Source organism: Coloeus monedula (genome assembly GCF_965178545.1).
Source record: "Coloeus monedula genome assembly, chromosome: 6".
NCBI lineage: Eukaryota > Metazoa > Chordata > Aves > Passeriformes > Corvidae > Coloeus > Coloeus monedula.
Window position 1 is genome coordinate 967,155 of NC_138786.1, and position 69,857 is coordinate 1,037,011.

Sequence of the window (69,857 nt, forward strand, 5' to 3'; positions counted from 1 at the left end):
GGGTACGGAGAGGGGAGAAAGGAGGGGTCGGGGAGAAAGGAGGGGTACGGGGGTCGGGGATGCGCAGAGGAGCAGGGAGAGAGAGTGGGGGGCGCTGGGGAGAGGGCAGGCGAGGGGCTGGGAGAGAGAGAGAGGGAGGGTGTGGGGAGAGAGAAAGAAACTGGGGGAGCAGGAAAGAGGTGATAAGCGGGGGAAGAAGGAGGAGGAGAAGGGCAGGAGAAAGAGGGGGAGGAAAGAGGGGGAGCGGGGGCCTCTCCCGGGCCACGCCAGGGGAGCCCGGCCCGGCCGCAGCCTCCCCGAGCTCTGAGGGAGCAAATGGCGGCGGGGGCGATTTCGGGGCCTTAAATCACCTCGGCCCCGCCCCGCGCAGCCGCCCTGGGACCCCGCGCACCTGTGCGGACCCCGCCCCGCACCTGAGCCGGACCCGGCCCCGCCCCTGAAGCCGCCCCCGGCCCCGCTCGGCCCCGCCCCAGAGCCCCGGCCCCGCCCGGCCCCGGGGCCCGCCCTGCCCGGCACGGGGGCGGCTCCATCGCTCGGGGCCCCGCCCCTCTCTCCCGGACCGGGCCCGCCCCGCGCACCGGGGCCGCACCGGGGCCGCTCCCGGGACCGGGGCTCCGGGTCGTGCCGGCGGCCGCTGCGGGTCCCGGGCGGTGCCGCCTCTCCCCCGGCGGGATCGGGGCTGGGATCGGCACCGGGAGGAGCCGCTCCGGGACGGGCGCTGGGGCCGAGCCCGGCGCTGCCGCTCCTGCTCCGGCCGGCTCTCCGCGGGGAGCCGGGGCTGTGCCGGCGCCCGGGCAGCCCCGGGATCCCGAGCCGGGCCCGACGCGCCGGGCCGGGCTCCGCTCTCAGCCCTGAGCCCCTCCCGGAGCCCGCCTTGGGCCCCACGACGCGGCCCCGGGCTCTGCCGCCAGTCCCGGACGCGGCGCTGAGTCGCTGCTCCCGAGCTCTGCGTGGGGCCGGCGAGCCCGGCTTCGGGCTGTGCCTGAGGCAGGACTCGGAGCCCAGAGACACACACTCGCCCTGGCCCGAAGAGCCCGCTTTGAGCATCAAAACACGGCACTTGGCCTTTAATTCAGGTCCAGCAAAACGCAGCACTTCCGTTTCTCTTTGTGAGCCCAAACACACAGGACTCGCTCTCTTCCTCAAGCCCTGAGAACAGGATTTAGTCACTGTTTCTGAGTCCCAGCTCTGGCCATACCAGCCTGCTCTCAGGACTCCACAATGCAGGATTTAGTCTCTGCTTTTAAGCTCTGCGCCTGCTTTTGAGCCCCCAAAACGCAGCACTGGGTCTCTTTTTGTGAGCCCAAAACCGCTCCTGTCCCTCGGGTTCGGAGCCCCCAGAAGTGCCCGGGGCCATGGCTGGACCCCAGCTGGGCACCAGCAGCCGCTCCCTCACCCCCCGTGGGATGGGGAAGACACCAGAGACAAAATTCCAGCTCAGAACAGTTTAATAATGGAAACCAAGACAAATGCAATCATTTGAGAGTAATGACAACACATAGTAACAGTGAGAGCAACAAGAGCAGTGGTAACACTAATGAAAAGGAAACTGAGAAAAGCCCCTCCACACCCCCCCTTTAACATTATAAATCCAAAATTTAATCCAGAGCAACACAAACTCCCAGCGTGGGGCATTTCCATATTCCTGTTCCTTTCTCTGTGTTCTGTCCTGGGGATTTGTGGACTGAGGGAGGCACTGGCTGCTCCTCTGGCCAAGGGGAAGGCTCCTGTGCTATTGCCATGAAGGGAACACCTGGAATTACTGCCCTGGGAGCCCAGTCCGGTCCTTCCAGTGACTGGGGGGCACCCAGAGGGTCTTTACACGAAATGAAAATGACATCCTGGCCCAGTGCATCGACAGCAGGATTGGACACTCCTGGCCAAGGTGACCAGTCCGTGGGAGTCGCACCGGTGACCATCCAGGGGGGATTTTAACTTGGAGACTTGCAGATTTCAGCGTGCAGAAGCTCCAATTCTTTTTGGCACCTCTTGTTTAAATGTCTCCCCACTGGAAGAGGTCAATTAGTCTTTTTACTGACCTGACTGCCAGAGGCAGGGAAAAACAATCAGCGTTCCCTGAACGCCTCCAGCACTTCCATGTCCACCTGCAAGGAGTGGCCGATGGGCAGGAGCCTGCCCAGAACAGGCTCAGAGATGGGGCTTTCAACCCAAACCATTCCATCATTCCATGATCTCTGCCTGTATTGATGTTGCACTGTTCCCTCTCCAATTTAAATTCCCAAATTTAGATGATTTATTCAAGGAATCATTTTAAAATTATTCAGGAATAAAAAGGGGTGCATCAAACATACAAGAATCATTCCTACACCCACCAAACCATTCTTAACTGGAAGCCTATTCCCTCATCTCTGTCCTTGTTTTGCTTTCCTGGAAAACCTTGTGATCCCAGAGTCTCTCAGAGCGATGTACTGGCATTACTGGAAGGTTTGCTCTCTCAGAGAGCCTGGGGGATTTACAGCACTTGTTCCTCTGCATCTTTATCTTTTCATCAGCTTTCCCCTGGAATGGTGCTGTGGGAGAAGCTTGGAATTACCAGAAATGGATCAGGTTCACATTTTTTCCCCACCATTTTTCAACTATTTTGAAATGTGCCCAGGAACACTGCTGTGAAAGGATCAATCAGAACATCCTGAAAGAGAAAACCACCTCCAGCAGGAGCCAGAATGATCCCATTTCTGTTCTTACCTGGTCCTGCCAGAGCTCCCAACAGCCATTCCCATTCCAAAACAAGAGCTATGGAAGGCATTCCTGCTGTCCGTGAGGGTGAGGAGGCAGTTCTGGATGTTCTTTGCTGTGGAATCAGACAACAAACAGAGTGTAAATGATCTTGGTGGTCCCTTCCAAGCCAAACCAGCCCGTGATTCCACGCGTGGATCAGCACCTGTCCCAGCTCCATTCCAGAAACCTCCTCCCACTAACCCAGAACTTTCCTTTGTCTGCTCAACATCAGGGATTTGCTGCCAAGTGCCCCGGGCAGGGGATGCCTCAGCCTTCCCTGGGACCGCAGCATTCCCTGGGCTGCCTCAGCATTCCCTGGGCTGCCTCAGCATTCCCTGCGCTGCTGTTCCACGCCCATCCCGTGGTCCAGCGCCGTTCCGGGCTGCAGTGCCGGGCTCTCCCCACGGGGCGGCAGCACCGGGAGCGAGCAGCCCCGGCCGGTCCCGCTGTCTCGGGGCAGCTGCGCCTTTAACCCGCCCTGAGCCGGCGGGGCCGTGAACACAGCGGGCACAAACGCCACCGCTCCCCTTTATTTCACCCTCAGAGGCACAGGATCGCAGCATTTCCTGGGCTGCAAGGGACCCACAGGGAGCATCGAGTCCAAATCCTGGCCCTGCACCCCAAGAATCCCACCCTGTGCCCGAGAGCCTTGTCCAGACCCAAACTCTGCCCCCAACACCCTGAAAACACAGCGGGGCTGGGAGAAGGATGACCATGGAGGATTTTATATAGATCTCCTTGTACGATCGTTATATAGTATCATTAGATAGTCCACCAATCAATGTGCTCCTTATACATTATGTTCCTTACACCTCGTTATAGATAATCCAATAATCAATGTGTTCCTTACACCACGTTATAGATAATCCAGTAATCAATATGTTCCTTACACCTCGCTATACATCGTCACACGTCGCCTTCCCAGCAGCGGCTCCAGTGACCGACCAGGACCCCTCCTGACCCCCCCTTCCCATTCCCGCACTCAGACCAGGTTTCCTTCCCGGCTCCACCCCAGGATTCCCGCGGCAGTCTCAGGTGTCTCTTTCTTTCCACAAAGCAAATTCTTCACAGCAACACAGAACCAGCCCGAGCTGGCCCCTCCGGCGAGCACCGATCAGCTCATTCTTACCCCAAACTGTTCATTTTCTCCCCTGCAGATTAACCCAGATTTTACCCCAAAATGTTCATTTTGTCCCCTACAGAATCCACCCCGGAGCGACGCCTTGGGCCCCGCACGGCCGAAGCAGCTGCGGTGTCCCGTGCCCGCAGCTCCCGCTGTGCCAGGACAGCAATCCCTGTGCCAGGACACCCATCCCTGTGCCAGGGCACCCATCCCTGTGCCAGGACAGCGATCCCTGTGCCAGGGCACCCATCCCTGTGCCAAACACCCATCCCTGTGCCAAACACCCATCCCTGTGCCAGGACACCCATCCCTGTGCCAAACACCCATCCCTGTGCCAGGACACCCATCCCTGTGCCAAACACCCATCCCTGTGCCGGGACACCCATCCCTGTGCCAAACACCCATCCCTGTGCCAAACACCCATCCCTGTGCCAGGACACCCATCCCTGTGCCAAACACCTATCCCTGTGCCGGGACACCCATCCCTGTGCCAAACACCCATCCCTGTGCCAGGACACCCATCCCTGTGCCAGGACACCCATCCCTGTGCCAAACACCCATCCCTGTGCCAAACGCCCATCCCTGGGCCGGAATACCGATCCCCCGCGGCCCCCGCCGTCCGCTCGGGGCTGTCCCCGTTCCCCGCTCACCTCCGAGCCCGGAGCACCTGCCCCGGTGCCCCCGGCCCGGCCGCGCTGCTTCCCGGGCTCCCCGCCATTGCCGCTGTTGGCTCCGCGCCTGCGTTCCGGGGGCTGCGGCGTTTCCTTCCGGGCCGCGGCCCTGGAAACACGAATATATTGGTATTTTCAAACCCTATGGCTCCGTAATCAGAATTCCTTACAGTCCATATCCTGTCTATAACACAGCAGATACCGGGTTTTATTTCGGAAGCAGTTTTTAAGTACATTACTATTTCTCAATACATACAGAAAAGGGAATATTTGCAGCTTTCAGTATTTTACACACAAAGCCCCTCATGAATTTTCAGGCATTTTGGGGCTGTTACCTCCCTTTTCGGGGGGCACCTCACCTGCGCCCCCTCATCCCTCACTCACCTGCTCCCCCCTCCCCCACCACATTGGGGTGTCCCAAGGGACACCATCACCCTCCAGACTCCCCGACCCCTTTTTCCTCCCATCCCAGACAAGGCACAAAACGAGTCCAAGTGCCCTGGCCAGCAGCTCGATGCTTCCATAAAGCCTTTTCCACACGCGCATCCCCCCAAAAATGGAGGAAAAAATCAAGGGAGGGCAGGGCAGCCCCCCAAAGTCCCCCCAGCTCCTGTCCGGCGGCTGCCCCAGGCACAGGGAATGCCCCCGAGGATGGTTCCTCATCCTGGATTGTCCCATGGGACACTGCAAAGTGCTTGAGGAGGGCTCAGCACCCAGCAAACCATCCATGTGTTATCTGCAGCATTCCTATCCTGAATCCAAATCCAGCCCTGGGCCAGTTACTGGGAAGAAAGAGCTCCCTGTCCCAGTCAAAGCCAGTGCAGCAGCCAGCACACCCTGACCCTGCTCATCACACAGCCAGACACCTCCAGAAGGATTCTGTGAGGGGCAGGGCCAACACTCCTACTACAATCCCGAAAATGAACAGGCACTGCCTTCCCACCACCTATGAGCCCGGTGACCTTATGGCAGCGGGATAAGAAACCAGTTAGATGGGAATTTCCCTCTGTTATCCCGAGGTGCCTGTGCCTGACACAGGCATTGTCCTTGAATTGCTTCCCAGCAGTGGCCAGTATGACCTTCTCCACCATTTTTCCTGGTACTGAAGTTAGATTATAAGGGCTGGAGTTTCCTGGAAAAGTCCAAGTGGGATACAGCTGGAGAGCGCGCAGCCAGCATGGACCTCCTCAGGCTTCCAGGACCTTGGCTAGATAATTGAGGAGGTTCCTTCTGGGACATACCAGGATGAACCCCATACAACATCACAGCCTCGTGAATACTGAAGTGGTCCAAGTGGTCCTCAGTGATCCCAAATGGAAAACCACCGTCCCTCCTCCCCTGCTGGATACACAGATAAGCTACAGATAAGAGAACACAGATAAGGGCAGCTGTGGGCGGGTAGGTGACCGGAGAAGGACACTGGGAACAGCTAAAAGCAGAGAGGACGCCCAGAGAGCCCAATTCCCACAGGATTCTGCCATGCTGAGTGGGTCAGCCTGCTCCAGGAGGATGCTTGGTGTGGCTTTGGGCATCGGGGTCCTGCTGGCCCTGGTGGGCTGCACAGCCACTGAGGGCTGTGGTGAGTGTCAGCCACCCACGGAGAGCCAGGAGAGACCACGGATGGGACACGGGATCCTGGGTCTGACCTCCCCTCTCCTTCCAGTGGCCTCACAGGAATTGGTCTCGCAGCTGCTCCAGCGCTTGGAGGGATCGGTCAGTCTCAAGGAGGAGGCGAATCCCAGCGTCCTGCTGACCATGAACCTGGCTGGGGGGGACAGCGAGGGTCCCATCCACAAGTGGCTGCTCCAGGAGATCAAGGAGGAGGCGGTGAGGAGAGCCCAGAAAGGTAGGGAGGCAAAGGAGGGAAGGCACCCACTCCTGGGAACCCAGGTTTCTGCCAGTTCTTGGGGTGCCCAGCCCAGCACACCGTGGCTGCCCTCTTGTCCCCACAGACATGACCTCGGGACAGGTGGCTCTGCACGTCCTCGCCCTCCTCTCCTCCTGCCAGGACCCCCAGCGTGTCCATGCCCTGGAACAAACCCTTGACCTGATCCGTGTCCTGCAGCAGAAAACAGATGAGGAAATGGCCAAACTGGGTTTGTTGGGATTTGGGGGCCTGGGGGTGTCGCTGTCCCCACACCCTGCCATCTTGCCACTCTTTGCTTTGCAGAAGCTGATGGGATTCCCAAAACTTCCCTGTACAGCGTGAGCCTGGACACCCTGGCCCTGTGCCTGGCTGAGGCGGGCGGTGCCCAAGGGCCATCGGTGGCCCTGGCCAAGCAGGTGCTGAGCCCTGAGAGCCAGCTCTCTGTGGGTAAGGGACCACTCTGCTCCCACATTCCCACTGCTGGGGTCTATCCCGGGGCTTGGAGGTGACCCCAGGATCCCACAGACACCCGTGCCATGGTGGCACTGGCGCTGGCCTGCGTCTACGACTACGTGGAGCTCCATGACGTGCGGGATCTGCTCCGGGAGGCACTTTTCACAGTGAGCAACGGCTTCCTGGATGAGCAGGAGAAGAGGAATGGCATGATCGGGAATATCTACAGCATGGGGCTGGCCCTGCAGGTAGGGGAGGTGCCAGGGGAGTGGGGCGTCACAGCCAGCTGGTCCCATTCCCAGGTGCGTCATTCCACCTCCCACCCGCTCCACAGGCGCTGGAGGTCACAAGGAAGTTTTACGCCCCACGGCAGTGGGATTGTGCCCAGGCCTTCTCCGTGGTGTCTGCCCATGACTACCAGCAGCCCACAGCCATCGCCCAGGTGCTGCCAGCCCTGGTGGGCAGGTCCTACCTGGATGTGGCTGGCCTGGACTGCGCTGCCACCAAGGGTACGTCCCCAAACAGACAGTTGCCCCTATCCCCAGTTCTGGGGACACACAGCATTCCCAGAGGTACCCTGATCCCACCTGGAGTACCCCAGACCCCGCAGGGATGTGCCAGATGCCCACCCTGCCGCTCTCTCCCTACACAGCCCCCATCCAGGTGCATTACTCCATCACCAACACGCTCCAAGGGAAACACTTCCACTACTCCACCTCGGTGACAGTCCCAAGTGGCTCCACACTGCTCCGGGTGATGGAGGTGGCAGCAGAGGAGAACCCCGAAGCCTTTAGGTGAGAGCCAGGGCGGCTTTGGGGTGGGATTTGGCATCTCCCCACCCAGCTCTGAGCCTCCTGACCTCTCCCGCAGCTTCCAGACGGAGCAGACCTCCTGGGGTGCCTATGTGACCTCCATCCACGGGCTGGCTGCCAGCACGGAGGACAGGACCTACTGGCAGTTCCTCAGTGCTGGGGACGCCCTCGAAGAAGGTGGGGGGGCCCCAGGGAGGTGTGGGGCCTGTGGTGGGGTCTCCTTGTCCCAGCCTCACTCATCCCACTGCCGCAGGGGTCAGCACCTACAAACCACACGCCGGGGAGCACATCCAGGCCGTCTTCAGCACCTACTGACACCACCAAGACACCCTGGACCCCGCCACGGAGCAATAAAGTGCCATTCCAGCATGTCCCTGTGCATGCGTGTGTGTGTGTCCCTGGGAGAAAACACAGCTCACATCCCTTCCTGCTGAATTCCGTGAGCGCAGCTCCTCTCCTTCTCTTCCCAGTGCCGTGCACAAACACAGCCTCACCCAAACTCCACAGAGTCAGTTCCCCCCATGCATCAACAAAGCCTTTCTCCAGCAGCCACAGGCACGTTCCTCTGGCCACGCTCCTGTGCTTCAGCTCAACCTATCCTGATCCCCACAGAGACTCCCCATGGCATTAATCAGATGCAATTATCTCTGTCTGATTATTACAATCCTAGTTAGCATCCGCCTGAGGCCACCAGCTGGATTTTGCCCTGGAAATCCATAGGTGGTGGCCTGGGCTTGCAGCTGGGTCACCAAAGGTTGCAGCTGACTCTAATCCCGATTCTGTGACTGTCTCTGGCCAGGAGTGACCAGCACCTCCCAGCTGAGTCCAACTGCTCTCCAGCCAGCCCCATTCCCTACTCCCACTGGCCTTGTCCAGCCAGCCCTTCAGCCTGGACCTGCTCCCAGCTGGACCCTTCCCACCCAAACCATTCTGATTCCACAGACACCATCTCCAAAAGGAGCTGTGAGGGACAGGATCCAAACTCAGGTTCCTAACAGCCCCAGAACAACATCCACCACCTTCCATCATCTCCAGGACATGTGATCTTATGCCAGACATCAGACTGGCCAGACAGGACCATCCCATGCTCAACCCACGGTGACGGTGCCACCCTCCAGGCCCTTCTGTTACCACATGGATAAGCTGGCACCGTGTGGCAGTGTAGGAGCAGGTGTGGGAAATCAGGTGCTTCACTGGAGATGGCATTCCTGCCCTGTGCCATGTGGGATGTCCCAGGTTCCCAGTCTGCCCCTCTTCCCACGCCAAATCCCATCTTGGTGCAGTTCTCCATCACCAACAGGCTCCAGGGAACCGGGGCTGTGATGTCACACAGGTGTCCCCGCCCGCAGCACTGTGACATCAGCGCGGTGTCTCCACAGGACACGTGCCACCAGCCCCGGCTCCCAGTGCGGCCACGATGGGATGTGGGTGAAGCCATGAGCGTCCTGCTCCCCGCGCTTGTCCTGCTGGTGGCCACTACGGCCGTCCTGCTGGCCGCCCGCATTCGGAAGGCACGGAAGCGCCCCGGGAGCCGGGCCGGGGGGTCCCGGCGCGGCCGAGCAGCCCCAGGGGCTCCCGGCTCCCCCCCGGCTGAGGAGACCCCTCCGCAGGGCGCGGCTGCCCCCGGGAGCGCCCCGTACATCCCCTGCGGCTGCGGCCCCGGCTGCGCCCCCTGCGCCACAGCGGCCCGGGAGCTGCAGGACCTGGTGACGCCGCTGTGGCCCGGGGTGTCCTTCCCGCGGGACTCGGAGATGTGGCAGCTGTCGTGGGAGGACCTGGAGCAGCTGCTGGAGCGCGGCCGCCTGCCCTGCTGCGCCTCCTCCAGCTCCTCCAGCTCCTCCGGGAGCCCTCAGCCCTCCAGGAGCCGGCGCACAAGACCCCTGATCCATCGGAAAACATCCGCCACTGGAAAAGGCTCAGTCCTCCGCAGAACCCGACACTGGTTGAGATCCTCCACCCTTCCAAGAATGTCCATCCCTCGGAAAGGCTCCTCCATTCCCGCCCAGACCCTCTGTGACCTGTGTTGTGCTCCAGCTGGAGCCTGGCCCGTTCCTGCCAAGAAGCAAGTGGAAGTGTCCTGGAGCCACCGGTGCCCAATCCATGGCTCCCCGGATCCTGTGGTGGAGCCATCTGGGAATACTCTCCGCACGCTGCTGGACAAGAGACTCCAGCGGCAAAGGCAGCCGTTCCCATGTGCAGCGTGCTCCCTGGAGCCGGCTGTGAAGGACAAGGCTAAGGGAGATCTCCACACCTTGGATATTTCCAGCAAAGGTCTCCATCCCTGCCAGAGCCTCCACGAGATCTGCTGGACTCCGGATGGAGGAGCCCACACGGACAGGCCTCCCTGCCTCGGAGCTGTGGCTACGCACAGAAACCACAAGATACCCACGGCCAGGAAAAGCCTGGAAACACAACCTGCCATTCCAGCAAAGCGTTCCCAGGAGCAAGTGGCACGGCAGGAAGTGTCCTGGAGCCGCTGCTGCCCAGTGCACGGCTCCCAGGACACTGCAGCAGTGCCACAGGAGAAGACCCTCCGGGCGGCGCTGGACAAGAGGCTCCAGCGGGAACAGGAGCACGCCCTTTTCCAGGGAGCTCTCAGGAGGTGGCTGTCGCGGCTCAGGATGCAGCTCGTGGCAGCAGCTGGCACGCTCCGTAGCTTTCTTTGCGCTGAATAAATCAGGCGTTTCCCCAAAAGCTGTCTGGGAATTCCCACTGTTCTGGTTTCCACTGGGACAGGGCTCCTTTCTTCCCCGGAGCTGGCACATGTCAGGTTTGGATTCAGGATGGGAATGCTGTGGGTAACACATGGGTCATGGTCCAGCCAGCCAAAAAACTGGGATGAGGAAGTCAAAAACTCAATTTAATTAGAACTAAGAGGTGGAACAGGGGAAAAGGTGGAAAAGTATTCCAGTTTTCCCATGGGGAGACTGCCCACACCTGCTGACCCTGAGAGCCCCAAATCCCCCATGCCCTCTCTGATCGGCTCTGCTGGGTCCCTGGCTTCCCACAGCACCTGCTCCTGGGATAAGGAGGGGAACTGGAATTCATTAATAATAATAATATCCAGTGTCTGAAGCAGTGGGAATCTTTGTTTGGAATGAGAAATGGAGGAAAAACTGAGTGAAATACCATGAAGCACCAGGTCGGGAGAGGGTGACGGAAAAGCAGCTTTTAGAATTGGTAAATTTCCCAGACTTATTTCCAGATATTATTATTTTAAAATCATTTTTTATCCCTCCACCACAAAACCATTCCTGTATTTATGAAGATATTTGGAGATAAGAGGAATACTTAATTAAAAAACTTCTGGGGAAAAAAAACAATTATGGATTGAAACATTTAAGAGAATCCACAGCACGGAATCATAAATCCCAGTTTTAGCAATATTAATGGATAATAAATATGAAATATTAATTTCCCCACAAAGCAAGCCAGCTTCTTATTTTCCAAACTGGCCAAGAGCAAACTCACGGATTTTTGATGTCTACGAAGCATCCAAAGAGCTCAAAACTGGATTTCTCCATGTTCCAGACTGCACTTGGTTTGTTGGCTGTTACGGAATTCCCTCTAAAACCGGGATTTTCATTTGAAAACATGGTTTAAGCCACTTCTCTGGAAAAAGAGAAACAGTGTCCTTGTGTTCAAATTTTATTCTGGAAACAAAACCCAACCTGTGGCTCTGACACGCAAAAAACCTACAGAAAATACAGAATAAAATAAGAAATAAGAGGTTTTCATTCCCATCCTGGGACCTGGAAGTGTGTACAACACGGAAAGATGCCTCTGGGATTCAGGGACTGAAGAGGCTGCAGTTCTAGGCTTATGGCTACTTTTAGTTTTAAGCATTTCTAAGCAAATTTCAGGCTGGGAGACCTGCAGTCTGGGCTCAGCTTTCCTTGGATTACACACTAAAAGCGGGCCAGGACACTGCTGGAATTGAGATAACAACTGGGTTTTGAATAAGGAGAGTGACCACGAAAAGGGAAGGAAAAACCTTAATAAACTCTCATTTTAAGGGAGAATTTTACCTCATTACTTGAAGCCTCCTTCCCAATTCCAGCTCGCCTTCCACTCCTATCTTCCCAGTTTCTGCTTGCATCTACCTCTTTTGGGATGGATGGGATCAGCCTGAAATCTAGTTTGTCCTGAGTCTGCTCTGCAGCTGCTCAGCTTTGGAATTCTGAAATCTGGGAGTGTTTGTGCCTAGCAGCTGTTCCACTCTCCTGGCCTCACCCATTCCTTCCCAGCACTAGCACGCAGCACTGACACACAACTGTCTGTCATTCCTCTAAAATTGCTCCTTAAGCCCCCAAAAAACCCAGTCCCAGAGGTCTGCGGGTGCCCAATCTGGTTATTTTCCCTTTTTAGTCTTTGTGGCTGCTGCACTGTTGGGCTTGGAGTTGGTCTTGGCTTTCTTCTTGGCCGCTCCCTTGGGCTCTGGCTCCTTGCGCTTGGCCGAGGTGATGGACCCGGTGACCTTGAAGAAGTCGTCGAGGCGGCCCTGGGTGCTCCCCTGGCGGCTCTTGCTCAGCCTCCTGACGCCGTTGCGGATGCGCTCCTCGTTGAACTGCTTCTCCCCACACATGAACTGCACCAGCTGCTCCTCATCCGGCTCGTTCCACTTCAGCTCCACGGCGTCGGGATCGATCACGTCGGGCTCCAGGAAGAGCTTCTGGGCCTCCCTGTGCAGCCAGTTCTCGGGCAGGGGGTACTTCTTGGTGTCGAGCTGCTGCACGATCCTCTCGATGGATTTGTGCTCCCGGATGAGCTCCACGGCGCGCTTCGGCCCGATGCCGCGGATGCTGGCGCAGTAGTCGCAGCCCAGCAGGATGCACAGGTCCACAAACTGCTCCCAGGTCAGCTGCAGATCCTGCAGGATCCGGTTCAGGTGGAACTCCTGGATGGGCAGCTTCTTGGTCTCGCTGGCCGTGAGGTGCCGCATCAGCACGGGGCTGCCGAAGGTGAGGCAATCCATGTCCTCCGTGGCAGCGGCGTACACCTTCCCGGCCTTCACCAGGGTGGCACAGCTGGCCTCCGCCTCTCCGGGTGCCTCCACGTAGGGAATTCCCATCAACGTCAGCAGCTTCTTGCACTCCTGCGTATGCTGCGGGGTCACCTTGACCAGCCTCTTGCTGTACTTCTCGATGTTCTCCTCCTCCCCGGCCTCCTGCGCTTCCTGCAGGTGCTTCTCCGCCTCGGCCCGCCGCTCCGTGCGCTTGGCCAGCTCCCCGGATTTCAGCTGCGGGGGCTTCCCGTCGAACACGTACACCGGCTTGATGCCGTTCTCCACCATGCGGATGGTGCGGTAGAACATTCCCATGAGGTGGCTGGTGGTCTCCCCGTCCTCGTTCTGGAGCACGTCGGCTCCCTGCCGCACGGCGATCAGGAACTGGTAAATGCTCATGGAGGCGTCAATGGCCACTTTCCGGCCGAAGTAGGACTTGATGTCGTTCTCCCGGATGGCCCCGGGAGCCACGTCGGCAATAAGCTTGGCCAAGCCATGGATTCCCATCCTGGGGAACAGAAAAGGGGATGCTGGGAGCAGGCTCTGCCTGAGGACTGCTGGGCCACCCAAGGAGGGGGGAGCAAAGAGGGCAGTGCTTCCCCGGCAAACCATCACTCCAAGGGCTGCGGCCTCTACTGGCACCCGTTATCCCGAGTCCAGCCTCAGGCCACCCTTATCCCTCACCATACACCCCCCCCGGGCCCATCCTTACTCCCTTTCCTACCTCTGCCCCTCCCATCCCAATCCCCCTCCCCAAAATTCGATTATCTCCACCATTACAACCATGCGGACCCAATCACCTTCCTATTCTTATCTCCCTACCTCCCAGCTCCCCAGGCCTGCCATCAACCCCTCTTCCCTCCTCCTCAGATCCCCTCTTCCCTCCTCCTCAGATCCCCCGCTCCCCCTCAGCCGCCATTGCCCCCTCAGATCCCCCGCTCCCCCTCAGCCGCCATTACCCCCTCAGATCCCCCGCTCCCCCTCAGCCGCCATTACCCCCTCAGATCCCCCGCTCCCCCTCAGCCGCCATTACCCCCTCAGATCCCCCGCTCCCCCTCAGCCGCCATTACCCCCTCAGATCCCCCGCTCCCCCTCAGCCGCCATTGCCCCCTCAGATCCCCCGCTCCCCCTCAGCCGCCATTACCCCCTCAGATCCCCCGCTCCCCCTCAGCCGCCATTGCCCCCTCAGATCCCCCGCTCCCCCCCAGCCTCCGTTACCCGGCCGCTCGCGCGCCGCCGCTCCCGCGCTCCGCCGCCGAGCCCGCCGGGAGCCGCCGCCAGCCAATGGGGAAGCGGCTCGCCCTCGCCGCGCCTCGTTCCCGCCCTCACTTCCACTTCCGGCGGCGGAGGGGGACGGACGTGCGGCGGCGGGAGCGGAGCCGACGTGTCTCAGAGGGGACCGGCGACATGGTGAGGGCGGGGATGGGGGGACCGGAGGTAGCCACAGGGGGCCCGGCCCGGTGGCCGCCCGGCCCCGCTGAACAGCGCCGTGTCCCCGCAGGAGCTGGAGGCGATGAGCAGATACACGAGCCCGGTGAACCCGGCCGTGTTCCCGCACCTCACCGTGGTGCTGCTGGCCATCGGCATGTTCTTCACCGCCTGGTTCTTCGTGTATCCCCGCGGCTGAGCGCGGGGGAGGGGGCGGGGGGTGCCGTCCCCTTGCTGCGCCTCCCAGTCCCGGATTATCGCCCTAATTCCCGGGGCAGGGGAGCGGGTGGGGGTCCCCTCGCCTTGCTGTGCCTCTGTTATCACCTTAACCCCCGTCCCGGCAGCTACGAGGTGACATCCACCAAGTACACCCGGGACATCTACAAGGAGCTGCTGATCTCGCTGGTGGCCTCGCTCTTCATGGGCTTCGGCGTCCTCTTCCTGCTGCTCTGGGTCGGGATCTACGTCTGAATGCCCCGGGGGAGGCTGGATGGGCGACTCGGGGAAGATCTTTTTATATTTCTTTTATATTTCAACGAGAAAACGCCTGGAGCAGGTGTGGTCTGCGGCAGGCAGTGACCCACAGGTGAATAAAAGTGGCTCTGTGACACACGTGCCTGGGGACTCCTGGTTTGTCTTCTTTTTTTTGTTTTTTTGGTTTTTTCCACCTGGCTTTTCCAAACGGCTTGGATAGAATTACGGGGGTGGAAAGGCCCTCTAGGATCACCCAGTCCAACCACTCTTCCAGCACTGCCAAGGCCACCACCAACCCGTGTCCCCAAGTGCCACATCCACGTGGCTTTTAAATCCCTCCAGGGATGGGGACTCCATGCCTGGAGCCTGTTCCAGTGCTCTAAAACCCTTTCCATGAAGGAATTTTTCCTAATGCCCAACCTAAACCTCCCCTGGTGCTGACTGAGGCTGTTTCCTCTTGTCCTGTCACTTGTTCCCTGGGAGAAGAGACCAGTCCTACCTGGCTCCACCCTCCTGTCAGGGCGTTGTGGAGAGTGAAAAGGTTCCCCTGAGCCTCCTTTTTTCGATACTGGCACAAGATCCAGGTGCCTTGGGATATGGTTATCCCAGTGTTATCCCAGATTGCAGTGCTGTGTGTGGTCACGAGTGTTGCAGTGCCACCTTGTGTCCTGGTGCAGCCACGCTGTGCAAAAGAAATCCTGAATCTGCTTTTAAGCCCTCAGCTGCCTTTGCCATCGCATCCCCTCACTCCTTTTTTTGGGAATGCTGTGCCTCTTCTCATCCCCAACCAGGAGTTTTGCGGCCCCTCGCTGGATGTGCCCTTCATTAATTCCTGAACTACCTGCCTGGCCTAGAAAAAAGGAATTGATTGATGGGTCTTTAAGAGGCAGATTGGAAGTTTAGCCCAGCTTTCAAACAACTCCAGTTCCAAATCACAATTCAAGCCCCGATTTCCTATTTGGGATGGAAGATTTCCTTCTGTGGACTTTTGGATCCTTCTGGATCTGAGCCTGCCCTCTGACGTGTGAGCAATGAGGCAGATTTTCTTGTTCCTTTGTTTTTCCTTCCTTTCTCCTCTTTTCCCCTCTTCCTTTCTCCTTTTTCCCTCCTTTTCTTCCTTCTCATTTTTTTCTTCTTCCTCCTTTCTTTGTCCTTCCTGCTTTCTTTTTCCTTTTCTCCTTGTCCATTTAACCTTTCTTTTCTCTTTTTATTTTCTTCAGTTTTCTCCTCCTTCCTTCATTTTCCCCTCCTAGTTTCTTTTCCCATCTTCCTTTCTTTCCCCTCCTTCCTTTCTCCGTTTTATCCCCATTCCAAAGAACCATGACTGGGCATATCCAGAAATTTCCACCGACTAAAGACCAGGAATTTCCTCCATTCTGTGGGCAGTTCTACAGCCACTCATCTGAGTTGTTCGGGAGGAAGACACCAGGAGCCATCCTTGGATACAAAGCAGTATTTATATATTTTATTCATATGGGCACATTTACCTCCAGCATAAAACAAAGTCTAAATAAGCAAAACAAAACAAAACAAAAAAAATCCGGGGAATCCGGAGACTCAGCCCTCAAATTCAGCAAAATATAAATATAAATCAGGAAGAAAAGAGGGAAACCACGCTTGTTCCCCACAAATAAAAACCAGGAATCAATAATAACCTGCTACAAATGCAACTCTACAAACTGGCTGGCAAAATACAGTGATTAAAGCTGTGGCAGCAACATTTAAACCAACAAAATTAGTGCTTTACGTGGTGGTTTTTTCCTTAATTCTTCCAGTGGTGCCATAGTCTCTATTTACAGGCTTTAAGCTCCAACAGTAGGACAGAAGAGTTGGGAATTTGCTTTTGAAACAACTCCCAAACAGCCTTGTTTTCCACCCTTTTGTCTTCCTTCCTGCCAGGAATGTCTCTTTGCCGCTGGATAGGGAGGGATTTCGCCAAGCTGGAGAGGTCGGCTCAGAATTCCCTCCTCCCTCCGTCGCACGCAGGGAAAGGCCTGATTGTGAACTCTCTTGGTACTGATTGGGGACAGGGAAAGGGCAGAGATGCGTTTTTGGGGGGAAATCCATGCACACAGCTGTTTCCACGGGCCTGGAAGCAATTCCATGACTCCTTCATTTTAGAATTCTGAACCCCTTTTGAGCTCGTTGCTGCCTCGCTGGGAAGCAGCCGATGGATGATTTTTTTTCATGGAATCCTGGAACGGTTTGGGTGGGAAGGGACCTTAAAGCCCATCCAGTCCCACTCCCTGCCATGGGCAGGGACACCTCCCACTAGTCCAGGCAGCTCCAAACCCATCCAGCCTGTCCTGGAACGCTTCCAGGGACGGAGCATCCAAAACTTCTCTGGGCAACCTGTGCCACTTTAAGACATAAGGTACTACTGACGCTAAAAACTTCATCCTGAATCCCTGTCCTCTCCTGATCCCAGGGATTGCTGCCAGCTCCGTGTGGGTGGGGCTGGCCTCGGCACTCCAGAATCGCCACATCCCAGTTAAACCGCCCGGGGCAGCGTTTCTGAGGCAGCATTTGGGAACCTATGTGGGAAAACACTGTTCCCTGGGGCTGTTCCATAAGGAGAAAGGCACTAGGGATGTTTTTTCCGAGCCCCCAGGCACTTGGTTTGTCGGGGATCTTCCCTAAATCCCATGGCTGAGCATCCTGAGGCCACCTGAGAGATCTCAGCTCCTCCTGGGCCACCGCTGATTGATTCCTTCCCTCAGGAGTGGGGTGGGATGTACTGGGGGGTCTTGGCTGAGGGGAGGGTGATTGCAGGCTCTGGCCCCCCAACATTCCCTGTTTCCCCCTCCAGGGGCTTTTATCCCAGCTCGGCATCACTCACCTGAGGAAGGACGTGCCAGCCTGGGCCACTGATTGCCAGGGGACAATGAACCTGCCAAGGAAGCCACTTCCCAGTTTACAACCAGGAAAAGCCACTCAGGGCAGGTGGAGGGAAGAGCACTGAGCTACATCCAGGTGTTTCCTTCCCAATTTCAGGGAAAACCAGAGAATCCTGCTGAGCACTGAGCCCCCCTGCTTGTGCATAGCCTTGGGGCGTCCTGTTGTTCTGCTGAGCTTCCCCAAATTGGGTTTTCCAACTGCTTGGCTGCTTGGAATTCCCCGCTCGCCCACTATTCCCTGCTTCCCAGGATTCAGTGGATTTTAGTAACTGTAATTCAGTGTTTGCTGCTTCCAGGCCTTCCCTACAAACAGTTCTTGGGGGCAGATGCCAACTCCAAGGGAATTCTAGGGCTGCTTTGCTGGGATAAGCTCAGGAGGGGGATGACGGGAGATAAAACCAGACATGCCCAGGAACCATCACTTCACCTGGACAAAATCCACCTTTGTTTTTCCGGAGCAGCTTTAGAGTGTCCTTAGGATCAGCATGCGGCATTCCCCCCTCACTGTTTCCTCAGGGAAATCCATCTTGGAATAACCTGGAGGTGGCAGAGCCTCCAGGAACACAGACAACTCCTTTGTAGCACAAGGAGCAGGACGGGGAGCAGGAAGCACAGGGAGCCACTGGGCTTTCCCACAGGACACACGTGGCTCAATGGGGCCAGAAGGAAATCCCCGCTTTTTTACGGCTTAAACCCCACAAGAATTCAGTAGTTTAGCAAGTTAAGGACTTGTAACAGTAAAATATCCCAAATCCCCCCAGCACAACTCTGTGAGGGCAGGGACAGCCTGCAGCCACTGCCATCCTAACTTTTGGGAGAACACCACCCCGGTCCCGAGGCAGAGATCCCGCCTGGATGCAGATCCCGATGTTCCCAGGGACTCAGCCTTGCTCTGCAGGGCAACTCCAGGCTTTGCCAGGGCTGCACATCTGGGCAGAGGTTGGCATTGGCTCCAGAGCCAACCAGGCAGCTCCGCACACGCCGCTTCCAAGCGGACAAAAATGGATCCCACCACGCTTAACGTGGGTGAGTCCCGGTCATTTGTCAACCCTGGCCTGGGGACAAGAGTCCCCAGGCACGGCATGGCCCCAGCAGCAGCCTGAGTGGGGGTTTTATCCATCCAGACCTGGATATCCCACATGGATATGGGATTTAAGAGCACAAAGAAGAGGGGCAATGACGTCAAAGCTGCTCCTTCTCCGGTTGTTCCCAGAGGAATGTGTCCATTGGCAGGTCCGGGAGTCTCTGGGAAGTCTGCGGGAAGTGGCCCTGGGCCGAGCAGAAGGAACAGCAACTCCAGTGTACGACTTCCAGTAGGTCCAGGCACAGCCCTCCTTTCCAGGCCAAACTCCAGCGTTTGCCTCTCGGAAAGGGCTCCAGTGTTGAAGCAATTCCAGTGTTGTGAAGAACTGATGTGGGACATAGGGAGCACCAGGATGGGGCTCCCACCCCTGGAAGGAGCATCCCTCTGGGATGTGGCAGAGCTCAGTCTGGTGTGCTACTTCCAAATCCAGTGTTGGAAGGGGAGGGGAAGTGATGGAGGAGGACACAAACATCCCCATAAGGGAAGGAGAGGGATGTGGGATGCTGGGAATCGGTGCGAGGTCCCCCCGGGAGCCACCACAGGGCTGGTGGTGGCTTTTAGGTCCTGTGTGTGCTGAGCTTCAGTGTCTCCAGCCACCAGCATTCCAGCTCCGGAGCTGCCGCAGGACACGGGGATGAGGTGGGGCTGGGGGCCAGCAGAGCAGGGAATTCGGGAGGCTCCCAGTGGCACCAGTCCCCCTCCTGTCTCCAAGCAGAGGGCACTGGTGCTGCCGGGACTCACTCACAGAGCCAGTAGAACTGGAAGTAATAGTCAGTGAAGAGGTGTCCCAGCTGCTCCGGGGAAGCGCCGCAGTCGGCTCGGCCCTGGGAACGGGAAAAGCAGCTTAGAGAGGGGTGCGACTCCAAGGGCGGAATTCTGCCTGGATTACAGGCTGGGGCAGGGAAAGATCATCCTCCCACCACCCACAGGACTCTCGGTGCCACGTGGCTGCCAAACCTGCGCTTCCCACATTTCATAGATCCCACACTTCCCTCCTGCCACGTGGCCCTGGACAAGCTGCGAGTACTCACCGGCTGCGCCACTCGGAAGTGGTAGGAAAACTCCCGGAATGACAGCATCACCAGAGGCCAGCGGTGCGTGGTGTCCTGGGGAAGGAAGGGGGAGGGCTGGAATGAGGTCGGGGACAAGCTTGGGGAATGTTCTCCAGGCCGGATTTGTGAGGAAATCCACGGCCTCGCACCGTGGAGTGACCCACGGATATTTCCTGGAGCACAAGTGGGATGAGGAAGGGCTCTGGGAGCTGGGAAAGGGGCTCAGCCTGGAGAAAGGGAGGCTCTGTGGGGACCTTCTGGCTCTCCACAACTCCCTGGCAGGAAGGGGCAGCCAGGTGGGATCCGACTCTGCTCCAGGGGAGGTTTAAGTTGGATATTAGGGAAAATTCCTTCATGGGAAGGGCTGCCCAGGAGAGCAGAGCAGTCCCCATTCCTGGAGGGATTTAAAAGCAGTGTGGATGTGGCACTTGGGGACATGGTGGCCTTGGCAGTGCTGGGGGAAGGGTTGGACTTTTCCAACCTCGAGGGGTTCCATGTGTATTTTGTGAGTTGTCCCCTTCTCCCTACCTGTGCATCCGTGGAGTCAGTGGAGCTGTTCCCACTCACAGCATCCTGGCAGGGATCACTGGAGACAAGGCCACAAAGGGAGACGGACACAGCGGAGGAGGAGCTGGGAAAACAGGACACCATGAGAGCCTGGAAGGGGGAACGTCTGTCCCTTTCCCATGGAGACACCGTGGCCACATCAGCCACTCCAGGGGCTCCCAAAGGACATGATCCACGATCCATGAGCACTCACTTCATCTCCAGGGTCAGGTTGGTGTTCACGGCCGTCTGCTGGCTCACAGGGATGCGGTAGCTGAAATTCCCAGTCCTGGGAACACAGAGAGGGCGTTAGATGTCACCAGGCGGTGGGAAGGCCGGGACAGGACCCAAAATCCCTGGCAGGCTGAGAATTCAGAGCAGAGAACTTCCCAAATGTCCCAAGGATGAGCCCACCACCAAACACAACCCCTGAGGGAAGGCTGGGAGCACCAGCTCCTCTTCCCACGGAGCGACATGAGGTGACGGCAGAAAACACCCAAAAAAGTCTTGGAAAAACTCCCAGATTTTTCCTATTTTCTGCTCCCACAGTGCTGCTGCCACAGAAGTGCCACCAAGGTGCCACAGCCAGCCCTTCCCGCTCACCTGCAGGCGTCGGCAGCGGCGCAGTACTGGGAATGGATGGCCAGGTTGATCTCGAGGATCCGGATGGATTGCAGCACCGGGCTTGGCCCTGCCGGGGGGAGGACAGGATGTTTAGGAACAGCAAAGGGTGGAAAATCCCGAGGGAGTAGGCTGGGAGGGGAGAGCAGGTGGGATGCACGTACCATCCATGCCGGGCTGCTCCGTGCGGGGCCGCTCGCTCACCGGCTGCCGGAGGCTGCGCTGCTGCCGGGAGTTGCTGCGGGAGAGCGAGAGGTTGGAGATGTACTTGGATTTGCCCTGGATGTGGGAGAAGGGGGAGGAGGGGCTGGCATTGGGGCTGCTGAAGCTCTGAGACCTGTCAGGAGTCTTTGGCCACTTGGTGTAGGAGGTGGATTTCCCGGCGATGCCCCTGGATTTGGCTTTGATATTTGTCACTGGCAGGAGGGAGGGCTGGCTTTGGTCTGTGGAAAAATGGGAGAGAAGGTTGTGCTGGGAGAGGCTGGGACGACCGGGATCACCCTGTCCCCATCCTGATGCTTCCCAGATTGCCCAGAGAAGCTGTGGCTGCCCCATCCCTGGAAGTGCTCCAGGCCAGGTTGGACAGGGCTTGGAACAACCTGGGATAGTGGAAGGCGTCCCTGCCCAGGAACTGGATGGGCTTTAAGGTCCTTTTCAACCCAAACCATTCCAGGATTCTGCGCTTCCATTCCCTCTGTGCCTGATGGAGCGGTGATAGAATGAGGAGGGAATGAGGTCAGGCCTCAAGGTAGGGCTGCTCAGGTGAGCTGAGCCTGGTGTAGCTTCCCATGACATTTTGCTGGCAACGTGGGAAGCTCCAAATCCTTTCCAGCCCCCACATTCCCCTGGCAACAGGATCTGAACTGCACCCCATGGGCAGAGAAGGATATAAAGGATATATCCAAGGATAAGGATGGAAAGGGTATCAGCTGTTAGAGAGCTTCCAAAGGAGTGGGATGAGGATGAGGAAGGATCTGGAGGGGAGAGGGAGCTGGAATTGTTCATCCCAGAGGAGACCTTCTCACAAGGAGCAGGGCAGGGGACACGAGGTGACACAAACCTTGCAGATGCCCCAGCATTTCTGGGAATCTGGGCTGGCCCTCACCTGTCCGGTTGGTGGCATGGGCAGGGCTGATCTCCGAGGGGATAACAGAGGAGACATCAGTGGGAGCAGCAGAGCAGCACAGGGAAAAACAGGGAGGGCTGAAACAGGCCAGCACACCACGACCGGGAATGCCAAGGGCCACTCCGTGTGTGTCCTCCGGGGCTGCAGGGACACAGGCAATAAGTCAAGGGATGGAAGGGGAGCAGCACCCGGTGTCCTGCAGCCCTTCCATGAAACCAGAACCATCCCAAGCCACCACCCACCGTGCTCCGGGGGGGCCCTGCTGCCGGCTCCGTCAGACGCGGCCGTGGATCGCACTGTCTGCGTCTTGTCGATGTTCTGGCTTGACCTGGAATGCAGGAAAAGATGCTGGAAACCCCCTGGATGGGGACAACGGGGTCGCTTGGAGGTGGGGAGAGAAGTGGCTGCAGCAGGATGGGAAGAGGGACATGGAGCAAAGGGAAACGTGGAGAAGAGCAGAGTGGAGGGATCTGGGAAAGGCAGGAGAAAGGCACACGAGCCATGAAGACAACAGGGAGGGCTCAGAAGTTCCACAGGGAATTGTGTGGCAGTTCCATGTCTGGCAGGGAAAAGTCTCAGCTGGTCCAGAGGATGCTGGCAATGCTCCTGGAACATCCTGGAACAGGGTGTACATGGCAGATTTGACTCCCACCAGGGATCTCCTGGGTGGATTTAGGTGCTTGGGAAACAACAGGCTCCAAACTGTCACCATTCCCTAAGGAATGTGCCCCTTATCCCTTGAAGACAGACTGTTCCTCACCTTGTTCTTTAGAAACACACACAATCCCCCCCCAAATTCATCCCACGGAATTCCAGGTGTTTCACTGCAGCTATCCAAGACCTGAGCATCTCCCGAGGATAAGGGAGATGGGAAGGGAGGGGGAATCTTTCTCCCTTGCAGCACAAGGAGCACTTGTGTCCATGTTTTATCTGTCCCAGTTTCTCTGGGATTACTGGAGTTTCACTCATTTAGAGGAATTAAAAAACCTCTTTGTCATCTCCAAGATTTCTCTTAGTACAGGGATTTCTTTTCCAGGTGAAAGGAGACTCAACGCCAGCCTCCTGAAGGGAATGTGGGCACAAGCCTCTGGAGCTTCACCTTCATCCCAGCCTAAATCCAACCCTTATCCCTCATGTTCCTTCACTGCCTCATCCCTTTTCCTTACATGGCTTTATCTTGCTCCTGCTCTCCCTGCAGGATGCAATTCCTTCATTTAACCTTTAATTAATTGATTTTTCCATCTCCTAATCCTCATTTCCCTTCCCTGACAAGATCCATAATCCTTCCTTCTGGAATCCCACTGGAAGTCTCACATCCCTTTCTCTGCTTTCAGTTTCGTGGTCTTCTGTGGTGCAGATGGCAGGAAAAAAAAAGAGGAATTAAGAGAAGGGATGAAGGAATTAAAAAAGGGAATAATGAAACAGTCACATACCGTGGACACAGAGCGACCGGAATTCCGGGACCCCCGTGCCGAAAGAGGGCCAGGAGACAGGCAGTGGGCACAGCAAAGGAGCTACAGGACAGTGCAGGGAGACAGGGAGAACAGGAAAGTGGGAAGATGACCAGGAGGACAGGGAATGAAAGAGGATGTGGAAGATAATGGGAAGGAAAAGACAAAAATGGGGAAATCGAAGACAAAGTGGAAGGAAAATGGGTTGGATGAGAGATGTAAGGAGGAGAGGAGGGAGAAAAATGGGAGAGGGAAAAGAGGGAGAAAAAGAGACTCATTATCAGGTTACACGAGCTCCCAAAGCTGATCCAGCCCCGCTGCACCGCTGGCATGAGGCTGTTTTAGTCCAGCTGGAGGCATCCAAGGAACATTCAGCACATCCTAACAGGATATTCCCTTTTTCTTCTCTATTCCTCACTTCTCACTCCAGATAATTCAACCGCTGTCAGACTGGGATGTGTGGCTGTGCTTGGCAGAGTTTGCAGCTCTGGGACTGTGCTCAGCAATCCCACTTTCTGTGCTCCAGCCTCTCCCAGGCAACCTCATCCCTCCCAGCAATTCCCAAAATACCCACCCATCGATGTCCACGAGATCCTCCTCACTGCGCAGGCTCAGCACGTAGAGCGTGGACATGGACACCACGCTGGAAAACAGAGAGGGACAGGCTGAGGAGGGACAGGGAGCAAGGATACGGCACAGGATTGATCCGCTTCCATGGGATCCCAGCCCAGGAGAGATGGATGCCCCATCCCTGGAAGTGTTCGAGGCCAGGTTGGAGCAACCTGACACAGTGGAAGTTCCCAGCTCATGGCAGGGCGTTGGAATCAGACAAACTTTAAGGTCTCTTCCAACCCAAAGCTTTCCAGGATTCTCTGGAAGGAGCCATAGATCCACAGCCCCTCGCTGCACACCCCACGGATGGCACGGTCCCAAGGGATGAGCCGATGGAGAAGCCCAGGAGCGGGATCTCACCTGAAGGCCATGATGATGACCAGGGCAATGATGGTGCCCTGAAGGAAGCGCTGGCTGATGCAGGCCTGCTCCGGGACAACCGATGGAGACTGCGAGGGGAAAAACCCTGGATCAGCTCAGGACCCCCTAGATCAGCTCAGGACCCCCTGGATCAGCTCAGCCCCCTCACTGCTCTGGTCCTTGCATGGATCTCCCCCAGCCCATCCCGAGCTCTCTTCCCGCCTCCCTGAAAATCCTGAACTCCCCAAGTTTAGAAGTCGCTTAATGTCTCCATTAGGAGACAGAAAGGAAGATCATGGAATCACTGAGGTTGGAAAAGCCCTTTAGGATCATGGAGTCCAACCCTTCCCCCAGCACTGCCAAGGCCACCACTAATCCATGTCCCCAAGTGTCACATCCACACGGTTTTTAAATCCCACCAGCAATGGGGGACTCCACCACTGGAGCCTGTTCCAGTGCCTGGCAGCCTGTTCCATGAAGAAATTTTCCCTAATATCCAGCCTAACCCTCCCCTGGCACAATTGGAGGCTGTTCCCTCTTGCCTTGTCCCTTGGGAGGAGAGCCCAATCTCTTGGTTCCTTCCAGGGATTTGTGGAGAGTGAGGCTCCCCCTGATCCTCCTTTTCTCCAGGCTGAGCCTTCCCTGCTCCCAGCGCTGCTCCTTTGGGATCCATCCCTTACCTTGCTGGCGACTTTGTGGGGTCTCTTTTTGTGGGGCACGCTTCCCGCCCGGCTGAACTGGCTCCCAGTTTGGCTGCAAGGAGAAAGGAGGAATGGAGCTCAGATGGCCAGGGATAGCTCACCAAGCCATTCCCAGGCAAAAATGGGATTTTCTGGGAGGCAAAAAACCTCTTTGTGGTGTGATAGTCACAAACCCCCTTGGTGCTTTGCCCCAAAAGCCTCAATTCTGCCCCAAAGCTGGCATAAGCGGGGTCAGGATGGAGATTTTGGAAGCATGGGAAACTCTTTGCCATGAGAAAGCCACTGACTTTAGGGAAACACGGAGACCAGTTCCTCCTGGGTGTTGTTGGGCTGCTCCTGTGGGAATTCCAAACCTCCCCAACCTCAGCTCTTTAAACTCACTCCAGGCCAAGCGACACCAGCCAACATCCCACACCTTCCTCATCTCCCTGTTCCCAACCCGAGCCGCCCCTCGGAGCTTCCTGGGATGAAAGGGGACATTCCATGGGGCTCCATGTGTACCTGAAGGCTCCGGAGCTCACGGTTGACTTCATGCTGTCCAGCCTCTTGAGCTTGGCCAGCTTGTGGCTCCACCTTTCCAGCTCGTCGATCCGGGTCTCCAGGTTGTCCGTGAGCTTGCACAGCTCCTTCACGGCTCCCACGTTCTCCATGAAGATCCGCTCCTGCCAGGGAAGCAGGCCAGCAGGCTGAGGCACACCTGGATCTGGATGATCCACGCCCTCCATGTGTGCTGTGGGAGACTGTCCCCTCGATTCCCAGAGCAGCAACCAGGCTGCCACAGGTTGGGAAAGGTCAGGAAACCAGGTGCTCCAGGTTATCCTGACATAAGTGCCTTATCTTATCTAGGAAGGGCAGATTAGGACTGGGAGCCTCCCCTCAGGAAGCTGCCAACAAGGAGCCCTTCCCGAGGGAGATGCTGCCAAATTTCACCAGCATCAGCCTGGTTCCTCCCTGCCGATGTCCGATATCCACCCAGGGCTGCTCCCGACTTCTGGAAGACCAGCCAGGTCTGAAAGTCATCTGGGAACATTTCCCAGGCATCACAGTTTCCCTCTCCCATATCCAGCTCCACAATTCCCTGGAGCCAGGTTCCCCAGCCTCCTGGCTGCCACCAACCTTGTTCACCACCAGGAAGTTCTCCAGGGTTTTCCCATTGGAAAAGACCAGGTCCCCAGTGTCCTTCACAGCTTCCGGGAGGATCTCCTTCACTTCCTGAGCGATGACACCTGCGTGGAGATGGAACAGCAGGATGGGATGGGATCATCCTGCACCCTCTGGACACTCCAGAAGTGGCACCAGGGCTGTCCTCTCCTCATTCCAAGCTGTGCAGGGCTCCTTGGAGACCCTGAAGGGCAGAGGACGGTCAGACAAGGCTGCTCCCCAAATTCTACGGATAAGGATCATCACCCCACCATAGTGTACTTGGAAAAACCTTCTTCTCCCTGTGGGAAGTGCCACCTTCTGTCCCGCTCACTAAAGGGGGAATTTCATTGGATTCCTTAATTTGGGAGGTGCAAAGGCCCCTCTTGCCTACCCCACACCTGTGGGGCTGCCCTGGCACAGAGGTGGGTACAGCCCCTGGGAAAGGCAGGGAATTCCTGCAGGACATTCCTGAGTCAGGCGTATTCCCATGGGATGTACCTGTCTCAGAGGTGCTGTCAATGCCCACCGTGGCTGCGAACTCGGGTTTGTAGTTGTAGTGCACCAGCCTCATCCTGGAGATCCGCTTCAGCTGCTCCGTGGTGTCCACCTGGCACAAAACAGGCACAGGGAATTCCTAAGGGGATATTGCTTCTCAAATCCCCACCACTCCACATCCAAGCAGGACTATGGCCCATGGGAACTCCTTTGGAGACAGCCCTGAACCCTGCCCTGAGCAGCCGTAAGGACAAACACTGGGGTTAATGTCCAGTTCTGGACAAGATCCTTGGACAGGGGAATCAGGAGGAGACCGAGTCTCGTCGCAGAACCAGGCACAGGGAAGAGGCAGCTCCCAAAAATAGGTGACATGATTGTATCCAGCTTTTCTGGACAGGCAAATCAGACAGCTGAGAGGAACTCAGAGCAGAGCCCAGCCTCTCACCCAGGCTCTGGCAAGGCCCAGCGTGGTACCTGCCACATCCACCTGTTTTCCACCTTTTTCCCACTGTTTGCTACTTCTGGCTAACACTGGAAGAGTCAATATTCCCTAAGACATGGTGAACTGGCTGTGCTTGGGACAGAAAGAATCCTAAGGCACTTGCCATCTGCTCGACAGTCGTAGGATCCTGGAATATGCCGAGTTGGAAGGGACCCACAAAGATCATTGGTGACCCCCTGGTGACCCCAAGCCCACCCTGTTTCCCAGGTTCTCACCTCCTGGATGTCCTCCTTCACTCGGACATCCGAAGGGTGCATCAGGGACCCCATGACCTTCACGTTGCCGTGGACCACCAGGGCTTCATCCGGGCGGTCCGTGTTGATGCCCACACGGCCGTGGTGGAACACGGTGTCCGGAAGCTGCGCCCGCTGCCAGAGCACGTCACTGTCACTCTCAAACTGCCCCGGGTTGGAAGCCTGTGGAGAAAGGGGAAAACAGGGACTGAAAGGCAGGGAGGGGAATGTTGGCAAGCAGAGACGGGGAAGGCCTTGGGGAAGGATGGCCCTTCCTGCTCCTCTCCCTAAAGGAGTCCTTCCTTCCTTCAGCTGTTATCCCAGCTATCAGTGTTCCAACCACTCAGGACAGCAGGAAACCAAGTGACATGGATGATACTCCTGGCTCCCAAATGCAGAGCATTCCAGGCTGCCTGCAATTCCCTGAAATTCTGTGCTGGGCATCCCGGAAGCTGCCTAATCCGCTGTGGACTTCTTGTCTGAAGCCCCTGTTTGGGTTTTACTCCCCACCTTCACATTTTGGAGATGAGCGCTCCAGCAAAACCCTGGGAGAGCCTGGGAATGGTGACTTTCTTTTCCTTCTCCTTTGCCTTAGGACATGAAAAGGTGGGAAAGCATCCCATTTTCCTGCACCTGGAAGCCTTGTTCCTGCTGCAGAGTCTCAACAACACTCTTCCCTCACTCCCAACAGTCACTGATCCCATTGGAGAATGGGATTCCTTCCTTATCCTGTAACAGGTTCTTGAGGAACCAGGTGTGGAAAAGCTGGAGCCAGAACCCCAGTGTGGAGAGGGAAAGCTACAAGCAAGGCAAGGAAAGTTTGGAGGAGGTGGGAAAGGTGGGAAATCATGTTTGGAAAAGACCTCTAAGGACATCAAATCCAACCCGGCACCACCACCACATTCACCACTAAACCACGTCCCCGAGTGCCACATCCACAGGTTTTTAGAACATGGAATGTGGGAAAGGGCCCAGAGGGAGGAGACGGGGATGTACCCGGACGATGATCCGCTCGGAGATGTGGGCTGCCAGCGTGTAGTTCTGGTTCTGGGCGTGTGCCTGCAGGGCCACCACCAGCATGAAGTACCTGCGGAGGGACACAGCTCAGGGACACATCCCGTGCTGGGAAGAGCCCTGGGCACCACGGTGGGCTGGGAGCACCCCCTCTCCTTGTGCTGGGAGTCCCCAACCCCCTCCCAGAGCGGGGACACTCTTCTGGTGTCCACAATCCAGGCCCGATTCCCACATCCCACTCCAGCCACACTGCCCAACCCAGGGATAGGCAAATCCATGGGATTCTCAGGATGTTCTGGAGGAGGCCCCCGTGTCCTCCCTCACCTCTGGTCTGGGTTGGGTTTGCCTTTTTTCCTCATGTTGTTGGCCGTGGTCTCGCTGAAGTGCAGCCGCCCCACGGTGACCTTGGTGACCTGCTCCGGGGGCAGGTTCACCCTGGAAGAAAAGGAAAACGATGGAATGAGTGTGGATGGTGCCTGTCTGGGAATGGTACCTATCTTTTCCTACTCCTCTCCTCTCTCTTCCTTCCTTAGGTGGGAAGGTACCCAGTTTTCCTGCACCTGGAGGCCTCGAACCCAACGCACTCTTCCCTCATTCCCAGCTGGACGCTGGTCCAACCCTGGGGCCTGAAACAGGTTCTTCATGCCCTGAGACTGCTCTGAGGAACCAGGTATGGAGAGGCTGGAGCCACAACCTGGAGAGGAGGTTTCTTTTGGGAATGGCCATCTCCTGGCCTGCTCCACCATGGCAGGTCTATGAACTGGGCGCAGAGCAGGGTTGGGAATGCAAAGAGAGGAAAACAGGAGAAAACTGGAGAGCGCGACACCCACACAGTGGAGTGGGAGACCTCCAACTCTACCCTTTCCCCACCTCCTGCTGTTGCTTACTCCCTGGAAATGCAGGATGTTCATTCCCACAGGGACATACTCACGTGACGGGGTTGAAGGGCCGTTTGCTGCGGTCCGACTGCGACTGCTCGATGTTGATGGACTGGTTCAAGGCCTCGAGCTGGAGAGAAGGATTTGGGAATCTGGCACAGGGCACACAGACCTTCCCCTTCCCACCTCTCTCCTTCCCCAGCTCTCTGCCCACCTTCCTATGACTGGGTACATCCCACTGGGAAAACCCAACCTGAGTGTGGGCATTGTCCAAGTGTCCCCTTGGAAGGGGAAAAGCTGAGGGTGGAAGGATCTTCCCAAAGAATCCCTCTGGAGTCAAAGGTGAGTGGGAAGCAATCCTGAAGACACCCAGACTGAGCCCATCTTAGGACTCATATTTCAATGGCCTCAGGGGATGTTCAGATTGGGTATTAGGGAAAATTCCTTCATGGAAAGGGTGGTCAGGCATTGGAACGGGCTGCCCAGGGCAGTGGTGGAGTCACCACTGCCAGAGAGATTTAAAAGCTGTGTGGATGGGGCACCTGGGGACATGGGTTAGTGGTGGCCTTGGCAGTGCTGGGGGAAGGCTTGGACTCCATGATCCTAAAGGGCTTTTCCAACCTAACCAATTCCATGATTGTGTCATTCCACATGTTCCTCTACTACATGAGGAGGTGGTGTTGCCTGCTCCCAGCCACCTCCCAACCCCTCCTTTTCCCAGCTGGATTCACCACAGCCCCTCAGCTCCCGCTCACCTTCACTCCGTGCAGCTTCAGGTAGAAGCATTCCAAGGGTTTCAGGCCCTCGGGGGTCTTCACGTACTTGGGATCGCCGAGCATTCCGATGTACACCGTGACCTGGAAGTGGTTCTTCTTCTGGCACACGAAGGCATCGTCTCCCACGGAGAAGTTGAAGCCCTTGTCGGCATCCACACGGTACGTGAGCATCGGGCTGGGAACAGGGAGCAGGTGAGACCAGGAGCTTCCCACAGAAACCGTGGATATCCCATCCCTGGAAGTGTTCCATGCCAGGCTGGATGGGGCTTGGAGCAACCTGGGCTAGTGGAAGGTGTCCCTGCCCATGGATCCATAAGGTCCCTTCCAACCCAAACCATTCTACGGCTCTTCCCACTCAACTGGGAATGAATACGCAGATTCCAAGCTCCACAGTCTGTCCAAAGCCTGGAGCATCCCTTTAACGTGGCTCACTGGGAGAAGCAGCTCAGACTGACCCACACCCTGTGGCATTCCCAGTGTCACCTTCTACCACGCTGTACCCCTGCATCCTGAATTCCTGCTGAAATCACAAACACCTGCTCTGGCTGCTGCGGAAAGGCTTCCAGCTCCCAGCCGACAGGTCCGGAGGAGGAGGAGAGGGAGGAGGAGGAGGAGGAGGAGTCCTGGCTGCTCCATGAACACACAGCAGCTGGAAAGGTTTAATCTACAACTCCTTAATGGGCTGGTTCCCATGGGAATCAGGGAAATATGTGGCCTTTGCAGCGAGTCCGTTTTCCTCACCATCCACAAAGCCCACCCTGAGCTGGTGGGCCCTCGGAAGGGGGGAAGGAGCTGCCTCTCATCCCTCAGAACACCCAAATCCCATTGCTTTTAATTAAGGAACAAGGGATGAGGTAAAGTGGGAGCTCAGCCCACCCTTGGATTTCAGGCTTAAAAATTAAGGAGCGCTTTTCCCCCAAAACCAAACCACTTCTGACTTCCACCTCCAGACAGACATGTGGTTCTGCCCGGAGCAATGGGAGGGGAGCTGGACAGACTGACATGTGGCAGAACTCAGGAGACTCTGGGAAGCAGGAGATAGGGATTCTGCACTGGTATCCCTCCTTTTCATCTGGAATAAAACCATTCTCCCCCTGCAATCACCTGAGGAGTTCATGTGGGTGAGAGCTGGGGGTGATTCCAGGTTGCCATGAGTAATTCTGGGATGGCCACGAGGAACTGCTCGCTCCTTAGGCGCCAGGGAGCCGGGAATGCCGTTCTGTGCTCCGGACACAAACCGGGCGGTGGGAGCAGAGCACTACCTTAGCCCAGAGGCACGAGAGGAATTCCCCAACCTCCTCCCAGCCTCAGCCCCGGATTCTCCATCTGGATATTCCTGGCTGGGACACGCAGCTGAGGCTGACCCAAGCACCCTCACCCCGAGGGTGGTGAAGCCATTCCCAGCTGTTTTTATGTCCCGAGTGTTCACTGCCCTTCCCACTGTTTTTTAACTGGAAAAGTCAAGGAGAGGGAGGGTCTATCCAAACTTCCAAGTCACGGATGCTTCCCAAATGGCAAAACTGATGGCTGCTAAGTGTGTGCTGACAGAGGGGAGACAGGCCGGCTCCCCCTCCTCTGCCTTCTGGAAATTGCAGGTCTTCCACAGTCCCCTTTCAGAGGCTCCTTTTCACTGATTTTCCCATTTTCCTGATGGCTGTGGCTGGTGCATCCCCCCAAACTGGGATCCCTGCACTAGGATTGACCAGAGGGAAGAAGCTGCTTTCCATGCTGGCTTTTCCAGGGAGAGTGCAGGGGCCAAAGGGCAAAGTGTCAGGAATAAAAGGTCTGGGGTCAAATGGATTATTTGATCCTGAACATCCCCACTGACAGGGGCGGATTAAGGCAGGACAGAAGGGCAGGATCAGAGGAGGATTTTCCCGATCCCAGTGAGGGTGAAGGGTTACAGACTCCCCATAGGGAATTGTACTGGGATTTGGCCAAGAGCAGGACAGCACAGGGATGCTCACATTCCCCCATTTCTCTCCTCCTTCCTTCCTTCCTGGTTTCCCCATATCTAAACCACTCCTAAGACAGACTATTGGAAGACCCCTAATCCAAGGACATTCCCTAATTGCATGGATTCCCTGATTTCTCTTGCTCCCAGGATACAAACTCCAGCTGAGCAGCAGGACGTGGTCGTCTCTCCCACACAATCCCACCTGTGTGACCATCCTATGTGTTCCCTTCAGCTTCCCGGGATACAGCCATGATCCATCACCGTAGCATGAGCCAGCACCCCGAGTCACATATCCCAAAACACATCCAGCAGGTGTGGACCACACCCCATCAGTCTCCCTTCTCTCGGTGAGATCCAGGATAGGCAGCACAGCCAAGTTTGGAGCTGTTTATCCCAACGCCTCTCCCAGCCAAGGGGTCCAACCCCAAAACCTCAGGATTAGTCCCCGGAGAGCACCAGTTTGCTGGATGGGAGAAGAACAGCACCTTCCCAGTTTCCCCAGTTCCCTGGCCTCAGCATGGAGATGGTTCCATGAAGGGCTGCACTATTCCCAGCTGCCTTCCCTCAAGCTGGGAGAAGGAGGAGGGAGCTGGAATTTATCGGAGCCCGCTGTCAGGGAGATGGATGGCTCCTTCTCCCAGGAGTAAATTAGGGAATTGCCCGGTTCCAGGCCTCTTTGGCTCCACTGCTGGAAACCAGCTCATCCCTGGAAAAGTTCACTGAGTCGAAAACCACAAAATCAGAGCGAAAGGCCAAAAAAATTGTATGCTATCCATAAAAATTAATCCAGGGATTTCTGTCTCCTTCAACAACACAGATTCCTTGGCAAACCCTGAGACACGAGCCTGGAATGGAACCTAATCCCTGCCCCAGCGCCTTGTGGAACCTCATTTTTTGTGTGCAAAGGGAGGAAAACATGGAAGAGCATTAATTGTATTTTTTGCCCTGTAATCGCTCCTAAGCATCTGGTAAGAACCTGGACAGCTTCCCATGCTCTCCCTCCTTCAGCTCCTTCCTGGACTCTTTTCTTAGGATCAAGAGTAGGAAAAATCAGATAATTCAGATGATTCACATTCCTGAGGCCGTGAAAAGGTTTTGGGCACCTGGATCACAGGGAACTCAAACAGCACATTGGGACTGGGGACAGCTTCCAGCAGAAACCAGACTGGGAATGGCTGCTCCTTGGAAGCTACATTGGGGGAATAGTTATGGATCCGGATGTGGATGCTGCTCGTTGGCCGAGGACACCCAAAAGGAGAAAGGAAGGAGACAATCCCCACCTGCTACATCTGAATTAACCAACCTAAAAAATGCCATTATAGGAGCAAGGAAAGATGGATTTTTTGGTGTTTTCTCATAGATTATCCCGGGAAAGTGCTGCACAAGGAGAATGAAGGGATATTGCATTTAAAAAGAGATGCAGGTCCAGCTTGCACAGGAGCAGGAGGAGTCCCCTGAGGTAACGCGGAGCTAAAAATTAATTAATCAACCTTTAACCCTTAATTCCACTCAAATCCAGAGCCACAACAAAGCCCACGTGGCTTCCTCAAATCTCCGTGGAGTCACCTCAATGGAATTTACTCCTTACACAACGGGATGATGACCTCAATGCCCCAGGAGTGGGTTTGCTCTGGCTTTTACCCTAAATCCTAAAAGCAGGAATTAGGGAAGTGATCCCAAGATCCAAAGATCACGGCTGGGTTTGTAGAGGTTCTCCAGCAGCTCCTCTGTGCCCAGCACAAATATCATGAAGTTTGTCTCTGCCAACCCACCTGTGGACACCAGGGTGCACGGAAAATCCCTGGAATTGGGATAGCAACACCTGGAAATGGCTCGGGACAAGCTGTGATGTGTTTGGGATGGGAAATCATTTTCCCCGAGCAGGAAGGAGCGAGAAGGAAAAGGGGGGCTGGAAAACCAAAGGATAAGAGGTGATGTGTCCAGGCAGAGCTCAGAGGAGGTGGCAGTGGAATTCCTGCACATGGAAGCAGGATTTGGAAGCAGGATCCATGGGAGATGCCCAGCTTCCCCCAGCCCACCATCCACAGGGAGCAAGTTGGTGGTGCAGAGCAGGGATCGGTGCAGGATGGCTTTGAAGCTGCTGATTATCCTTTATGGAAATGGCTTGGTAAACCAGAAGGAACTGTCTTCCCAAATGATCCCTCTCCTGCTGGGGGGTGGGAAAACAGCCACAGAGTCCAAAAGAGGCGACCAACTCCCAGGAGAGAATTCCCTGCCCTGGCACCACCATGGAAGATAGGATAAAACCTGGATGAGCAGATGAGTGTGGGAAAGCTGGGACTCTGCCCCCACCCTTGGCTCCCATTCCCAGCACCATCCAGGCAAAGTGTGGTCATAGCCCCGGGTTATCCCCAGGCACCGGAGCATTCCCTGCTCCGTGTCCCCCACAGGACCCAGCTGGCTGTGTGGAAGGAGGAGGGAGGGAGTTGGGAGGGAACAGAGGGTCCATGAGAGGTTCCTGGAAACCATCCCACTGCTTGCCAGCTCTTTGTCACCTCCCAGGAATGCAGGGAGGATCCACAGTGGTTTCCTGCTGAGCACTCTCCCTTCCAGGTGTGCTCTCCACCCTCCGCTGCCTCAATTCCCAGCCCACCTTCCCACTTCTTTCTTCCCTGTCTTGGTCATCCCAGCCTTCCTCTCCGGCCTCTCCGCCACTTCCTAGATTTCCTCAACCCCTTCCCTCTCTTTCTTTCCCCCTCTGCCCCCCCAACCACCCCCACTCCTCCTCCTCCAGCTCCTTTCCATGCTGCTCAAGCTGTGCTGAAGTGGCTCTGGATGACCTCCAGTCACCCACGCTAGGAATTCCCAATCCTGAATTGAAAATCCAGGATCCCGGTAAGCCTAGGAAGGGGAAAAAAGTGCTGCTGGTCCCAACTTTCCTCAGGACAAGGCTGGATTTGCCAATAAAGCCCTCCATGGCGGAGCAAGGTCTGAGTGGCTGCGGAATTGCCACCAAAGCTGCTGAAATGCCTTCTGCTATTCCTTAATTATCCACAGAAAGTGTGGAGGAGTAATGTTCCCAGTGGGAAGGGGGCAGTGGGGAGCGTTATCTCCACCACAGAGCCCAGCCCAGGGAGATCCTTATCCCACATTGCGAGTGGGATGTTCCCAACCCCAGTGGCTTTTCCCACTTTTTCCAGAGGCAGAGGAATTACTCACAGCTCCTTGTAGTTGGCATCATACAGAGTTGCCCACTTGTTCTGCTGGTGTGGCTGCCACTTGATGGACTGGAAGTTGGGATCCAGGTAGGAGCCGTTCAGGCTGTCGTTATCCTGAATGAGGCCTGCGGGGAATGGTTAAAATGGATCAAAGTCCCAATTTTCATCGCTGGGCTGAGTATCCAGAGGGGTGGGAGCCCAAGGAAGCAACTGGCACTGTCTGAAGCTTCCCTCCTGACTGCCAGAACACCAGGTCCAGGCCAGGATGAACTCACACTGGGATGAATCCCTCAGGTTGGCAACCTCTGACAACCATCCTCCCTCCTGCCATGCCCCTGGCGCGGCGGGAGCAGGGTTGGAATTCCAGGGATTAACGGGGGTACCTGGTGAGAGCGCACCCGGCTGGTGCCAGGGGGGCGTCTGGACGCGGTCGGGATTGAGTGGCACGGATCCCATTCCCGGCTCCTGCTTGATCAGCCCGTTGAGCATCTGGGCATTGAGGGTGTTGGGCGGGGACTCGGAGTGTTTCCGCTTCTTGGCGGGATGCACCGGGAGGCTGCGGGAAGGCAACGGCTCAGCAGGGAACGGAGAGGCGGGAGGCGACAACGATCCCACAGCCCACGACCAGGACAAGCGGGATCTCACCCACACGGAAAACACAGCACTGCCACAGCGCCGTCCCACCTCATCCCACACTGCCGAGGCTGGGTCGCTCATGAGCTGAGCCACATCTTCAACTCCACAGAATGGTTTGGGTTGGAAGAGACCGTAAAGCTCATCCAGTTCCAGCCCCCTGCCATGGGCAGGGACACCTTCCACAGATTCCCTTTGTTTGCTCCCGCCGCCCAATCCCACACTTCGGGCACTCCGCACACCTCCAGCTCCCATTCCCTCACCTCCATTCCCTCAGCCCCACCACTCCCAGGCCTTACTCTGCTCCGTGCTGCTGGAGTAGCTGGTGCAGCATCTGGGATTGCTGGGCATGGTGGAGCTCGGTGGGTGCCATTCCCGGCCCGACGCCGTACGGAGGCATCAGGGGCTCAGCCTTCAGGAACATATCCCGCTGCAGGCCGGGAAAGTGGGAATTGTGCTGTGGCTGGAGAGGGTGAGGGGGTGGTGGGGGCGGCGGGGGGGGACCCTGGAGGTGAGGGGGTGGAGGAGGAGGCGGCGGAGGAGGAGGGTGCTCCAGGCGGGAAGGGGGAGTCATGTGACACATATTTTCGGGAGTCATGGTCCGGAGAAGGTGAGGATCTGGAAAGGGAGAAAGAGCCAAAGTTAGGAGTGTCCCAGGTCCAGCACTGGCCCAGTTATCTTGGATCCCCAGGCTGGACGAGGCTTGGAACAAGCTGGGCTAGGGGAAGTGTCCCTGCCCATGGCAGGGGGGTTGGAACAGGATGAGCCTTAAGGTCCTTTTCCACCCAAACCGTTCCAGGATTCTATCATTCCCTGGGACAATGAGAGAGAAGAGCCAGTGGAATGACCTGAACACCCCCAGCACTTCCAGGGAGGATTTCTGAGGGGGCACTTTAAACATTGTAACTGAAACCAGGAGGAGACTTTGATCCCTGAATTTAAATAAATGAAAAGGGACATTCAAATGCGATCCCACCTTTCTCCTCCTCCATTTGGAACAGGATACTAAAGCCATTCCATAATTAGGGTGGATTTGACTACATCAGCACCAACAGAAATGTTTGGGGTGTGGAGGGACATGCAAATCCATGTCCTTTCCTGCCCTGCTTCTCCTCACCTCAACATTCCAGATCCACCCCTTGCCAGGGGCAGGGACACCTTCCACTCTCCCAGGTTGTTTCTAGCCTTGTCCAGCCTGGCCTTGGACACTTGCAGGGATGGGGCAGCCACAGCTTCTCTGGGAAATCCATTGCAGGGCCTCACCGCTCTCACAGGGAAGGATTCCTTCCCAATACCCCATCTAACCCTGATCTCTGGCAGTGGGAAGCCATTCCCCCTTGTCCTAGCATTCCATGCCCTTGTCCAAAGTCCCTCTCCAGCCTCCATTTTCTTCCCCAGGACAAAGCCCATCTGTTTTTCCAGTCTTTCCCTGATGTTTGCATCAACCTGTGCCTTTAGGTGTCCCCACAGAACACCACAATCCCGGCAGGAATGAGGGACTGACTCCTGGCACGTGAGGGAACCATGGGGTGGGAAGGGACAGCGACTTTATTTTAAATGCAAGACAAAGCTTCTTCACCCCCTAATGTGGAAAACTGGATGGAAAATGCATCCAGGGACTGGCCAAGCCGGGCACAGCCTCTGGGAACATGGAGAGGGACAGCAGGGAAGGGTCTGTTGGATCTTTCCAGGCTGAGCTGGATGGACTTTGGCCTCAGAACACCCAGGCAGCGGTTGAGTAACGAGGCCAAAGCGCTTGAACAGGAGTGGGAAAACTCCTCCCGTTGGAAGGTTTGGAAAACTGGAATGTGCTTGTGCTGGATCCTCCTGCTGAAGGCTGCCGGGGTAGGGCTGCTGCCACCCATCCTGCTCCCTTCCAAGGTTTTCTGCTTCCCACTGGGACCTCTCAGTGCCTTTTCCACACACATAGAGCTGGATTCTTCCTTCCAGGCTCAATCCTGGGCCAGCCCTCCTTTGGGAGCTGCCTCAGGGACAGCCCGGCCAAGGACAGGCAAGTGATGTGCTTGCCCAAGGTGTTCCCAAATCCAGGGAAAATCATCTCCAGGAATGCAATCCCAGCTTTGTGGGTGCCTTCCGGGGCCTCTTCTCCTTCCCAACTGAGCTCCGAGCACTCCAGAGCTGTTCTCCCCATGGTGAGCAACCCGGCCTCTTTGTTATATTTAAGGAAGGGCCAGGAGGAATTCCAGGGATTTTTTTTAGCAAGATAAACAGAACTCTTGACCTCTTCCATAAAAAAAAAAAGAGCAGGCGCTGTTCCCGGCGGAGACTGGGCTGGAGCCTGGGGAAGAGGGTGCTGCTGCCGAGGGGGAAGGGAGACCAGGACAACCCTCCCTCCTTCCTTCCCAAGGAGTTTTCCATAGAAGAACAGTGAAGGTCACCAGAGGGACCAAACAACGCTCGGTGGCTTTCCTGGGGGAAGCCAGGAGTACCTGGCAGTGACCCTGGAGGGGGTCCCAGCTCCCTGTGCCATTTCAGCGTGGGCAGAAGATCCTGGGGACCAGCTGGAAGGGAGGGAAAGGCTGGGAAGGAACTTACTGGAGAATGGCGGGTTCATGGCTGCTTCCCGGAGCCGGGCTCCATGTCAGGGACGCGCTCCCGCTCCGTGTTCCCGAGGCAGAGGGCAGGACCAGGGGGATGGCAGGCTCCACATCCCAGCCCGCCACACTGCCGCGATCTCCCTGCGCCCACGGATTCCCAGCACGGATTCCGTGTCCGCGGATTCCCAGCTCGCCTTCTGTGCCGATCCCTCTCCCCTTTCCCAAAGCCGGGAGTGGAACAATGGGCGAAAGCCGAGGGATATTTACTAACTGATAATCTCCCCACGTAGTGCAGCCGCCTGTTTTCTCCCGGCTGATAAAGATTGCAGAGCCAACCACTTTCACGGAATAAAGAGGGGGTGGATGCTGGATTTGGGGTTTGGATTAGGATTTCTTCTCCCTTTCTCCCTTTCTGAAGCACTTACCGTTCACCTGCTGAGGGGAGTAGGCTTCTGATCCGGAATCCGGGGGAGAGTCCGGCAAAGTGCTGCGGAGCAATGGGAAAAGAGAAGGAAAAGTCATTTTAATCCAGCTTCCAGCACGACCAAGAAGTCCAGTTGGATCCAAGCACCCTCCAGGATCCAGCTAGGAATCCCAGGTGTGCCTGCAGCAGATCCTGGATACCCTGAGTGTGTCCAGCCAGGATTGCCATCACTGTCACTGTTCCACTGAAGCTCGGGAATAGGGATGTTTTGTCGAGCTGACAGTGAGAATTCCAGGGAAAAGAAGCCAAACAGAAACTTATCTGCTTCCCAGGGAAATGTCAGTGATCAAGTGGAATGCACGGAGCTCTCTCCCCATCCCAGGAAGCTGTTCCAGGCCAGGCTGGAAAAGGCTTGGAGCAGCCTGGGCTAGTGGAAGGTGTCCCTGCCCATGGCAGGTGCTGGGACTGGATGAGCTTTACAGTCCCTTCCCACCCAACCAATTCCATGTTCCTACGAAACGGGACGCTCTGGGGGACCTGGGAAGCCCAGGGGATGGATTTTGCCTGTACAAACCTGAGCACCATCACAGCTCCTGCTGTATCTCCCTGGATCTATTCCAATGTCACCAGGAGCAGGATTTGGCCCTGACTGTGAAACACAATCCAAAAAAAAACGTGGGAGCTCCCAGCTGCCTTTTCCAGCACATCCATGGCTCAGGGCGGCAGGACCAGGTCCTGTGTGGTGGTACAGCAGGGACAGGCAGAGAGACCATGGCACATTCCCATTTTCCATGGGAATTCTTCTCCATTCACCCATCCTACACTATCAGCTTTACGGATGTGAAATAATCCCGGACAAATCCCGGTGCTTCTTGGATGAAAGTCAGACGAAAAGCAAATAAACTGAGGAGGACACACTGCTCCAACTCTGCTCCTGACGACACCCACAGTTCCAGCTGGAAACCAGGATACAGAATCTTCCTGGACCAGAGGAGCCCAAGGCCCATTAACTGGACTCTCCATGGGAAGTTGCACACAGCAGTGGCTGGAGAGGGATGAGGTAGGGTGATCCCAAAAAACCCCTTGCCACACTTCCCTCATCCTCCACCTTCCCTTGGAGCACCTTTCCATCATTCCCTTCCTATGCCTGGCTGGAGCATCTCTTCCCAGCCTTATTTCCAGGCTCCTTGCCATGCAGGATCTGAGCTCTTACTGTGTTTCCTATGGATTTATCAGGATTTATGCACCGGCAAGCCACGTTTGGGCCAGTAACAACAGGGAACACCCCAGTTCAGGGAATCCTGGAGGCTGGAAAAGGCGGACACTGCAGAATTCCCACAGGGAGGTAGCATGGATGTGCCCAGTCCAAGGCAAGGGTTTGTTGGTATCCACTACGATGTCCCTGTGCACATGGTGGGATCCTTGGGCCAGGAATTGGGCTCCATTATCCTTGTGTGCCCCTTCCAGGACATTCCATGATCCTCCACTGGGAAAAGCCTAGCACAGGGGGAAGAGTCATTCTGGGATGCTGATGGAATGCTGCTATCAGAGCTGATCCAGTTCAGCTCCATCCAAACAAGGTCTCCACCTCTGACAGCAAAGCATGATCCTTACTCATGGCATCCTGCAGAATTCCAGGTGCACAGACATGACAAGGCATCACTTCAGGCTTTAGATTCCCTCTCTAAGCTCCAGGTATCCTTCTGGGATCACTGCAAGGGAAAACTCCCTGGTCGGGGAATAAAGTAAAGGCAGATTTGGGTTTTTATCTTCCTGGGAGGCCTTTCCAAGTTCATCCAAAGGGTGGAACTCATCGGCTGAGTGTTCCCAAATTTGGGAATCCCCACGTTGTGCTTGCTGGCAACACTAGAGGGCACAAAGCAGAGGGAGAAGAGCCAGTCCTGGAGCCATCCTGGCCCCACTGTCCTTACATCCATAATCCCATGGGAGAAGGCTGTCCAGGGCCACCACCAGCTAAAGATCCCGGCTGGAGCACAGCACAACACCTTGGGATGTGACTATTCCCCTCCTTGCAGCCCAGAGAGCAGGAGCCACATCCTTTCTCCTCTCGGGAATAACTCTCCAGCTGGATCCATCAGCAATCCTAAAACCTGCCCCTTCTCTTCCCCAGAGCTTGTTGAAAAGGACACATCCGGCTCAGATCCATCTTTTCCTTCTCTGCAGCAGAGCATCTACAGCATCAGGCCAGGAGAAGAACATCTCCATGTCCAGTGCAGTGAACTATCCTTTGGGATACTCATGGGAACATCCCGGAGACTGAATTCCATCCTGGAGACTGACTTTTGTCTTGTTCCAGTTTATTCTGTGTCTCTTCCTCCTTAAAAAATGCTCCAAAATGTTCTCCCACCCGGAGATGTCCAGCACAGGTATCCGGAACTATACGATGGTGTGGGAGATGTTCCCAAAAAACCTTTTGGGAGGCTTCAGGAGCTCCACTTGTCCAAAAGCAAGGACTTACCGCCGAGAAACGCTGCCACTGGTCACGGCTCCATGGGACCCTCCAGATGCCACCAGCCTGGAGGAGCCTCCATCCCAGCACCCACCCCCATCCCACCATCCCGTTCCCACTTACCCTGGTGCATAGGAGGCCTTGGGCTCGGATTTGATTGGAGGGACCACGTTGTTCAGGCAGTGGCCACCCAGGAAGCCCTTGGGCACCACCATCCCATTGTTGTTGTTGCAGTTGAGGTGAGCTCCGTAGGCGGCTCCGCAGGGATTGGCCAGGAGAGGACCATGCCGGATGGGGAGCTGGCTGCCGGCGGGAGGGAGGTGGAGGGGAGCGCTGGGAGAGGGATTGCTCACGCTGCTGACGGAGCTGGCGGGAGGCGCGGGGATGCCGGCGGAGCTCGAGGGCTGGGGGTGTGCGTAGCTGGAGGGAGCAGGGATCTCAGGGAAGCAGCTGAGGGAGAAACAGGACAACGTCAGGGAACAGGTCAGTGGGACTGATGGAAGAGTCCAAAATCCACCTGGGAAGCTTTAAAGTGCCCAGGACAGCAACCTCAAGGAATGTGAAGCCAGCAGGATCTGCTCACCATGCTTTACAGACCAGCTATGCCAAAGATCCCACTCCCACCCTGCTCCCAGATTCCCTTGGCGCTCTCCAGGTCTGCTCCCTCTTCCTTCCCAAAGTTGGGATACACAGGGAGATCCTTCCCTTCTCCACCCTTGTGTAGTCCTGGGGATTTAATCTGAGCTCCGGGGGCCTGTGTTCCCATTGTTCAGATTAAGGAAAAGTGTTTATGGTGCCCTCAGGGGGATAAAGAGAGGAAACAAAAGAGACTGGGAAAACTCAAAGGTAGGAAGCCAGGAAGAGCTGGAGATGGTAAAGGAGGAAAGAGCAATCCAGGAGGACTCTGGAGGGACAGAGGTGATTTCTAAGCAACTCCTCAAATTTCAGAGCTGGAAATTGCTCAACAGGTTTCCCAGAGAACCTCCATCTATCCCACCCCAGAAGTGTTCCAGGCCAGGTTGGATGAGGCTTGGAGCAACCTGGGATAGTGGACAGTGTCCTGCCCATGGCAGGGGTGGAACTGGATGAGCTTTAAGGCTCCTTCCCACCCAAACCATTCCAAGATTCTGGGATCTCTCCAAGGAAAAGCACAGGGAACACTGCTCCTGCTGTGGAGCAAGGGAAGCACTTACATCTCCGGAGAGTCTTCCTTGCTGATGTACTCTTCCAGGATGCTGGTGTCGATGTTGGATGGTTCCAGAGCTCCATTAATGTCGTGGCCTGAAGGGGAGAGCAGGTGGAAGCATGAGCCGGGAGAAGGACAGGAAAGGGCCTTGGAAACACCACGAGACCCTTGCAGAGTGAAGGAGCTGATCTGAGAATCATGGAGTCATGGAATGGGTTGGAAGGGACCTTAAAGATCACCTCATTCCAACCCCCTGCCCTGGGCAGGGATGACACTCACTGGATCAGCAGATCCTTGGGGACCGCCAGCTGTCCATACCCACTGCCTCCCAGTGCAAAGCCTCATCCCGGGAGACGGGGCGCGTGGGACAAGCCAGGGCAGGGACACAGACACATGGTGGGGACCAGATCCTTCGGGATCCCTTCCAACTCAGGACATTCTATGATTCCCTTTGCAGAACACACTGGAATTTCTCCACTGCAGCTCTGGATCAGCTCCTGACCTTCCTCCCTCTCCTTTGCTCCATGGGCAGGAGGTGGATTTCCCTGTCCTTTCTCCAGAGGGCTCCTCCTTCCCTCCCTGCCCTGTTCCAGGGAAGCTGGGCAGGGTTTTGTTGACAGAAAATCCTTCCTTTATCTGTCTCTCCCAAGTGGGAGTCCGGAGCCCACCAGGGCCAGAGCCAGCTCGCGGTGCCAAAGGCACTGCCAAGAAAGTGGAAGAGAAGATCCAACTCCCCCTGCCCCGATAAGGAAGTCGGTGAAAGACCATCCTGGAAGACCCCACATGAAAGCCCAGGAGAAGCCCCTGACCCCCCAGATCCCCCCGTTCCCGGGAAAGGTCACCCGTTGATCCGCAAAGGCCGGCCCGGGGGGCTCCAGCCCACCCCGGCCAATTGCAGCTCTCCCTCTGCAAATCCCTTTCATACCAAGACAGGCAAATCGGCAGAAATAAATCCAGCTAGGAATTCTGCCAAGCGGACAGGGTGTGTGTGGATACAGGGATCTCTGCCTTAGAAACCTTGGCTAGAGGCGGGCAAAATCCCGCATAACCGCTCGTTTTTGGGACATCTCTGAGGCAGAGCCCGGGGACTTGGGGGACAGGCTGAGGATGTTCTTCCATGTGAACACGGGATCCATCTGGAGCAGGGCCACACGATGCTGCTTCCAGGTGAGCACTGAGGTGAGGAGAGGTCGGAGCAGGCGGAGCCTCCGGGATCTCCAGCCGTGCCAGCACCTCCAATATGGAGTTGCAAACCCCAGTGTCCCTCCACTGTGACAGCCACATCCTCTCCTGAAATTCCTGGGATGTGGTAGCTCCACCCTGTTGTCCTCAGAGTTTTGGGAGCTCACTGGTGGCCATCCCTGTGTCCCTCACTCATCCCTAAGGATCTCTGCCGTAGCCTGCTCCCAACACTTCACCACAAGCACATCTCCCAGGGCACCTCTTCAGGCCCCCACCGTGATCCCATAACATCCCCGAAACCTCCTGCCAGGGATGAGCACTCCAGGAGCGTGGGAGTCCTCCCCCTGCTCCGTTGCCTCCCTCTTGGCCAAAAAAACCCTGGGCTATAAATCACAGGATGCCTTTGGCAAACACCCGCCCCAGAGGCCATCAGGAAACTTGTCTTCATCCCAAGTTTCGGTGTTGGGATCCACGATCAAAGCAGCAAAAAGGGTGCTTGGCCAATTTTTGTGACTCAGCCTGTCCAAGGAAAGTCCAACCCCAGCAGGTTTCCCTCAGACCTCCAAACTCCAGGAACTCCTCCGTGGTGGAAGAGGAGCCCAGGAACCATCCAGAAAGGATGAGAAGCCCTCTGTAGACAGCGGGATGCTGCGCTGCCCTATTTTCTGAGGGTGCTGAGGCCCTGGCACAGGGTGCCCAGAGACGCTGTGGCTGCCCCATCCCTGAAAGTGCTCCAGGCCAGGTTGGACAGGGCTTGGAGCAAGCTGGGCTAGTGGAAGGTGTCCCTGCCCATGGCAAGAGGGTGGAACTGGATGAGGTTTAAGGTCCTTCCAACCCAAACCATTCCAGGATTCCTTTGCTTCCTTGAAGTCACCTTGAGGAGGGCGAGATAAGCGCGGTGACGCGAGAGGTGCGTCGGGGCCGGAGGGGAGATGTGGCTGCCCACCAGAAATAAAGGACCTTCCTCTGCTCCAGGACAGTGGGATCTGCACAAATCCAGGGATATCAGGGCAGGGACAAAGAATGTCCCACCGCCTGGAGCTTCCATGCAGCCGGGCTCTTACCAAAGCCAGCTTAGGTGATTAATTAAAAGCTAATACTGCTCCATAGTCACGAGATCCCAACGGCACCGGCATTCCCTCCCCCTCCCAAGCAGGGATTAGTGGGAAGCCACCAAAGAGGGAAGCTCAACACCCACATGGCTCCGCACGGGACAGGCTCCTGCATCTCTTCCTGGCCAAGGAGAGATGAAGGAGCCCAGGGAAGCTCTGAGCTCATCCATCCCAAATCTGCCAGGTCCCTGTGTCCCGTCCTCCTCCTGTCCCTGGCGTTGTCACCCTGCTCTCCCACCATGTCACCGCTCCACTTTCCAACCCTTCCCTGGGAAAAGAGCTGTGGTGATCCCAAAAAAACCCCAACCTCTGCCTGAAGAACGAGAAGTTAAACCCTCAGCACCCTCCTCGTGAGCAGAGCCGGGCGGGCTGAGGCCCCCGGACATGTGAGAATGTCAGGAATCCCAATGTTTGGACTGGTTTTCTCTGCCTTCCCCAAACCTCCAAACACGTCCCAGTGGAGGTGCTTCCCGCCCTGCCGCCTCCTCCCTGCTCCCACTGGCTCGTCCCTCCTGCTGGCACCTTCCCAGCTCCTTGTCCCGGTTTTGGGTGCTCCCAGAGGTGGGCACAGGGCCATAGGGCTTGGAAAGAGTTAACAGAGCCTGGCCTCCGTGAATTGTCATATTTACAGGTCTGAGGGATTTAACCCGGAATTCTCCTGGAGTGATAGGCTGAGAAGTTTATGGAATTTCTATTTATAACAGTCCCCCCTCCCTCTTCAATTCCTACTCTGTTGCCTGTCTTCAAATCACCCCTAATCCTGGCCTGGGTCACCTGGGGGTGGGAGGAAGGGAGAGAGCTGGAGAACTTCATCCCGGGATGCGCTAACACGAACCAGATGTGGGAAGCTGGAGATGACGACGAGGTCAGCGCTCCGCAGGGGCTGGGGAACATCAGCCAAGGGTGGGGGGACACCGGGGGGGGAGGAGGAGTAGGAGGAGGAGAAGAGGCTGTGCCAAGCCCAGAGCTTCCCAGTGCCATTGGAGCCACGTACCGGAGAATTTTCAGGGAAAACTGAGGCATGGAACGGCCTGGGAGGTGATAAAATATCCAAACTGGTGTAGGGTGGAATAGGATCAGGAGACCCCAGGAGCTGCTGGTTCCATGTGGTCCCTTCTCCTAGTGGTCCTCCAGTGGGATACATGGATGAGCAGGATGCACAGCACGAAGCTCCACCAGGAATCACCTGGGATACCGCAGCAGTGCCGGTGCCCGGCGAGGCGGAGAGCTGCGGCACATCCCTGGGCTCATCCCTGTGTCCGTGCAGCAGGGCTTGGTTGTGCAATCCCCAAGCCAGGCTGCAGCATCGGCACATTCCCGGGGCCCCGCGCCGCTCCTCACCCCCTTCTCCCTCCTGCCGTGTTTATCCTTCGGCCCGGGGGGATTGGCTGCCGGCCTCGCCGCGAGCACCAGGAATCCGGGCCGTGGCAAACAAACCAAACACCGCCTAAGCCCGGGGAGCCGCGGGGCCAGCGCTCGGCTTCGGAGCTTCTTCCCATCCTGGACGGCTCTGCCACGCAGGGAGAAGCCTCTCCAGCTGGGAATAGCGTCCCTCCCATGCCTGCCTCCACAGAAAACCCAGAGACTTGGACTGCACAGCTGGACACAGCTGCTTCCATAAGGAACAGCGGGATGATGTCCCTACTGCCCCACGTGCCCAACCCTGGGCTGCTTCCATCCCCTCCAGTGACCCTGGAGGAGCCCCTGGCTCCCCCTGAATCCCGGCCCAGCATTCCTGATTAATTAATGCTCTTTATTACCTGACTGGGATGATAACCAGCCCCCAAATGGGGCTCCTGTAACCTGAGTGGGACAGGGAGCCAGAGCTCCCACAGCTCCCCAAAGACCACCCGGGAGTGAAGTCCTGGCTGTCCAAGGCATTTCCAGGGGATCCCAGGCCTTTTCCCTGAACCACAGCCCCTCCTCATCCCATTACTGTCATCCTTTGCCCCACCACCCCCAGAATGTCATCCTTGAGCAGTTTCCTTTGGATTAGGACACCTTTCCTCCCTACACATCCCAACCCGGCCTGTGTCCCTTCCCATCACCAAAGGTGGGACTGCCCCAGGCAATGCTGAGGTTCAGCCACCCCCTGTGTCCCATCCCGGGGACAGTCCCTTGCCAGCCCATCCCCAAGGACAGCCCTGTCCCTCCAAAGCAATGGGGCAACTCCTGCATCCCCTGTTTGTGTTGGAGCAGAAAACCCAAGGTCCACATTCCACCGAATTCCATGCCAAAAACACAGCCAAGGATGAGCTCTGGGATCCGTGGGATAAGATCCCAAGGAAAACACCAAACTGAGGGCTAAGGATTTGGGGATTCGTGAGAATTTGGGTGCCATGGAATTAAAATGAATTGACGAACAGAGCAATGGATATGGGCTTGGAACAGACACATCCCACCAAACCTTCTCCATGGAGGGGCCAGGATTGTTCCCAGCCCACATGCACCTGACCCCCTCCTTCCTGGGAGTTCTTGGTGAGCTCCCAGCCAACATCCCTGCTCCCACATCCAACCCCTCTGCGTTCCTAGAGAAACTATCCCACGGCAGGCAGGGCAGGATGCAGGGAAAGCAGGGATCAGGGATAGGGATCCAGGCCAGTGGGATTTAGCCAAACCCCCAGACTCAGGGAATAAAGAGCATTACAGGGTGTCCAGGGAGACTGTGGAGCATCAACCCGGATAACAGTGAGCCAGCTCCAGAGGTAAAACACTTGGAATAATGAACTGGCCTGGTGGGAAGTACAACCAAACCTATGGCACGGGGTTGGAACTGGATGATCTTTAAGGTGCTTTCCAAGCCAAACCATTCCAGGATTCCCTGAACACCCAGTGTCCAGAGGCAGCAGCATCCCCCTGTTCTCTGGAAAGCTCCCTCTGCTCCTACATGATCCCACAACTCCTTAGCTTACATCCACAGATTAACACATTTGGCAAAAGCACCTTTGGATGAGGTGGACAAGGCCCTGGGAAACACCCCAAGCTCAAGGGATAAGGAGATAACACCCTCTCTCCATTCCCACTCCCAAGAGGACAGAGTGTAGGTGGGAGACATCCCAAGGCACAGGAAGCGTGAGAAGCCAGAGGAAATTTTCCTGCTGTGCCATGGCATGCCATGGGCACATTCCTTGGGAAGCTCTGCAGGAAAAGGAGGCAGAAAGGATGCTCCTCCCTCCCAAACTTCCCTAAGCCCTCCTTCTGAGCACCTTCTCTCCTCCAACCCTCCTGGCCTTTCCCCATCTCCCATCTCCCCTCACCAGAGCCGTTCTCCCTCCTGCATCCCTTTCTCCTGGCAGCTCCCCACCCTTGTCCTGGCCTTTCCCCCGCCCTTGCCAGCTGTGAACCTTGGCATGGATGGAGCCATTGTCCTGGGAGAACGGGGGCCGAGGAGGAGGAGGGGAAGGTGTGAGAGGGGACACAGAGGCGCGTTTGTCCCTGTCCCCGCGGCCGTCAATGCCGCGCTTGTCCATTCATGCTCTCCGAGGGCAGGAACAGCGGCTCCATTTGGGAGGCTCCAAGGTGCCTGCCCAGGGGGGCACATTGCCCTGTTTGTTTGGAGACAACGCCTTTATCTCCCTTCCCGGGATGAGGGTGTTGGAGCAGGGACAACAGGACCGGAGGAGGCCACTTCATCTGGCGGCTCACGCTGCACAAGGCCGGGGCCTTGGGGAGGGACATTTTCCATAGGATAACACGATGTGGATGAGCTCCTGGACGCTGCCATGGTGGTGAAGGTCCATGTCCATATCCCACACCATTCCCTCAGAGTGAATTACCCCCAGAACGGATAAAAAATTAATAATGTTAATTAGCAGCTACATACCAGCACCAAGCAGAGACTTGATCCAGCTGCCCAGAACTTTCCCATGCTCAGCAGTGACCGGGAGGGGGAACACTCAGGGAAGCACAAGGAGCTGACAAAGCAGATGGCAGAGTTGTGTTCCTGCTGCTCTGCTACTTCCAAGGAAAGAACTCAGGGATGCATCCCTGGACACTGACCTCGCTGCAGGGCAACCCTGTGGAAAAGCTCTTAGGGAATTTGGAGATCCAGGATGAGCCACAGTCAGCCCAATTCTAAGACATCCACACCACACACATGGGGAACTCAGGATAACTCAGGATTTAGGGCGGTGCTGCCTCTCCTGGAGGCTCCCCCCCAGCACAAAACAATCCTTAGGGAGGGAGATCAAGAATGGAACAGCACCAGGATCCAGGAGCAGAGGCAGCCAAGCATCGCCGGGAACACCGCGTCCAGATCGGACACATCATTCCCTCCCTTCCAACTGGGAGGCACCAAGGTCTGTCCAGGCTGGACAACCTCCAGAGGAGACTGGGAGGAAAAAGCGGAGCCTTTTATCTAGATGGGACTTTTTCCAGGGCTTGGGAAGGGCCATCCCAAGTTTTGTGCAACCACCACGGATCTTTCACGAGGAGGAGCACTGGATCACCAGGGTTTTCCTGCTGCTCACAGAGCTGGGACGTTTGCTCCGGAATTGTCTCCCAAGAAAATCACAAAGCCATGTGGCACAAAGCTCCTAAGGAGGATCCCACTTTTCGCAGGATCTAACACGACCAAGAGAAGTGGGACAGGTCCAGGGCTGTCATTTCTGCTTCCATGATCCCATTCCAGGGGGTGGAATTGGATTATCGAAACCCCAAAATTCCCTAGGGATTACTTCCATGCTGGCTCTTCCCACATCCACTTTTCACAGCGAACTGAGGTTTCTCTTTTTTGAAAAAAAACCTTGTTTGACTTTTCTGACCAACTCTGAGCCGTCTTGGAACATATTTCCTGCTCCAGGGATTTAGCAAACACTTCCCAGACAATACAGCCGAGATACCAAACACGCTGCTTGGATCCCGTCCATCCCGCGTGCTCCCTGGGTGTTCCCGGGATCAGTTCAAAGTGCTGGGCTGGCTGGAGAGGCCCAAATCCAGAGGGAAGGTGCCTGGCACAGTGCTCGAGGATGTGGCACGGGGAGGAGAGGATAAGGAGGTCGCTTGGGAAGGCGGGAATGAGTTGTCTCCAAATTAAATATCAGGCACAAGGATTTTCCTAGCAGAGACCCTCAGGAAGGGACCTGAGCCAAAAACATTCCAGGGAGACCTTCTTGCTCTCCACAACTCCCTGACAGGAACCAGGTGGGGGTCAGGCTCTGCTCCCAAGAAACACAGAATAGGACAAAAGGAAATGGCCTCAAATTGCAGCAGGGGGGGTTTAGGCTGGATATTAGGGAAAATTATTTCATGGAAAGGGCTGTAAAGCACTGGAACAGGTTCCAGTGGTGGAGTCCCCATCCCTGGAGGGATTTAAAATCCGTGTGGATGTGGCACTTGGGGATAGTGGTAGTCTTGGTAGTGCCGGGGGAATGGTTGGGCTCGATCACCGAAGGCTTTTCCAACCTCAATGATTCCATGATCTCTGCCCATGTGGGGTGAAAGAAACTCCCAAGATTCCTGGCCTCTTGTTTCTGTTCAATCGCCTGTTCAAGGGATTATATGGATACAAGAAAGGAAGAGGTGGCAAAGCCCTTTTCTCCTGGCAAAACCGGGATGGTGACCTCAATCTCATGGATAAACTCTCTGTGGCAGTGGGAAAAAACCTTGGGAGTTCATCCCTGCTGCAACACAACCGGCAATGGGGGAAAAACACCTTAACGACATGAGAATGGGGAATGGTTGGACTCCATCATCCTGCAGGGTTTTCCAACTTAAGTCCAACTTTTTACAGGTTGGAAATCCTGTAAAAATCCCTCTCGGTGATCGCTCCTGGCCTGTTGCATCCACAGACGCCCCTTGGATGTCCAGAGCCACACTCCATATGCTTAAAAACCAGGCAGTAGGAAAGGTCCCTACCTTGACATTCCACAGCCCATCCCGTTGGACTGGGTTGAGTTTGTCCAGGTCCTCTTCCCGAGAACACCGGCACAACTTCCAGCACCCAAGCTCCTCATCCCGGGCTGGGAAAGCTGTTCCCAGCCTGCAGGTCCTCACAGGGCTGTTTCCCTGCATCCTTTTGGCTCCTCAACACCGTGAGGTCGAGTTGTGGAACATCATTTACCACCCGGCATGGGTTGGCTTGGAAGGGACCTTAAGGATCATCCAGTCCCACCTTCTCCATCGGCAGGGACACCTCCCACTAGTCCAGGCTGCTCCAAGCCCCGTCCAATCCGAGCTTGGCCTTCATTACACATCCAGCTCTCCATTCCAACACCCCTTCCCAAAAACTGCATTAGAACAAGACAGACAGAGGGGACATGCACAGGTAGGATTCCCCCCTGCCCAGACCTCCTTGGATTTTGGGATGGATGGGATCTCATCCGGGAAAACCCCATTTCTGTTCAGGACAGGAGCATTGACCGCATTATCAGCAAGCAGCCAACTGCAAAATGGTTTGATGGCCCTTACAAGGCTCCGTTTTCCACGTTTTCCTTTACTCAAGCAGGTGTTTTATTCCCAGTGAAGTCAAAGCACCCTTTTTAGTGCTTCCATGAATCAATGACCATAAACCCTGGCTTGTCATAACACAGGAGATAAGCCAAGATCCAGCAGGCTGATAAGATGCTTGCTTCCCTGTTTATCTGGATTTCGAGCAATCGGCACTTGGGATTAAAAGTCATAAATGATGTGGATGTCCCAATCCCTGGAAGTGTCCAAGGCCAGGTTGGATGGGGCTTGGAGCAACCTGGGATAGTGGAAGGTGCCCCTGCCCATGGAACAACACAGGATTTAAGGTCCCTTCCAACCCAAACCATTCCAGAATTCTGTAAATCAATGGAAGAAACCTCCATTTCTCTGGAAATCCCACCTGAGTCTTCCACAAATCCTGTTCCATGCCCATCCCACACCCTCTGCACTGTCTCCTCCCCACCAAACTGCTTGGGTAGGAAAACCAGAACAACTTGCCACTCCATAGCAAAGCTGGGGTGATACTAAAGACTCTATGGAAAAAAAACAGGGAAAATCCAATCAACCCCAGCCTGGGGTTAATGCCTGGTTTTCACACCCCGGCTGGATCTGAGCACACTGAGGCTGTTTAGAACTCCAGCCTTGGCTTTTCCAACCAGTTCTCCTCCCCACCACCCCAAAACCCAGGGAAATCCACAAGTGTTCGCTCTCATTCCACAACAATTCCGCCTGCTCCGTTAGCAGCCAGGCCTGGCCACTCTTCCCACATTTCCCTCTCCCTGTTTGGAGTAACTGCCCCAAAGCAGCCAAAGTTCAGTGAGATAAGTGGTGGACGCTGAGTGTCACGTTACATTTTCCCTCGGGAAGGAGGCCTTTCCTTCAAACATGCCTTGAACACGCTCCAGGTGCCGCTGGAAGCCGGCAGGAGTGCGGGATCCTGGGCTGCCACATCATCCACCACCACCGGATCAGGGAGAAGATGCCACAGATGGGGGTGGAACTGGATGATCTTTAATGTCCCTTCCAACCTAAAGCATTCCATGATTCCACGTCCTTCTGTGCAGGAAGAATGGGGAGAAGGAAGGTGTGCTGGATAAGCAGGGGCATGCCAAGCATGCCAGTTCGGGTGGAATAAAAGGATATATCCATGAAAATTTAAGTGGGAGCCATCGGATAGCCAAGAGTGATGTCCAGTCATGGAATCCTGGAGTAGTTTGGGTTGGGAGGGATCTTAAAGCTCATCCAAGTTCCATTCCCTGCCATGGGCAGGGACACCTTCCACTAGCCCAGCTTGCTCCAAGCCCTGTCCAACCTGGCCTTGGACACTTCCAGGGATCAATCCACCCTGCACTTCTGAGCTCCCATTTTCCCTCCACAGCAGCAGGACACCTCCCCTGCTCTCTGCCACTGTCTCATCCCTGTCTGTCCATCCCTAGTCCTGGTATCCCACTGGAATGCCCCATGCTGAGGGCTGTCTCTCCTGAATGATGCTGGAGCACGGGATGGGCACCTGGAAAGCGCCGGCTCGGCCCCAAAAGCCACGAGGCTGTTCCTGTCTGTCTCCAGCCACAGCTGCTCCCTTGTCCTCTGGCACGGCACACGCTGGTTAATCATTCCTCAGGCACATTCAGTGTCCCGGGATTCTTATCAGAGAGTGCAAAGTCCAATCAGCGACACCACTGGGAAGAGGCAGGAGGGTTCCCCAGCAAGGGCGGCCAAGCTGTGCCGGAACAACGCCATCCCCAGGCTGGGATACAGGGGACGGATGCCAAGGCATGGGCTGGGAAGCGCTGAGGGTTCACTTGCACCTTCCTAGCACAGCTCCCAGCTCCACATCATGGAGTTCTGGAATGGCTTGGGGTGGAAGCAACTGTAAGGATCATCCACCCCCTCCCATGGGCAGGGACACCTTTCACTACCCCAGGCTGTTCCAAGCCCCATCCAACCTGGCCTTGGACACTTCCAGGGACAAAGAGCTTCTCTGGGCAAGCTGTTCCACCACCCTCACCACCAGATCACTCCAGCCGTTCCCACCAGGAGGAATCCATGAGGCCCCTAACCAGGAGAGGGAAAGCAGAGCAGGATCCCATCTCTCTTCTTTGAAATAACCATGCCCAGGAGCCATTTGATTCCCTCTTTCTGGCAGCTGGGATGACTCTGTCCTGGAAGGGCCCTCGCTGACAAGGGTGAGGGAGCAGAGGGAAACCTGCCCATCCAGCATCCCAAGGCTACTCCTTGACCAAGACTCCTTTCCCATATCCCTGCATGCAGGAGCCCTTCCACGCCCCATCCCACACACAGGCCCAGCCAGATCTCTGTGTCACCGTTTCCATCCTGGGCACACCTCCAGCATGACTCCCTCGAACCCGCCCTGACTGCCACCTCTTCCTGAAGCTTCTCCCTGTCTGCGTCCAGGCATTGCTCCCAGGGCACCAAACTATGGAAGGGGCATTATCCAGGACGTTATCCAGGCAAAGTTCCTCCTCACAGAGCCTCCTGCTGACATCACCTTTCCAAATTCCAACCCGCCCTTTATCGGACTTTAGGGATCCACCCTCCCATGAACAGCTCTCGGGCCTTACTTCACCTGGATGTCTCCTGCTCTTTTCCCAGGATAAAGGAGTTGTGGGATCCAGGATAAAGGAGTTTTGGGGAAATTGGAGGGAGAAGCGCCAGCACAACCATCACAAGACCATGCCAGAAGCAGCAGCGTTTGGCACCAGCCTTTCCCTGAGGAGCGGGCGAGGATGAATCCTTTGGTTGAAGACTCCAGGAATCTCCTTCTGGGATGGACATGGCAGCTTGCCCCCAGTGTCCAGGAATGCCACCTGGGTGTGGTGATGAGCTCAAGGGAATGTTTTTGTCTCTTCCTTGCTCTGCTCAGGCCCTGGGATGGAGCTGGACTCAGCAGCATCCTCATGTCACCTGACCAAGCCAGGCAGGCAGGGAAGCTTCCAACAGAGGGAAGAGAGAGGAGAACCAGGGAACAATCCCACTGGGAAGAGAGATGGAGAGGCAGAGGGGAAAGCAAGGCAAGCCACGGAAGGGCTGGGGGGTCCATGCCGTTACCTGCTCGGATCCAGCGCATCCTGAGCATGGTGAGAGCCAATGTCAAGCTCCCGCTGTATCCCTGCTCACTCCCTGTGTCATTATTCCCTGAGCTCAGCTCCTCCAGCTCCCGGGGCTGCCGCTGCCTGCTGGTTTTTCTATTCCCTCCGGGAAGAGTGGGAGGGCCGGGGAGGCGGCCGGGCGGCCGCTGCTCCGCGCTGGGATTTGGGACCGCAAGGGGATTACCCGCAGGGATGGTCATGTGTTTGTGCTGTACCAGCTTCCCCAGGCCCACTCCGGCACGGGCTGACTCCCGGCTCCCAAAGAACTCTGGGCAAAGCCTCTTACCTTCCCACGGCACCAGCCAGGCCCCGCAGCGACTGTCACCTGTGCCGCCACCGCGTCCCCGAGCCGCTCCTCCCGCGGCCGGGAGCCCCCCGGCAGGCATCACGCTGGGCTTTTCCAAGGTGTTCTCCCCCTGCCACGGCAGCTCCGTGTGGGAAAGGCTCTCTCCAGCATCAGGGCTTGGAGATGGATTTGGGGGCAGGCAGAGGGTGAAGACTGAGCAGGAAGCCCCAAAACAGCCATTTTTTGAAGGCATTCCAAGAAAAGTGATGTCCTGATCCATGTAGTTGCATTTCTATGTCAAGCCCAGGAACCTAAAACATGGGACACCAGGATAGACCCTCCCCCCCAGGCTCTGCTGTCCTCCTGCCCTTTCTGCTCCCAGTTTCCGGCCTCAAGACATCCCAAAGCAAGAATCCAGTCCCTGGATTCTCGTGGATACACTGGTTTACACCAGCAGGAGTCTGACCAGCAAATTCCTTCTGCAGTCATTCCCACCACCACCAAATCCCCCTTATGGCACAGCACGGCGGACAAGGGGCAATCCCAGCTGTCCTGGCGTCACCTCACGGCCTCAGCTCCAGCATTTTATATTCCTTCATCCAAGGAAAACAGGGAAATGCTCCAGACCTCTTCCTGCAGAGTGACACTTCCTCCTCACAGGCACCAAGTGCTCCATAATCAAAATCACCAGGAGTGTTACCAGCACCAGGAACATGGGAACAGGTTGTCCAGAGAAGTTGTGGATGACAGAGGGCGGGTTTAGGCAGGATACTGGGAAGAAATCCTTCCCTGGGAGGGTGGTGAGGCCCTGGAATGGATTCCCAGAGCAGCTGTAGCTGCCCCATCCCTGGAAGTGCCCAAGGCCAGGTTGGACAGGGCTTGGAGCAAGTTGGGCTAGTGGAAGGTGTCCCTGCCCATGTGAGACTGGATGATCCTTGAGGTCCCTTCCCCCCCAGACCATTCCAGGATTCCATGAGCATACATCTCCAAACATTCCCATAGGCAAAACCATCCACCCCCGCTCGCCCTGAGCTCAGAGATTCCTGTGCACACACAGCCCCGCAACCCCTGCATGGACACACGCCTGCTCCACAGACAACATTCCCAGTGCTCCAGCCACTTGTGCTCCATGAAAACCTGTGGAGCTGCTGGATAGCCCTCATGGAAATCTTCCCCTTCTGCTGACCCAACTCTTGTCTTTCCCAGCTCCACCTTGACCCCAAACCCACCAAACTTCCAGTGCTCGCTCTCCTTTCTCTGTTCCTTCCCCGAATTCCCGCTCCCCAGCCCCCGCCGGCCCCGCTCCGCACATCTTTCCCGCTGTACATTCTTCCCCGAGCCCTTATCTCATAAATTAGCCGGGAGAGGGATCCCAAATAGCTGAGCCGTGGCGTAAGCGTTTCCCTGAGGCAGGGGCGGGCGGGAGCAAGGGAAAGGTTGGGAGCAGGATGCCAGCCAAGGGTCAGATGCTGTCAACTCCCTCCTTTCCCTTCGAATCCAAACACAAACGCTCCAAGAACACTCCCAAACCCATGGAAAGCTCCTTCCACTCTGCTGCCAGAACCCCCCGGCATCCCACACTCGCTGCTCCAGGACTTGTGCCCGAGCTCTCCTCGGCAGGATGGTCCTGGGCGCTTCCAAACACAGGATCAACTGTGCTAACACAAACCACGGAGTTTGGGAAGATTCCTGAGTGGGAAGGGATGATCCATGACGATCATCCAAGTCCAACTCCTGGCCCTGCACAGGACAATCCCAAAACTTCCACCACGTGCCTGAGAGCACCAGGGCAGCGAGGATCTTCCAAATGTGGGAGAAGCCCAGTTTGAGGACACTCAATATGGAAATCCAGGATTGCATTCCCAGCACCTTCATCCCAGGAGAGCGTGAAGTTATTCCCAATCCATCTTCTCCCTCAGAGGCTTTTCCCCAGCCCATCCCAAACACCAGAGCAAAGCCTGGGATCTTTCCCATCATTTTTCTGCTTCTCCATCCTCACATGCCTCAGGTCTCACCCTCAAAGAGCAGCCAGCCATATTCCAGAGAAATAAGGATATCTGGGAAAACAAGGATCCCTAGGGAAACAAGGATAGCCACAGAAGTAAAGAGATCGAGGAAAACAAGGATATCTAGAGAAACAAGGATACCCAGGGAAACAAAGACATCCATGGAAAGAAATATATCCAGGGAAACAAGGATACCCAGGGAAACAAAGAATACCCAGGGAAACAAGGATATTCAGGAACACAAGGAAATCCTGCCCAAGGAAAACTTAGGGAAATCAGGCCCATCTCTCACAGCCAGGAAAACCGGAGGCACCAATCGGACCTGAGATTTTGGGAGCGCTCGCTTCCCAAAACAAGCCTGGCTCTGCGGATGGGACCAGCCACCAATTCCAGCCGAATTCCAGGATTTGGAACGACCACAGGCACGGATTCTTCCACAGCTCCACCAGCACAGCCCCCACTCCCAAGAGTCTCCATGAGAAGCCTGGTTAATCCTTGTCTGACACTAGGAAATACCGAGGGCTCAGGGATTCCTCTTAAATTTTCCGGGATTGCTTACAGCAGGCTCAGATCCTGGGATAACCAGAGTCAAGCAAAGGAATGAGAATTCCCAAATTATTCCAGGGTTCTCAGCCTGCAGGAAGAAATCTCTTCAGGGATGGGATGATCTGTGAGAAGAAGAAAGTATTTCACTCCAAGAGAAAAAGAGGTTGGAAAATTATTTCCTCAGGATGGGAATCCACAGATAAATTTTAAAGGAGTGATGGGATAATTAATTTATTCCTGTAAATTATTAAATTCCAACAGATCTATTGTTCACCACATCCAGAAACCATTAATTCCTCAGGAGGGCCAGATTCCAGAGTAAATCCAACTCTGTGCCGTGACTTAAGGCCCTGACCTTCACTCCCAAAAAACCAGAGGATCAGTTTGGCCTCAGAATTCCTCGGAGCACCACAATTAAACCGGGCACAAGAGGGGAAAAACTGAGCAGCAATTCCTGGTGGTAAAACTTTCTCCTCTTCCCTTCTCCCTCCCCAGCTCCGTGTTGGGACAGATGCTCTGGAATAACAGTGGGAAAGGGATCGAGCTGCCCAAACAAAGTTGTGCTCCACGGAATATTCGGCTCAGAGAGGTTTTAAGAAGGATTTTATAGCTGAGGGTAAGAAATATCCTTCAGGCACAGTTTCCTTGATCCTGGATTTTTACAGGGACGGGATGGTTTTGATTCAGGAGAAAGAGAGAAAAAGAGGGAAAAATAAGGAGGGAAAAGGGGGAGAAAGGAGGAAAAATGAGAAAGAGAGAAAGAGAGAAAGAGGGAAAGAGAGAAAGAGGGAAAAAGAGAAAGAGAGAAAGAGAGAAAGAGAGAAAGAGAGAAAGAGAGAAAGAGAGAAAGAGAGAAAGAGAGAAAGAGAGAAAGAGAGAAAGAGAGAAAGAGAGAAAGAGAGAAAGAGAGAAAGAGAGAAAGAGAGGAGGAAAAAAGAGAGGAGGAAAAAAGAGAGGAGGAAAAAAGAGAGGAGGAAAAAAGAGAGGAGGAAAAAAGAGAGGAGGAAAAAAGAGAGGAGGAAAAAAGAGAGGAGGAAAAAAGAGAGGAGGAAAAAAGAGAGGAGGAAAAAAGAGAGGAGGAAAAAAGAGAGGAGGAAAAAAGAGAGGAGGAAAAAAGAGAGGAGGAAAAAAGAGAGGAGGAAAAAAGAGAGGAGGAAAAAAGAGAGGAGGAAAAAAGAGAGGAGGAAAAAAGAGAGGAGGAATCCTGGGATGGTTGAGGTTGTCAGGGACCTCTTGAAGTCATCTTGCTCAAGCAGGATCAGCCCCAGCGCTCAGAAAGAACAGGAAAATAGGAAAAGAAAGAAATCTCCCCACTATAATAAAGATGCTCTGGGAGAGAGGGAGAAATTCCATGTCTCCAACTGAAGAGATGGAGAGCTGGTCCATAATAAATAAAGTTGGGATGCTGAGCCAGGGCTGTGCAGGACTCCTGGGAGGTGCTCAGCACCCCCAGGATGGGAAGCGGGAGAGGAGGATTTAGGAGCTTGGCCCAAGCGAAATCCTAAAACCAAAGGAAACCCCGGAAGGCTGCAGGGAACACAGGCTGGGAGCGGCCGATAAGAGCCCTCATGGTGAGGCTTCCTATCCTCACTAATCCTGGGGCTCCTGGGAATCCGGGATCATGGCTGGAAATAACAGGGGGTGCTTTTTCCTTTTCAGAAGAGGAGATGCTTTGCTGAGGGATCACATGGATGCCAGGAGAGAGGGAAGCGAGGAGGAAGCAGCTTGAGCTCCCACTCGCTCCCAAGAGCATCTTCTGTTCTCACTTCCCAGGACAAACCCTTCTACCAGCCGAAGAATCCATAGGGACACCACTGTCCCACCCCAACTGCCCCTGGGGGCTCACTGCACAATCCCACTGCTCCAAAGGGGATCCCAGCTCCAGAGCTGACCCATGGACCGGGATCCACCCCAGGACCTGTTGGGGCAACGGAGCCTCGCCAGGATGGGCACGTTATTCCCTCAAGCAGCACATCTGTGTGCCAGGGGCTCATCCCAAAGGACACAGCCCGTGGCAACTAAACCTCGGCCTGGCAAGCGATCCACTGGAAAACAAGGGAGGGAAACAAAGCAATGAGGGGGGAAGAGGAGGAACCAACCACTCCACAAGGAAGAGCGGAGCGTGCCAAGAAAGCCAGAGCAGGGAAGAGAACATGGAGCAGAGGCAGGAACAACAATGGGATCAGGCTCCCAACACATCCCAGTTCAGCCACGAGCAACCGCATTTCATCCAACAGAGGCCAAATTCTCTTCCCAACCACTCTTCCACCCTCGTGGGAAGGAGAGCGATCCACAGCCATGTAGTGTCCAAAGGGGTCAAGGATCTGGAAAACTTCTGGGATCCATAGGCCAGAGCCACTGCCATGAGCCTGCTCCTGCTCCAAGGATGGTGAGGGACATTCCAAGGTCCTTGTTGGGGTTGTGGTGGGAATCTAACGCATGGCACAACACAATTCCCAGCTTGGCACCCATGGTGTGCACTGGAGGATGCACAACTGCCCCTGGATTGTGCCCCAGGGACAGGGATCTGTGCCATTCCAGAGCTGGACAAGGCTAGGATGGTATGGAGCCAGGCTGGGAGCGCTGGGATTGCTCAGCCTGGAGAAGGGAAAGCTCCAGGGAGACCTCAGAGCTGCTTCCAGTGCCAAAAGGGGCTCCAGGAGAGCTGGAGAGAGACTTTGGCAAAGGGCCTGGAGTGACAGGACAAGAGGGAATGGCTTCCCACTGCCAGAGGACACGGTTAGACGGGATGTTGGAAAGGAATTCCTCCCTGTGAGGGTGCCGAGGCCCCGGAACGGATTTCCCAGAGAAGCTGCGGCTGCCCCATCCCTGGCAGTGTCCAAGGCCAGGTCGGACGGGGCTTGGAGCAACCTGGGCTAGCGGAAGGTGTCCCTGCCCACGGCGGGGGGTGGCACTGGATGATCCTTAAGCTCCCTTCCCACCCGCCCCATTCCACCTTTGGGGGATCCCGGGAGCGGGCTGGGAGCCCGGGATCGCGGTGCCCCCCCGGCATCCCCCCGTTACCTTCAAAGAAGCGCTGCAGAGCCTCCGTCTCGTCCACCACCTCCATGGCTGGGCCATGCACGGGCCGGCCCCGGCTCAGTCCGTGCGGCTGCAGGGGGGCATCGCCCCGGCCCGGGGGGCCCCGCCGCGACCCCCGAGCCCCGTCCTAGTCCCGTCCTAGCCCCGTGCGAGCCCCGCGGCCCCGCTCTCAGCGCCGGGCTCCCGGTGCCGGCGCCCAGCGCGGCCGCCCGATGCCCATCGGCGTCCGCCGAGCGCTGCCCCGGACTCGGGCTGCTGCGGCCGCTCCTCCCTCTTTCCCTGTTTCCCTCCCTCTTTCCCTGTTTCCCTCCCTCTTTCCCTGTTTCCCTCCCTCTTTGCCTGCCCTTCCCCGCCCGCTGCTCCTCCTCCGGCCGGCACCGCGCTCGGGGCGCCTCCGCAAAGGGGGTTCGGCAACGCCGGCGAGTCCCGAGGTTGCCGAAAGTCGCTAAAAAATCCGGTCACGAAGCGCTGAGAAGATGTCACAAGCCACCAAGAAACAGCCGCTAAAGCCCCCGAAAAACAGCTGCTAAAGCTCCAAAACCTGCGTACAAATCACAAATAAAAAAAACAAAACAACCAACCCCCCCAAAAAAACCCTCACAAAACCAACAACCCCCGCCCCGCCCCCCCCAAAAAACCAACCCAGGCCCAAACGATCAAAATCTGTCCAGAAACCACTGAAAAAAACAGCCACAAAGCACCAAAATTTGTCCACAAAGCACCCAAACCCCTCACAGAGCACCAAAATTTGTGCATGAAACACCCAAACCCCTCACAAAGCACCAAAATTTGTGCAGAAAGCACCCAAACCCCTCACAAAGCACCAAAATTTGTGCAGAAAGCACCCAAACCCCTCACAAAGCACCAAAATTTGTGCATGAAACACCCAAACCCCTCACAAAGCACCAAAATTTGTGCAGAAAGCACCCAAACCCCTCACAGAGCACCAAAATTTGTGCACGAAGCCGCAAACTCCCCTCACAAAGCACCAAAATTTGTGCACAAAGCAGCAAACTCCCCTCACAAAGCACCGAAATTTGTCCACAAAGCACCCAAACCCCTCACAAAGCACCAAAATTTGTGCACAAAGCACCCAAACCCCTCACAAAGCACCAAAATTTGTGCAGAAAGCACCCAAATCTGCCACAAAGCAAAGTCATAAGGCACCAAAAAATCAGCCAAAAATCCAGCCACAAACCACTGGAAAAACCAGCCACAAAGCACTAAAAAAAGAGCCACAAGCCACCAAAAATCCAGCCAAATTCTGTTCAGAAATCACCAAAAAACAGCTACAGAGCACTAAAAAATGGCCACAAGCCACCAAAAGCCACAAACTGCCAAAATTCGTCCAGAAACCACCAAAAAAAAGACACAAAGCACCGAAACCCCTCACAAAGCACCAAACTTCCTCTCACAAAACACCCAAATCTGTCCCAAAACAGTCACGAAGCACTAAAAAAATTCCACAAGCCACTAAAAAACTCAGCCCCAAACGACCAAAATCTGTCCAGAAATCACCAAAAAATAGCCACAAAGTACCAAAGTCTGTCCACAGAGCACCAAAAACACTCCCAAAGCACCAAAATTTGTCCCCAAAGCACCAAAACCCCTCACAAAGCACCAAACTCCCCTCACAAAACACTAAAATCTGTGCACAAAACACCCAAATCTGCCCCAAAGCAAAGCCATGAGGCACCAGAAAAGGCAGCCATAAGCCACCAAAATTTGTCCAGAAACCACTGAAAAACACCCACAAAGCAGCAAAATCTGTCCCTAAAGTCACAAGGCACCAAAAAAAAAAGCCAAAACCCATCAAAAATCCAGCCATAAACTACCAAAATACATCCCAGAAAGCACGAAACCCCACAAAGTACCAAAACCCAGACACAAACCACCAAACCCGCCACAAATTACAAAAATGCAGCCACAAACCAGTAAATCTGTTCATAAAACCAGCCCTGAGGCACAAGATCCAGCCACAAAGCAACAGAATCCTCCCAGAAATTCCAAAAGCAGCCACAAATCGCCGGAATCCAGATTTTAAAAAAAGCCACAAATCGCTGAAATCCAGGCACAAATTACAAAACCAGGAAATCCCCCAAATCCAGCCTCATGTTCCAGCCACAGATCACAAAACCAACTGCAAATCACCGGAATCCAGCTACAAATCACCCCAGGACAGCCCCAAATCACAAAGCCCACCTGCAAATCACTAAAATCCAGCCACAATCAAGAGCCAGCCCCAAATTACCACAGATCAGCCGCAACTCAGCAAAATCAGCCCCAAAACACCCAAGTCCAGTCACAAATCACCCTAAACTGGCTCCAAACACCAAATCCAGCTCTAAATCACCAAAATCCAGCCATAAACCATGAAAATTCAGCCTCAAATCACCCTAACCAGCCCCAAATCATCGTAAGACAGCCTGAAATACCAAATCCAGCTTTAAATCACCAAAATCCAGCTGCAAATCACCCTAAACCAGCCCTGAACAACAAATCCAGCTGCATATCACCCAAATCCAGCTGTAAATCACCCTAAACCAGCCCCAAACACTAAATCCAGCTGCAAATCACCAAAATCCAGTTGCAAATCACCCTAAACCAGCCCTGAACAACAAATCCAGCCCTAAATCATCAAAAATTAGCCCTCAAATCACCCTAAACCAGCCCCAAACACCAAATCCAGCCCTAAATCCTCAAAAATTAGCCCTCAAATCACCCTAAACCTGCCCCAAACACCAAATCCAGCCCTAAATCATCCAAATCCAGCTCCAAATCCCCCTAATCCAGCCCCAACTCAGCCCCAAACACCAAATCCAGCTCTAAATCATCAAAAATTAGCCCTCAAATCACCACTAAATCAGCTCCAAACACCAAATCCATCTGAAAATCCCCCTAATCCAGCCCCAACTCAGCCCTGAACAACAAATCCAGCCCTAAATCCACAAAAATTAGCCCTCAAATCACCTCTAAACCAGCCCCAAACACCAAATGCAGCCCTAAACCATCAAAAATCAGCCCTCAAATCACCCTAAACCTGCCCCAAACACTAATTTCCAGCCCTAAATCATCCAAATCCAGCCCCAAATCCCCCTAATCCAGCCCCAACTCAGCCCCAAACACCAAATCCAGCTCTAAATCATCAAAAATTAGCCATCAAATCACCACTAAATCAGCTCCAAACACCAAATCCATCTGAAAATCCCCCTAATCCAGCCCCAACTCAGCCCTGAACAACAAATCCAGCCCTAAATCCACAAAAATTAGCCCTCAAATCACCCCTAAACCAGCCCCAAACACCAAATGCAGCCCTAAACCATCAAAAATCAGCCCTCAAATCACCCTAAACCTGCCCCAAACACTAATTTCCAGCCCTAAATCACCCTAAACCAGCCCCAAATCCCCCTAATCCAGCCCCAACTCAGCCCCAAACACCAAATCCAGCTCTAAATCATCAAAAATTAGCCCTCAAATCACCACTAAATCAGCTCCAAACACCAAATCCAGCCCCAACTCAGCCCCAAACACCAAATCCATCTGAAAATCCCCCTAATCCAGCCCCAAACACCAAATCCAGCCCTAAATCCTCAAAAATTAGCCCTCAAATCACCGAAACCAGCCCCGAACACCAAATCCATCTGAAAATCCCCCTAATCCAGCCCCAAACACCAAATCCAGCTCTAAATCATCACAAATTAGTCCTCAAATCACCACAAACTGGCCCCAAACACTAATTTCCAGCCCTAAATCATCCAAATCCAGCTCCATGTCAGCCCCAAACACCAAATCCAGCCCTAAGTCATCAAAAATTAGCCCTCAAATCACCCGAAACCAGCCCCAAACACCAAATCCAGCCCTAAATCATCTAAACCCAGCCCCGGCTCAGCCCCAAATCCCACCCCAAACCCCAACCCCTGCCCCCTCAGGGCAAGGCCCAGCTGTGGTTTGCTCTCCCCAGATGTTTCCACAATCCCCAATAACGCCCGGCTCCCCCTCCCCGCTCCCACCCACCCCATAATGACTCCAATCAAATAAAGAAGGGCCCGCCGGGAATAATGTCCATGAAGTTCCGAGTTCTCGGAGCGCCGGGGCCCTGCCAGCCCCAAACTGTGGGGCCTTTCTGCTGCGGGCCAGCCAGGGCACAATGAGGGATTGTCCGGCCCCACATCCCAATTGAGAAGGGCAGATTCTCCGGGATATATAAATATATTTATCCCGCTCCCACAGCTGTGCAGTGACCAATTCTTCTCGCGGCAGAGGAGGGGGATTGAGGATTGGGGACAGTAATGGGTCTATTATTTCGGGGTGGAGAGAACGAGCCCTTTTTTCTCCTCTCTCTCCACATTAAGACAATTGTTATTCCCTGCTCCCCTTGTTCCTGCTCTCAGCACCCCGTTTCGGGCACAAGCTGCGTGGGAAGGAAGGGAAATTAGGGAAAAATGGATTTTTCCCGGGAAGCCCAGCGCCAGCCCGGCCTAAACCCTGTTAGATGTTGGTCTGTAATATTTTAATTAAATAAAGATTAAACCCAGCACTAAAGTCAGGATTGGACTGGATGATCCTTGAGGGTCCTTTCCAACTCAGGATATTCCATGATTCTAGGATTTAGAATCCTAGAATGCATGATTCTGTCATTTAGAATCCTGGAATCCACAGAACCATATTCCATGTTTTTATGGATTCCTAAAATCATCATTTGATTTGTAGAACCACATTCCATGATTCTGTGATTTAGAATCCCGGAATGCTTTGGTCTGGGAGGGACCTTAAAGCTCATCCATGGAATTACTCAGCTGGGAATAGCCCCAGGCAGTGAGATCCTGCTTTACAACTCCCTCGCTCTGCAGGACACTGGGAAAATCCCAGCTGGGACTCACCTTCCTTGCAGAAAGATCCCAGCATCCAAAGGGCAGATTTCCACATGATCCTGGCTCAAGTATCCAAAATATTGAATATTTGGGATATACCCTTGACTGAGAGCATTTGTCCTCCTCTTCTTTCCCTGTTACTCCCATCCCCTCCCAAAAATTCCCTTGTAAACAGCTTTGTTTGCACTAAAATCCTTCTTTGTATACGGTGAGATGACTTTAACTTGGGATAACCCAAGGCATCCAGCTCCTTAATTTCCTTCTCCACTGAAGGACAGATTCCTAGAACTGATCTCGAGGGACAGGGATCATGGAATCCTGGAATGGTTTGGGTGGGAAGGGACCTTAAAGCCCATCCAGTTCCACCAGCACTTCCACAAGTTCCTGCCTGTGACAGCGTTGGACCATAAAGCCGGGTCCAAGGAGGATCAAAAGATTTGGGAAAGGACCCAGAGTCCGGATTTGGAACCCTCTGGATGGACCATGTTGGCCTTGGCCTGGGATTTCCCATCCTAAGGTGTAAAATCCTGTGGAGCAACTCATTTACAATAAAAATATGATGCTTCCCTCCTTTCCTTAGGGACAATGTCAACATTCCCACATCCCAACCTTCCCATAGGACAGCTCCCAAGTGTCACACACCCCTTACCAGACAGGAAAATCCCTTTGGGAACGACTCATTAAGGATTCAAACGCTCAGATTTGAAGAGTTCTGCCCTCACCCTGTGGCTGCCATTCCCAGAACACCCTCCTTTGGATATACCCCCAGGAATCTTTGTTCCTTCCCATCTTTCCTCCTTCCCTGGTGCCCAAATTGAGGTGCAGATGATCTGTGTCCTCCTCACCCGAGTTTTCCTCCTGCCTCCCAGTCCTGCTCAGCTCCCACTCCCAAGGAATGCTGCTCTTCCCCTTCCCAGACCTGATTAAAGGGAAAAGACCCACTGGAAAAACACAGCAAGGGATGGAGCCAACCTCATCCACATGGGATGGTCCAGCTCCCTTCCTGCAATGAGCCAAGAATCCAGCACTTCAGGGATGGACTTGTGTGATCCCCAGGGGATCCTAGGGAGCTCTGAATCCCAAAAATTCAAAGGTACAGCTTTGATCCATATGGAGGCAGCTCCAGCAGATCCAGACCCAGTCCCTCATTGGTTTTCCTTTCTCCTGCCCTCCACATTTCCCACATTTCTGCTGCTTCCCAATCCCCTCTGGGTCATGCTCCCTACAAACCCTGCTCTCCCTATCCCACATGGCTCGCTGGGAGCACGAGCCAGGAAGGGGTGGAGGGATATTGCTCGGGATATTACTCATGGAAGGTGCGGCCGGGGCTCCCTCCGGCGCCGAATTTCAAAGTCCAGTTTCTAACAAAACAATAATTCATGAGTTTCCCCTCCCTCACCCTATCCCTCCCCACATCCCAACCTCCAGCTGGGATTCCCAGGCACGGCTGGAAGGATTTGGAGTCTATTTTTAGCCTTTTTCCACCAGCTCTGAGCATGGACACCTCAGTCTCTGGGAGGGCGTCGGAATCATCGATCTGGCTCACGTGAGGCTCAGCCAAGCAGGGATCATGGATCCAGAGATATCCAATGGATAGAAGACTTATTTCTCCTGGTGGGACCAGGTCCCAAAGAAGCTGCTGTTTCGTTGTTGGAAATGCTGGAATACTTGGAATCTCCTACTCACACACCACCCCAATCCCAGATGGTTTGGGTGGGAAGGGACCCCAAAGCTCATCCCATTCCACCCCCTGCCATGGGCAGGGACACCTTCCACTATCCCAGGTTGCTTCATGCTTTTTCCAACGTGGACTTGACACCGCCAGGGATGGGGCAGCCAGATCTTCCCTGGGAAGTCCTTTCCAACCCCACTGGAGGCGGAAGCAGAGCTCCCTCCGTTATCTCCTCCTGGCAGGAGCCCCGCACGGATCAATCCCTTCCTGGTTATCCATTAACTTCAAAGGGCTCGTTCCCGAGATGGAGAGAACACCTCCATTGATTTAGGAAGGAATAAAGGACCATCCTCAGGGAGGAACACACGTCCTGGGAGACCTCAGCATCCCAGGAGACCTCGGGAGCTGGAAGTGCAAAGGATCAACCCAGGCCTGGAGCGGGGAAGTGTCACCTACCCACTCCCGACAATGACATCCAGGCTCCATGGAAAACCCCTGTCCACTCTGCCAGGACAAACAAGGCCACAAGGGCTGGATGTGCTTCCCAAGGAAGTTCTGTGGTGGGAAGGATGAATAGAGACTGCTGGAAAATCCAAGGAGAGATTGCTGGAAGAGGCCAGGAATTACATCTGCACCGTCACCCTCAGATCACCGTATCCTTTCCCTCTTTTCCAATGGAAATACAACCCGGAATCCTTGGAAAAACCCTGTGCCATGCTGGTTTCCATTGAATTAATTAACAATTAGATCTCAGCTTTAAGTTATTAAATATTCCCGTTATTTCCCCTCCTTTTCTTCGCTTGCTCGGGAACGCTTCAAAAATCGTTGGAAGGTTTGGGGTTTTTTTCTGTAGTTCTGGATTTTTTGTCAATGGATTGGAAACAGCTTTTCTCAATAAGCTGGAATTTTTTTCCTAAGGCCACCAACACACCCAGCAGCCGGAGAATCTCCTTGGAAAACACGACTACATCCCTAAGGAAGGCTTTTAATAGGTTTTATAGCAGCATCCCCCATTCCTGCTGTGTCCACATCCATATATTTTCATCCTTAAAAACGGAATTAAAGCAGCCTCTCCTAAACATGGATTATTCTGTGTTTATCCTAGGATAGCAGCCAGAGTTGGATGCTTTCCTTCCCCCGGAGAGGAAGGGTTTCCAGAAGAGCTAATATCCTTTTATGAGGCTGATACAGCTCCGGGTAGGAAAAAAAATCCCACAAAACCATCCCGAAACATCAGGCACTTCAACATTCCAGCACTTTTTATAGGCATTTTTATAGGAACTCAGTAGTTCAGCCACCTTTGAGCTCTTAATTCCCTGATAGTCCCTTCAGGAGCAGCCATAAAAACAATTCCATGCAGCCATTAATAGGATTACATGCTTCCAGGCATTCCTTTTCCTGCCTGGATTTCTCCTGGCTGGTCAGCGAGCTCCAGTACTTCTCCTGCCCTTATTCCTTGACCCTGTAAGCCATAAATTCAGCTTTTCCCTTTTCCAGAGTATGAATTATGTGGAATTATTCAGCTGGGAACAGCTCTCAGGCAGTGACACCCTGCTTTACAGCTCCAGAGCCGTGTTCTGCGGGACACTGGGAAAATCCCACTTTGGACTCACCTGGCTCACAGAAGGATCCCAGCACCTTGATGTTCATCCAAAGGGGAGATCTCCACACTGTTCAGGCTGGACTACCCAATAGATTGACTCTTTGGGATATATCCTTGTCTGAGAGCACTCGCACTCCTCTTCTATCCCTGTTATTCCCATCCACTCCCAAAAAATTCCTTGTTTGCACTAAAATCCTTCTTTTTATAGGACAGGCTGAATTTAACTTGGAATAACTCAAAGCATCCAGTTCCTTCCTTTCCTTCTCCACTGAAGGACAGATTCCTAGAACTGACCTCGAGAGACAGGGATCATGGAATCCTGGAATGGTTTGGGTGGGAAGGGACCTTAAAGATCCAGTTCCATCCTTGCCATGGGCAGGGACGCCTTTCACTACTTCCAGGACAACTTCCAGCTTGCTCCAACCTGCCAGCGGGATGGCAAATCCACAACCTCTGGATGTTCCCCTACGTGTTTTCCCGCTCCAAAGGCTGGAATCCAGAGCAGAGAGAGCTGGAGAAGAGACAACCAACTGCCAGTAATTCCCTGGACCCTTCCCGAGAGCTGCATACCAAATTCCTGGTGTCCTTCCCACCTCTCCCACTCACTCACTCACTCACTCACTCACTCACCACCCTTTAAGGCAGAAACCTCAGGCAAATCCCAACCATCCGTGTCCAGGACATCCTTGGGAACAGTCACATACTCCAGCCATGCTTCCAACATCCATTTTATACAGAGTGCCATAGAATATACAGAAAATTTATATACATCCATGTTTCTGGAATTGGGTTATAATTCATCCGGATCTTTCTTTACAGCGGGATTAGTTCGTATCTTTCATACAGAGGTACAAAAAAAGTCACATGGAGAATGAAGGGCACATGAGGAGTGCTTGAGTTTCCTTGGAATCTTCATGCTGGGGCAGCTCGGAGCAGGGATACAGAGGGCAGCATTCCCGGGATGAGCATGGGGACGCAAGATGCTGGGCTGTTTTTCCCCCCACTTGCATATCCGAGTGCTCCAAAAGCCCTGCCAGAGGCAGCGGGAGCAGCTCAGAGCTCCCTGGAAGGGCTGGTTCTCCCAAAAATGCCAAAGGCTTCAGCTCTAAGGAGGCAGTTAGGATCCAGCAGGAAATTAATCCGGAGGTATCCTGCTCTGAGCTGCCCCAGCACGGGATGGGACACAGGTGACAGGCAGGAAGGCCTTTTCCAGAGAGGCAGAGCCAAAGGAAAGGGGCTCACAGGGCACAACATTCCAGACAGGGAGGCAGAGCCCATCCCCAAATTGCCTGTGCCATTAGGAATTCCGCTTAGCGCCAGGACAGGAGCTCGAGAGTATTCCCTGGACTTGTGGAGGGAAAGGTGGGAAGCTGGAGCTGCAGGGTGAGGCCACTTCGGCACCAGCGAGCGCTGGGGACATCCCGGGAAAGGAGTTAGGACCCAAGGAGTGTGGCAGTGTCCTAGGAAAACCCCCTGCCGGGATCCCTTTGCACACAGACTTCCCAAAATTGGATATCCCGGCAGGACAGGCCCATGCCAGCCCTGCCTG

The 69,857-nt window shown here is 55.1% G+C and overlaps 4 protein-coding genes across 4 annotated transcripts; 2 read left to right on the forward strand and 2 right to left on the reverse strand.

Moving 5' to 3' along the window:
* Window positions 1–6,042: 6,042 nt before the first annotated feature.
* LOC309573901 (cobalamin binding intrinsic factor-like) lies at window positions 6,043–7,980 on the forward strand (the record flags this gene model as incomplete). Its single annotated transcript, XM_082283155.1, has 9 exons — window positions 6,043–6,112; window positions 6,197–6,379; window positions 6,486–6,629; window positions 6,704–6,847; window positions 6,926–7,101; window positions 7,188–7,425; window positions 7,506–7,647; window positions 7,724–7,842; window positions 7,919–7,980. 9 exons carry the CDS (start codon window positions 6,043–6,045, stop codon window positions 7,978–7,980), a joined length of 1,278 nt encoding a protein of 425 aa, XP_082139281.1.
* Window positions 7,981–11,101: 3,121 nt separating this feature from the next.
* FEN1 (flap structure-specific endonuclease 1) lies at window positions 11,102–13,940 on the reverse strand. The gene is made up of 2 exons (XM_082283023.1): window positions 13,889–13,940; window positions 11,102–13,178 (listed from the first exon to the last, which is right to left on the reverse strand). The coding sequence occupies exon 2, from the start codon at window positions 13,175–13,177 to the stop codon at window positions 12,017–12,019; it is 1,161 nt and encodes a 386-aa protein (XP_082139149.1). The 5' UTR covers window position 13,178; window positions 13,889–13,940; the 3' UTR covers window positions 11,102–12,016.
* A 14-nt stretch (window positions 13,941–13,954) lies between these two features.
* TMEM258 (transmembrane protein 258) lies at window positions 13,955–14,713 on the forward strand (the record flags this gene model as incomplete). The annotated part of the gene is made up of 3 exons (XM_082283024.1): window positions 13,955–14,080; window positions 14,172–14,281; window positions 14,443–14,713. 3 exons carry the CDS (start codon window positions 13,955–13,957, stop codon window positions 14,567–14,569), a joined length of 363 nt encoding a protein of 120 aa, XP_082139150.1. The 3' UTR covers window positions 14,570–14,713.
* A 4,577-nt stretch (window positions 14,714–19,290) lies between these two features.
* On the reverse strand, window positions 19,291–60,190 carry MYRF (myelin regulatory factor; the record flags this gene model as incomplete). Its single annotated transcript, XM_082282982.1, has 26 exons — window positions 19,291–19,377; window positions 19,585–19,659; window positions 20,134–20,236; window positions 20,366–20,440; window positions 20,755–20,842; window positions 20,937–21,215; window positions 21,878–22,039; window positions 22,141–22,226; window positions 23,924–23,992; window positions 24,322–24,410; window positions 25,002–25,074; window positions 25,524–25,684; window positions 26,139–26,248; window positions 26,664–26,772; window positions 27,378–27,578; window positions 28,392–28,482; window positions 28,734–28,844; window positions 29,341–29,417; window positions 30,043–30,238; window positions 35,201–35,324; window positions 35,583–35,755; window positions 36,132–36,450; window positions 38,816–38,877; window positions 41,408–41,734; window positions 42,478–42,565; window positions 60,145–60,190. 26 exons carry the CDS (start codon window positions 60,188–60,190, stop codon window positions 19,291–19,293), a joined length of 3,381 nt encoding a protein of 1,126 aa, XP_082139108.1.
* Window positions 60,191–69,857: the final 9,667 nt, after the last annotated feature.

Bases quoted from the DNA above. Each gene is read 5' to 3' on its own strand.
- FEN1 (XM_082283023.1), bottom strand. From the start codon at position 13,177: ATGGGAATCCATGGCTTGGCCAAGCTTATTGCCGACGTGGCTCCCGGG.